The 65,000-nt window shown below is 37.5% G+C and overlaps 1 protein-coding gene across 1 annotated transcript; it reads right to left on the bottom strand.

Moving 5' to 3' along the window:
• Positions 1-33,836: 33,836 nt before the first annotated feature.
• LOC135202635 (ionotropic receptor 21a-like) lies at positions 33,837-64,575 on the bottom strand. Its single transcript, XM_064232130.1, has 6 exons — positions 64,494-64,575; positions 63,444-63,628; positions 62,308-62,538; positions 38,293-38,468; positions 36,176-36,350; positions 33,837-34,097 (listed from the first exon to the last, which is right to left on the bottom strand). The coding sequence occupies exons 1-6, from the start codon at positions 64,573-64,575 to the stop codon at positions 33,972-33,974; spliced, it is 975 nt and encodes a 324-aa protein (XP_064088200.1). The 3' UTR covers positions 33,837-33,971.
• Between the last annotated feature and the right edge of the window lie 425 nt (positions 64,576-65,000).

Raw genomic sequence — 65,000 nt, 5'->3', positions numbered from 1 at the left:
TTACGGTTGGAGTGCTTAGGTCTACCTGCTTTCGTAAGGTAAATTTCCTCTGTGGAACTGGGTCAAATTCAAAATAATAATAAATATTTGAGACTATACTGATTAGAAATAAAAATTCTTTACTTCATTTACAATAAACTTCAGAATAGAAATACTTCGAAATGTATTTTACAGTGATGGTTAATTTACCTACAGAAATAACATTCTTATAATTAAACAAGAAAAAAATGAAACAAAGTTGCCGAGAATTTCGACATGGCCGCCCGAGGTCGCACTCGGTGCTGCCTACCGGTAGGTAGGAGGTCGCTCAGGGTCTCATATTTTCGTCTGCAGTTTAGATAACTAGCAATATGTTTTTATTTCTTCATTTATCTCACTTATGCGCAAGATAGGAAAGTTTCGGTCCTACTAAACGATTCGGTGTTAATTGTACAACTATATCATGATTACCTGAAATCAATAAGATAAACGCAAAGGAATTACAACGAGTAAAAGTGAAGGGAGGAGCATTTAATTCTTTATACTTGTTTTTACTTGATGGGATTTTGCATCATTCATGCAAAAGTTGATATAAAACTTGTGTTCTCATACAATAAAGTCACCCTGATTATGCTGGCACAGGAGTCACGACCCGAGATTCAGATCTGATGAAGGTTTTGCTTTCGTCACTCACCTCTCTCTCTCTCTCTCTCTCACTTCAAGCTTTTTCAGTCTCATGTGTCGAATGATTTTAAACATTTTGAGAAAAATATTGAAATATTACGATTATTTTTCAACTATGGCTAAATTTAACATATAAGTTCTTTATATGGGGAAAACAATGAACTTAGCATGGCTAGTGATCGTAGCGTTCCCTTGGAAATTCAAGACTCACCAACGCGGGAGAACTTTCATTTTTGAAGTGCTTAACTCTGAAAGAGCACAAGCACTAGAAGTGTTACAATATACAATAGCCAGTCTACTGGTTCACAGTTATGTTTACCATATATCTTAATATATTACTATTATACAATATATATTATTATATATATATAGATATATATATATATATATTATATATATATATATATATATATATATAATGTGATGCTATGCGTATAAATAAAGTAATGCCACGGAGAAAAATGAAAGACGAGAACTGCCGAGATCTTGCGATCGACCGAAAGATGTCGGCAGTTTTCGCTTTTCATCTTCTTCGTTGACATTATAATTTACATTCCTGTCTTATCCAAAACGTGAGATAAGTGAATTTCTTGTTTTCTAAGCTTCAGAAGAAAATATGAGACATTGAGCGAGCCACCTACCTCCTGGTACCAGCCAATCAGAGGCCGCCAAACAAACGTCTCATAGGCACAGGGCTCACCCAAGTGTATAAACTATAGCAACTATTACTTTGTAGTTCGGTGGTCTTCTACCAGGGCGGCGCTCAGAGCCTTGATCCCCAGTAAAAGTGGGGTCTTCATCTGACTGTTTGCCACACCAATGGCGGGAAAAATGTCCACTCTCGTTTTTTGGATGTATTGTGGTCAGATATACATTTGTATCATATGGTTCACTGACCTATATTCTCGCTCACTTACAGATTTATATTGTTTATATAATAATGGCTGAATAGAGCCATCAAAGAGTGGATGTTTACGCTGTATGATGAAGCAGCAGAAGTCGATCGAGGAGATAAGTCTTGACTGAGACGTCGATTCAGAGTGGCAACTTTAGTTTTCCATCTAATTAGGGTTACTGAAATCTATTTCAATTTTTATTAAAAATATTTGAAAATGATTAACATTAGATAAATTTGTGGTGAGTGTGGAATCAGTGGTGTGCAAATGCGGCCATCTGTAATGCTTGGTAAACGTCCAAACTGAACATGTGCGATTGCGTTTAATTGTTTCGCTCCTTATCTCCGTGACAGCGTCCTCTTTTAACTGCCATAATAGGCACAGGAATTATTCCAGAGAAAATGGAACAACATTTCACAGGTAAACAAAGCATAAGGAAGTTTGTTTACCCATAATGCGCTGTCGTCGGTTTCATGTCATGTGTTCCCTCACCAACGTAGGCAGAGGTTTCCGTTGCCGTATGCTTACTGTGATGGAGCTGTAAAATGTTTCCTCAATAATACTTCTGAAAACTTATTTATTGTAGTGTACTGTATGAGGCTGTCTAGGACCTGTGGAAGGTGAACGGAATAACCACAGCTGTATTGGCAAAGGCGGAAATTTCGGTTCTAACCGTAGAGCGTATATGACTGGAGTGGAGATCTCCCTGCCGAGCGTGTGATCTCAAGCGGCCATATTGAAAGGTCTCGGTCCAGCTCATACTATTACTTGTATTACTACTACTATTTTTATCTGTTTACTATTATCATTATCTCATTTTTATTAATAATATCAATATTATTTTTACTACCGGTATACTATTATGTTATTATTATTATTAAGGTTGGCCTAAGCACTCCAACCATTGTGGTCAAGACCCAAGCATCTGTTGTTCGATCTAAGCAGTGTCTAGCATTAATGGTTCCTGTAAATTACAGGACTTTCTCAGCATACAGTCACCAAGCACTAACTAAGCAGTAATGTACAATCTCTAAGCACTAACATTCACAATACACTTTTAGTCACTAAACACTCACAGTTACTATACACTGACGATACACACACTTACTATACACTCATAATTAACATACACTCACACTCAATAACACTAAACACTCACTTGATAGTCAACAATCACTAAGCACTTTCACTAAACACTCACTTAATCCTAAACATTCATTAAGCACTAAACAATCACTAAGCACTGACTATACACAAAACATCCACTAAGTACTCACTATAATCTAAACACTCACTAAAAATTCACTAAACTCTAAACACTCACTAAACATTAAATGCTCATTAAACACCTAAACACTCATTAAACAGTGAATCAACATCCACTCATGACTCACTAGACACAAAATAAACACTTACACACTAAACATTCACTAAACACTAACAATCATGAGACATTTACTAAACAATCACTGAATACTTACTTGACATTCACTAAACACAAACATTCACATAACATTCACTAAACCCTAAACACTCACTGAATGCTTACACACAAAACATTATTAACCACTAACATTCACAAAACATTTTCACTAAACTCTAAACACTAACTAAACATACACACTAAACATTCATTCACTAAACCTTAAACACTTAGCACACTAAACTAAACATTTGTTTAACACTAAAATTCACATAACATTTTAACTCAACTCTAAACACTGAATATTTACTCTAACATGCACTAAACACTCACCAAACATTCGTTGATCACTTACACACTAAACATTTACTGAATACTTGCATGATAAAGATTCAAGAACATTCACAAAACACTAAACCCTAAACGAAACATTTACTCATAAGCATTCAATAAACACTTACACATTAAACATTAACATTAAAAAAAAGATCATAATCGCGCTAATCCCAGTTCGATTTGTAGGTTAGCCGACCTTTAAAAATGAACGCAAGGCTTTGCAACTCCGCCCTGGTGGAAGACCACTGAACTATGTTGTATTGGTTTAGAGATCACAACTCCAGGTGCATAATTATCCTCTATGGTTCTCACATGGCATGATAGCAATGCTGGTGTGGTTTGCTTTACAGAATACTCTGCGTATTTATATAATTTTTTCTTAGATATACAGGTAATTTTAAGAGTTCAGTCTGTGTTCAATTTCGGGATTATTTAGTTAAATAATTTATTCCGTAAAAGTTTAAAATCTTTCACTTCCCGACCTCCTTCACGATGATGGAATTTGTTGCGATTTTATCGCGAAAAAGGTAGGATCCCTTTTTTAACGACAGCATTCGTACGGCATAAGAGGATAGCCTAGGTGTATATTTTTTTTCTTTAACACTGTTGAGTATAGGAACGATAATCAAATAGAATGAATAAATAAAGGTTACAAAAAAGTAGTTATTTTGACTTAAATGGAATAAATATGTGATTAATAGATGGCCAGTAGGATAAGATATCTTGCAAATTTGTTGCATAGGCCTAGGAGTAGGTTTATGTTTTAGCGGTAAACGGTAAACGGTATTACAGGCTAATTTTCAGTTTACAGACGTAGATATTACTTTGGTATCTTAATAAGGTTGTTTTTATGCGCATACAATAAAAGTATACATAGAATAAAGTTGAAATGGGAAGAAAACCTTGTGATTTGACCAGTTTTTGAGTACAGTTCTTTGTGTGCTGTGGGTTAGACTAATTAGAGATTCATACAACCTCGTATTTGGTGTACTTGTGTTGGTATATTTCAATTACAAATCAACGAGTATGTTATTTATAACAGAAAGGGCGAGTCTCTCTCTCTCTCTCTCTCTCTCTCTCTCTCTCTCTCTCTTGTGTATTTAAGCATTCAAATACATTAGTGGAGGAATTGCATATCTGCCAACGATATCGGCATTCGCCTTATAAAAAAAAAAAAAAAAAATCTTGCAGTCTTTTCAACATGTTTGGTTACATCAGTACGATTCCCGTTTCTCTATTCGCAGTGATTTATTTTTCTTATTAACAAATCTTGGTTTTAGTGTTTGTTTCAGCGAATCACGTGTCTCATAGATTGTTGCTGCAAGAAACTGTAGTTTGGTAGTTTAGGTTAGGCTTAGGCCCTCATCTTATTCATTTGTGAGATGTTTATATCACTAAAACCTTATTCTAATACAACTTTATTTCGAATGAATGAAAGTAATTTCCATAGTACAGTAAAAGTTATCTGATCATTATGCCAGTAAAAAATAGCCAAAACGTATGGTAACTAACTGCCAGGTAAAGAATCTTGGCTTATACCTGTTGATTATGATGCTATTTTCATTGCTTTGTCCTTTTCTGAATTACAATATTCCTGCAAATTAGTGAAAATTGCCTTCTTATGGAAGTTCTCCTTTAACAAATATCTCCAAGTATTGCTTCAAAGCCTTAGAATAGGAAGAAATGACTCTGTCAGCCTTTTCTCTTGTTGGTGTAGCTACATTATATAAACGACACTTTTCTAAGATTTGAAGTCTTTACAGAAATAACGCAAAATTCTTTACTTCGGCTACAATAGACTTTGGAAATATGTTACACAGTAAAGATTAACTTGCTCGTAAAAGGTAACACAGTCGTATTAGAAAATAGACGGAAATAACCAAAATCATGACTTGCTCTCTCTCTCTCTCTCTCTCTCTCTCTCTCTCTCTCTCACTACACTATAGTACTATTCATGACGCTCTATGGTCTATGAGCCGTTCATCCCACTGTGTTGCCATGACCAGGTGTCAATGACGTAAATTTTGGGAGGCGAAATGTATTGAACCGTAGAAAGACCAGAGAGAGAGAGAGAGAGAGAGAGAGAGAGAGAGAGAGAGAGAGAGAGAGAGAGAGAGAGAGAGAGAGAGAGAGAGATATGACTGAGCTTCGAGGAAAGGGGAAGTAAAAAACGTTAATTAATTATAATTTACGTTATGGAATCCATGGTGGCGTATACTTGCCTATATTCCTAGAGCAGTGAAATAAGACACGAGTGCTAAATCTGTTCATCCTAATTATCAAAGAGCTATTTCATAATGCATCATCTTTCAACACCAGCGAGGGGATGAGAGAATCCAGCGACTGGGCTGATTAGAAATGAACTTCCTGTTTCTAGTTTCATCGAGATTAGTTAATGAATGCTCTACTGTTCTCGATCTACGATTTGACAATACGACCGACAGCAGGTGGTGAAATAAATGAAAAGCGACAAACACACAGACGTTAATTTCAAATGCTACTGAAGTCATATCATTAACAGCAACAAATGAGATGGGCAGTTGTTTGAAGCAATAGGTGACAAGCAGATTTACATTGATATGATGAAAGTCTGTCATTGAGACGAGAAGGAAAGGACGGTTGCATCGATTCTTGAAATATTATGGTATCAAACAAGAGCTTCCTTGCATACACAGAAAGTATATTGCTGTTCCCCCTTTCATGAACTCGAGACCATTGAAAATGGTTGTCTTTCCTGTGATTATTAATTCTGTACCAAGGTTTAAGTTTAGTGGGGATGTGTTTAGGTTTAGTGGGTGTGTGTGTTAAAATAAGATGGAGATGTGTTTAAGTTTAGTGGGGCGTGTTTTGGGGGTTGCATTTTGGGTTAGTGGGTTATCTGTGTTTAGGTTTAGTAAGGTGTCTTTAAGTTTGGTAAGGTGGGTGTTTATGTTTAGTGGGGATGTGTTCTGGTTTAGTGGGGTTTGTTAATTTTTTGGTTTTTGGTGGTGGTGGTGGGGGGGGGGGGGGGAGATTGTGTTTAGGCCTATTGGGGGTGAGTTTAGGTACAGTGTGGGTACCTTTAGGTCTAGTGACAAGTGTGTTTAGGTTTACAGGTTGGTGTGTGTTTAGGTTTAGTGGGAGGGATGTTTTATGTTTACTGATGGATGTGCTTAGTTTGGCAGGAGAGTTGCTTAGGTTTAGTGGTAGATGTGTTTAGGCATAATGGGGGTGCGTTTTAATTCATTGTTTGTGTATTTAGGTTTAGTGGGGTTGTGTTTAAGCTTAGTTTGTGCGTGTTTCAGTTTAGCAGGGGTTGCATTGAGGTTGAGCGTGTGGTGTGTGTTTGTTTGGGGGATGTGTTTAGGTTTGGGGGAGGTGTGTTTAAGTTTAGTGGACTGTTTAGTTTAATAGCAAGTGTATTCTGGTTTGGTGGCATTGTGGTTATGTTTAGTGGGGGATGTGTTTAGGTTAATAGGAGTGTGTTTTGGTCTATTGGTGTTTCAATTGAGAGGGAGCATATCTAGGCTTAATGGGAGTGTGCTTAAGTTTAGTGGGGTGTGTATCAATTTAGAGGGTATTTAGCTTTACTAGGAGGGGGGGGGGGGTGGCGGCGGGTTTCGTTTTAGTGCGACATGGTATTTCCTTTCCAAGGTAAATGATCGGCAGTCATTCAGAGTATTCCCTGGCAATATATATATGTATATATATATATATATATATATATATTATATATAGATATATATATACACATGTTATCCAAATTATTTTCATTTCCCACACAGCTACCCACATTCTAAGGTCATCAAATCGAACTTACACTGAAAGAAAATAAATTGATATTTTGAGAGAAAAACGAATAGCAATAATGCTAGGCGTCTCCTATGATCATCATTTAAAAATATTCTGCACTCAGCGGTTAGCTACTGAGAAATGCCAATTCCTTGTCTTTGACCCCAGGCTACGTATAAAAACTTCCCTCCCAGATACCAAGCGGCGGTTATATTCAGCGTCCACCTCAGAAATACGGAAACTGGAGCAGAATTGAAGGTGCTGGTTGTCAAATGTCGTACTTTTACTTTTTCAGCGGTCGAGTTCAAACTTGCGTAAGGGTCTTTTTAATTTCAAACATAATTGCAAGGCGTGTTCTCGACTCCTTTGTCGTTAAGAAGATATAAGAAAGGAATTCAAGACGAATTGTGGAGACCACGAAGACACTCTTCGATAAAATTAACACAATCACACGGAGGTAGGAAAGAATTTCTTGTAAAATAATATTTTCTACGCCTACAGAATATCTAATACGACGTCAACAGGGTATTTAGAGGACAGAATTACCTGATGGATGGCATATGCAGCTTGTCTGGTAAATACCAGAAAGTATTCTTTGCACCCTGGACAATTCTCATAATATTCTCTGAGATCATTAGTTTGTCGTCGAATTTTTCTAATTCCTGTTTAAAGGTCTCTTAAATTTTATTAGAAAAACATGCTCCATAGCAATGTAGTAAAGAACAATAGGAAATCAAAGATGTGAGATTAGCATATATTGCGGTGAAGGATGGATGATAGAGTATGTCAATTAAAAGACACTGAAGCGCAGAATGATTTCTGAGATATTGGAAAATCTCTGATGCAGCCGAAGCTTAAGCAAGTTCCATTCACGATGACAACCAGACACATCTTTCAAAGAGATGCTTTTTCAAGTATCCGAAGTAAAAAGAGAAAATAATTTATATAATTCTTTTTCTTTTTTTTTGGAGACTTCGAAGAATATCTTTAAGAATAAAATTCCTTAGACAGACAACAAAATCCAAACCAAGAACAGTAACCGACTTTGCTCACAAAATCAGCAACCCACCCAATTCTTTACATCTTGAAAAGTTCTTTATTATACTAGCATAGGTAGAGTTTTTTTTTCTTCTTTTTTGCGAAGATTTCCATAAATCTACCGAGAAACTTGGAAACTCCCGAATACCCTCTTCATTAAATTTATTTTATGCCAAAAGTACTTTATTTTAGAGGAATAGTTTCTTAACTCCCAGGATAAAAGTTTTCTATGTAAAGTCGATTGCAGTCTTTTACTACTGCTATTATGTAAGTGGATACAGTCATACGTAGCATATAATTATTTTTTCTTGGTCCAATGCAAATAACGACATAATCCTAAGACAAACGAGGTTTACATTAAAGTTTCATTTTGCGTCACTTGCACGAAAATTATCTTGACAAATGACTCATTTCGTAATGGAGAGATACAAATGTGATTCGTTTATTCCAGTAGAATGAAATCAGCGTGAACTGGAAATAACAGATCAATTTCTTGAGTAGTCCTACTACGAATCATCAGAGAGCGAGGGACTGTGATGGCAATTAATCAAACGCTCATAATTATAGAGTCTGCTCGAATGCAGTTAGAGAAGCCACTTGGGATTCAAGACTTTCAGCAGAAAGAGCTTCAGAAGATATGAGGAAATCGAGAAGACGAGAAGCCACTGTTGTCAAAATTGACGTTTTGTAATGACTTGGAGAATTTCCATTTTAGTCTTGTAATCATTAATCTAATCAAATCATACTCACTCTTTATCTTTGCAACACAAATATATAAAGTACTTTAGTAATATTTAGCAATACTTTATTACCACTTAAAACTTGAACATCGAATTATTATTAGGTTCTTAAATGCTTTTTTAAAAATGTACATGTCTTTTATCATGTCTTTTTTTAGATAGTTTAAGTTTATTCCTTTTCCGTATCCACGTCATGATTTTTTCATCACCTATGGAAGCTGTAGAATTAAAATACACGTTTATTCTTAGATGTCAATAAAATAGCGGAATTGGAAAAGTGCGAAAGTTTTAAACACATGATAGAAGTTATGAGGAACGTATACTTTTATACTTTTCATTTCAAAATAATTTTATTTGCAGGCACTGTTACAATTATAAGTAGTAGTAGTGGCAGATGTAGTGATATTGGTCGAACGATAGCAGTGGTAGTAGTGAAAATTGATTACTCCTATGATAACATGATAATACTGTATAAGACTTTGATGTAAGGTTATAGTTTGCATAAAAGGTTAAAGTTTGCAACCTCATAAATTGTTCACACTACGCATGAGATTGTTTATGAAAATACTTCATTTCGCTAGTAATTAGCAATAAGTAGACATAAAGTATCGGAGACTCATTTCACGTTCTAAGATCCGATAGGACCTCTTGTTTCTCTGGTACTTCCAATTTCCGAATCCCAGCAAGCAAAGAAAAGCCCGTTCCATCCCCCCCTCCGCAAGAAGAAGAAATACTTAATGGAAAAGGTTAATCAACTGTCTGTGCCTTACATAACTGAGTCTTCGGGTTCGTGAAATGCGCGTTATAACCTTCTTCTTTCCTCCTGTTTCTGAAAGGTGGCAACTGGAGAACAATTGCCTTCTAATTTTGCGGACGGGGCATCTCTGCTTCAATTAGTGGGGACTGACTTGGGGTCTTAAGGGAATGAGTCAAGGGATACTAACGCTCATTTCATTTAGAGAGAGAGAGAGAGAGAGAGAGAGAGAGAGAGAAGAGAGAGTAGGAGAAATAGACCACAAGCTATGCAGGTGAATAAGAGAGAGAGAGAAAGAGAGATCTACTGAAAGAAGAGACCGTATCACAAAATCTATGAAGGAAAACAAGGATTCTACCGTTTATTCAATACAAGATCGATATCCCTTTTCCCTTCCCGTTCTTTCTTTGTCTGATGAACAGAAACATTCCCCTGCCATTTGACGAGAGATGAGTCGGTCTTAAACAAAGGTAGTTCTGTGTATATTTTTGTTTTATGTAAAAGAAAACTGTTTCTGTCTGTCTGCCCTCAGATCTTAAAAACTACTGAGGCTAGAGTGTTGCAAATTGTTAAGTTGATCATCCACCCTCCAATCATCAAACACACCAAATTGCAGCCCTCTAGCCTTAGTAGTAGTTTTTCTTTGATTTAAGGTTTAAGTTGGCCATAATCGTGCGTCTGGCAACGAAATAGGGCAGGCCACCACCGGGCCGTAGTTAAAAGTTTCATAGGCCGCTGCTCATACAGCATTATATGAAAACCACCGGAAGATAGATCTATTCTCGGTGGCCTTGATTACACGATGTACAGAAAACTCGATTGCGCCGAAGTTTACTTGTTTTCTTTCTTATGGCAGCATTGAGGTCGTCAGTCTCTCACCTTTTCATCCTGCGTAGTTTTTCTGTGTTGCCTACGAGCGCCAACGAGCCTTTTGCATCTGCAATGTTGGGTTCCTGGTCAAAGAGTGAAAACACTTGATGAATAACCACCAATAAGCTTCAAATGCAGTTACTGAGATTTATGAGGGAGTCATGACACGTCAGTCTGCACAGAAGAAGGATACCTACCCTCCGTATATCCTTCCATTATCTTAACGCTTGGTATGACTGAATCTTTGCTTCTTTGAATATTCCTCGAAGGAGAGACATTTCGTGATATCATAAGGTACTTCGGGGCTTGTCTTCGATTTATTTGACTCATAATTAAAATATCTTCACATGCAAGCTTCCAAAACAGGAAGTCTTAGGTTAATGACCTTCTAGCGAAGACATCATCAAAAAGCAAGAGGCTCTCTCACCTTTATTGCAGAGCAGACCTCCAGAGTCCCAATTCTATAGCTTTCACTCTCTTTTACGCTATGAAGTTTATAATGAAAATGTTTTCACCATTCAAGTTTAATCATATATGAAATTGGTGATGATTCTTTTCAAGTTTATCCGAATTCATGAATTAATACATATTGTTAATAATACATAAAAACACAGACAAAGTATATATATATATCTATATATATATATATATATATATATATATATATATAGATATATATATATACTAGCTGGACACATGTCATTTACCTCAGAAAGAAAGTAACATGTGGTGTGGTTTTGGTTAATATAGATATTTAAAAAAATAAATTCAAGACGTTTGCTGGCTCCATAGATTAGTCCACAGATCATGTATTTGTTTATTTATTTCTTTCCCAGACCCACAAGTCAAACAGTAATATTCACATTGACTGTATGTTCTACAGCTACTCGTGAATAATGTTGACCCCATGGATAAGCCTACAGAAGGGATATCTATCTATCTTATTTATATATCTTATTTATTCAAATAACCACTAAACACAGCATCCAAAGGATGCTGTGTTTAGTGGTTATTTGGGTAGTGTTAAGCCTCGCAGTGACACCAGTACAACCAGAAAATTATGATATTTAAATATACTACAAAAAATCGTCAAATAAAAATAGCGCAGTTGACATGTAATATTTACATATGTTGTGGAAACCATGACTGGAACGTTTTCTTTCGTCTTGGCTTCAGTTATGATACAAAACGAATCTCTTCGGATCTCTCGTAATATCTGCTCTTATCTATCCATCAAGGGGGTTAAGGTTTCAAGCTTACCCTATTCTCTAAGTTGTGTCAAATGATGGCCAAACACCAAATTTTATCTACATCGGTCAAGCAGTTCGGATTTCTATATCACGCAAACTTACGAACATTCACTTTTATATATAAGATAAACTAGCTGACCAACCTGGCGCTGCTGGGAAAAACTGCATGACACACTACATGTAGGGGGAGAAAATAAATGCATAGGGGAGTGCAGGGAGAGAAGTGAGAAGGGGGAGGTGGAAAGGGAAAATGGGGGGTAAAGGTAGAGGGGGGAGGTTTTTGTGTTGACGGTCCAGCTGACAATTCTACTTTTTTTAATGCAAACGTCCACCCTTCGAACATTGGTGTGTGAACGGACCGACATTATTGTGATAACTGTCCATTTTATCCAGATATTGCTGAGCTGTCCGTCCCTATTATCCAGGCATTACTGTGATGACTGACAATTTTATTCAGAAATGACTGTGGTAACTGTCCCTTTTATTCAGGTATTACTGTTCTGCCTTTCACTTTTATCATGGTATTACTGTGGTGGCTGTTCCACAAGACACTGAACATTTGTTAATCTGATTGAGGAATGTGCTATGGACAATTTTTACACGAATTTTATTTTGGAAATGAATACACGGGAGGATAGTAACGGCAAATAATAGTTGTAACATAGAAAATATTCGTAAAAACCAAAACATTCTAAGTAATAGTTTCCTTCATAATTAAAGATTTGTATATACGGCACTGTTACTGTAATCTAATCCCCGTCGTGTTCTTAATTATCAGTGTAGTTTCCAATATAATTTATGATTACAAATCATTCAGATAATACGTCCGCCAAAAATGTTTGTTTTGATGCCAATACTTATTTTGAACAGACATGGAAATTTAATAGAACCAAATTTTAAAATAAATAAATAGATTTATCTCCTGTGGGCTAATACTTGCGGTTAACATTATTTACAAATAGATGTAGAACATGCAGTTGATGTGAATGTTATTGTTTGATGTACGGTCTGCGTATAAATAAATAAATAAAGAAAAAAAAAGTGAAGAAGGGCAAGTTTGAACTAAAATTTGACAGAGGTAACCTTACAATATTACCTTAGAGATTTTTCACCGCCTCTTTCTTCTAGCTTTATTGTTATTCGCTTGTTCTCTTGCATGTTGGTGAACTAAGCTGCACATTTTCAAAATAATAAAAACTAACGCGGCAGAAATATAAAAAGTGTTGAGAGAGAGAATGAGCCGTTACGTGTTAATTAAAACCCAAGGAGAGAAATGAGTGCTACACTAGGGAGGCTACGGGAAAGGTCTACGTGGGTAATGTCTGTCTGTAGTAATAATGTCTCTCCCTCGTGTAATAAATAGGTCAAATACTTAGTGGGCACTTTACGGTTGAGGAAAAGATGAAGATACTCAAAAGTAATGATAGAATGAAAGGAGTGCAGGCATGAATGTATAATTCAATGAAAGCGGCGATTGCGTGCCACAAGGTATGTTATGAGGCTTAAAAGGAGTGAAACGATGAAAAATGGGATAGGTTTAAAGGAGAGTAAGAGAGAATAGAATTCAATATACAGTCATTTTGGGAAGGGATGCAAAGAGGTAGATATCGCAGTGTGTGATTAGAAGTTCAATGCACTGATAATGAGCGCAAGACATGGCTGATATTGTAGAGGCTTTCTTCTTAAAGGTTTAGGCTATGAGTCAGCAATTAAAGTATAAATATATTGGTGACCAATTCTCTCTCTCTCTCTCTCTCTCTCTCTCTCTCTCTCTCTCTCTCTCTCTCTCTCTCTCTCTCTCTCAAAAGCCTTCCCTTTCACGATAAACGGCGTGAAGATAAACAAATATTCTTGTAAACAAATAAAAATCAGTGCAAATGTTATAAGTTATCTAAAAGGTTTAAAGATCAAAATACAAATAACTTTCTTACATCTGTTTTAAAATGCATTAAATAAGATTTTTTTTACTATAAATTAAAGACTTTTTATCAACGCCAATACATACTGTGTTGACGTTATTAAATGAATACTATGCTTATAAAGGTTAGCTAAACTAGCGCAATTAAAATCTATGAACAAATATCTATATTTTTACTGTCTACGATTACCCCTCCACACACCCTCTCTCTCTCTCTCTCTCTCTCTCTCTCTCTCTCTCTCTCTCTCTCTAATCAAACATATCATGCAAAAGATTACTGGATGATAATATGATCAGGTGTACCTTATCTTGCTGCAAATAAGATTAAACGCGTTTAAAGCTTCGTATTCATTCTATCCTTGAGGAATAATGGGTAAATAATCGTAACAATGATATCAAAATGATTATGAAAATTAAAACAAATCTCAGTTGTTATTATTTTTAGTCGATCGATGATAATATGATTAGTGGTGAGGATACAAGAATATTTTACAGTTTCAATATTAGATTCCATTTTCATCGACATTTTTTCCCCTGTAACATCACTTGAATCCTATATATATCCTATTAATTATATAGGCCTGTGAAACCCAGCTATCTCTCTCTCTCTCTCTCTTAAGCAGAGAGGTTCTTTATCTCAAAGCAAAACAAAAATGACAAAAAAGAAAGAAAGAAAAAACCAATTCAGAGGCCCAAGTGAGGGTTCTGCAAAATCGATGCCTATTGTCTATATTCAGGAATCCTCGAGGCCTGACCGACCCTGAGGTCGAGTGCCGTTGGAATCCTTTCTGAAGATCCACTACTGGATTTTCCTCTTTCATTTCTCATTGTTTCTTGCTCTTCGTATTCTCCAGCTTTGGAGCGGATGGGTTATCTATGACCAATCTTCCAAATAATTAGACTTCGATTTTTCATTTTCAAATGACTTCTTTTTTCCTACAATGACTTCCGTAAGCCGTTAATTTTTTTATTCTTGCTTTTATAGCGTGTATTCGTTACGCAACGAATGATGTAATAGACTAATTATGAGTATTCAAATATAATTATTGCTTTATTCACCATTGTCATGATAGTAACATTTGCTGATTCCACTTCCTTCTGAAGTGGTTTGTTAAGCTATTTTACTTCATCATGTTTGTATGCACAAACTCACACAAACAAACATACGTACGCAGTTTAGGGCACGCATAGAAATTTTGGAATTTTTAAAGTTGAAAATACTGCAAGGCTTTCCAGATTATTTACTAATAGTTTGGCAGTTATAACTTCATTTGTTCCGTCAATGTTTTTTTATTTAATTATTTATATATTCATTTCTTTATTTTGCCTGTATAAATAGAATTGAGTACGGAAGCTATTTTTAATATTTTAGACTGGTCAGTTTGGCTTTTGAGTTCTATCTATTTTCTGGCATTTTCTCCTGTTATTACAAAGAATATATTATTCTATGTAGAATTATAAACCTTGAGTTGAACAGAGCCGAAACAAACTATTAGCAAATAATCTGGAAATATGCGCAGTATTTTCAACTTTAAAAATTCCAAATTTTCTATGCAATGAATATGCTACAGTTATTGTGTATTTACTAACATATTCCGCTGCAATCTATGAAGCGCTAATCGTTTCAAGCATTTCGTTTATGTACAGATAAATGACCTGATTATATAAGTTCTCGGCTTTTTGGTGTATACTATGGTGTGGGGGGGGGGGGGGGCGGGGTTCACCAGCATCTCTACCGTAATTACCTTGTGTTATATACTTTATGACACCTAATTTCGTACGATGAAATAACACTAACTTTATTATTACAAAGAAAAAGTTGGTTTCAATATTATGACAATTTGATGCATTATTCACATCTACATGATATTATTATTATTATTATTATTTTTTTTTCTTTTTTTTTTCTTCTTTTTTTTTTGCTCTATCACAGTCCTCCAATTCGACTGGGTGGTATTTATAGTGTGGGGTTCCGGGTTGCATCCTGCCCCCTTAGGAGTCCATCACTTTTCTTACTATGTGTGCCGTTTCTAGGATCACACTCTTCTGCATGAGTCCTGGAGCTACTTCAGCCTCTAGTTTTTCTAGATTCCTTTTCAGGGATCTTGGGATCGTGCCTAGTGCTCCTATGATTATGGGTACGATTTCCACTGGCATATCCCATATCCTTCTTATTTCTATTTTCAGATCTTGATACTTATCCATTTTTTCCCTCTCTTTCTCTTCAACTCTGGTGTCCCATGGTATTGCGACATCAATGAGTGATACTTTCTTTTTGACTTTGTCAATCAACGTCACGTCTGGTCTAGTTGCACGTATCACCCTATCCGTTCTGATACCATAGTCCCAGAGGATCTTTGCCTGATCGTTTTCTATCACTCCCTCAGGTTGGTGTTCGTACCACTTATTACTGCAAGGTAGCTGATGTTTCTTGCACAGGCTCCAGTGGAGGGCTTTTGCCACTGAATCATGCCTCTTTTTGTACTGGTTCTGCGCAAGTGCCGGGCATTCGCTTGCTATGTGGTTTATGGTTTCATTTTTCGTATTATTATTATTATTATTATTATATTATTATTTATTATTATTATTATTATTATTATTATTATTAATAGTGAAGAGATCCACAATGATGTCAGTTTAGATATAGAATATTAAAGTATAGGCAAATCTAGAGCTTTCGAGAACCTGCTCGGGTCACTTTGATAAGGGATTACGAGCAGATTCTCGAAAGCTCTCGTTTTGTAAATATTCTAAATATATTTTGACACTGATGTCATTGTTGATTTCTTCACAAATTTTAGTGACTCATGCGGTTATCATTATTATTATTAAGGCACTCTGTGATATTAGCAACATTAGAAATGTTTGCTATAACATAACACTATATACAATAGAATGAGTACAACAAATCATCGTAATGACCTTAAAGAGAGGAAAATAGCAGAGTATTCACCAGGGAACAATGAAAAAAAAGACATAAAAATAGAATTAGCTCTCCAAAAATGTCTCTTGAATATATGAAAGAAATAATGGTATGAGTTGTGAGAGATCAGGAGTCGATAAGTGATACAGGAAAGAAAGTGAAGAATGAAGAGGTCAACGATTATGTCCAGCGTGATGACTTCGGTCATGAAGCAAAATGAAAATGAAAGAATATTGCTCACTATGTTTATATTCCATATCAAAGAGGAACATAGCATGAAAATTATCGCGAAAATGATTAATTTAAGAGAGAGAGAGAGAGAGAGAGAGAGAGAGAGAGAGGGGGGGGGGGGGGGGGGGGAAGAAAGTTGACAATTTCCATGTGCTGGAATGGGTGTGAATCAGAATGCAACGTGAATTTGAAGTGTTTCAAGTCTAAGAAAATACTGCTGGTAACTCTTTCTATTTTTGGGAAGTGGCTCTAAAGCTTTGACAATAAGTTTTTGTAGGCCATCCGTCCATGGTCGCTGAACGCTGAAGGGATGTCAGGATAATGGTGCTTATTTCGAAGGTCAATATGTATTTGTATACTTTAATACCTTTGCTAAAATGATTAAACACATATATCCTACATCCATACAGACAGATAGACAGTTATATATACATAAACCTACTAGGAATCATACTTATGCAATATGCTCTGGAGCTAGCTTTGAAGTTGCTATTACTTGTTAATTAATGTTTTTTTTTTGAAAAAGACATAACAGCATCTACATAATTGTCAACATAATATAATATGTCGACAACAGAATTTATTTTTATGATAAACTGTTTTTTAACTTCAAACTTTCATGTCTATTTTGATATGTAGTATTAACTTATGTAACGTATGGTTTTTGTTAGGAAAAACTCTCTATCACGAGAGTTCATAAAGTGTCCTAAAGGGTCCACAATAATATAATTGTTAAAATTTCGTGCAAAACTTGATAAATACTTTATAAAAACTTTCTAGCCCTTCTCTGGGTTCATATTTCAAAGCTTATCTGAAGTATTTATAAATTTTTACGCGAATTTTTGACAATTATATTATTTTGGACCCTTTAGAACATTATAGTTTTTCTTAGCGGCTTCCTTAGCTTCTCAGTTTCCAATCCAGATGAGTAGCGCTTTGGGAAATCAATCAAAACTTTCTGGAGCGAATTACATCACGGTTGTTTATCGCAGTCGCTCGACCCTCCGAAATTTCAGGGCCTCTAAGCCGCAGGGAATTCCCATTATCGTACGTTACCGTGACAGGAGTGATAGAAATTGTCAAATGTATTCTACATAACGAATGGCAATCCGATCTGGAGCAGGAAACCAAATTAAAGTTGCTCATTAGTCATCATAATGGAAGGTTTTAATGTTCGTATTTTCATCAACAGTTCATATGGTATTACTGTACCAGACGCCTTCAATTAAAGATGGCTAAACTTGAGGCTGTTATAGTTCATGAGAGGGATTGAGTCTCTTACATTTGCGAATGTTCGATTTATAGAAGTGTATGGATGACCTGCTTTTTTATAATCCTTCCTTCATTCATCCACCGCGTCACTGAAAGGAAGAGCAAAACTTACAAGTCAAAAATTAATGGGTGGAGGCCTATCTTATAGTGTTGCCAGTCGCGCGATCATGACTTAGTTTAACTTTAAATAGAATAGAAAGTACTAACGCTAGAGGGCTGTCATTTGGTATGTTGGATGATTGGAGGGTGGATGATCAACTTACCAATTTGCAGCCTTCTAGCCTCAGTCGTCTTTAAGATCTGATAGCGGACAGAAAGTGCGGACAGAAGAAGTGTGGACGAGACAAAGCCACCTCAATGGTTTCTTTTACAGAAAACTAAAACCGATCCCGGGGAATAGACATCGCTATCACAAGCTCGTTCAAGGACCTGAACATCGAGAAAAGACTCCAGTCGTTCAGTCCACACCTTCTCTCTCTCTCTCTCTCTCTCTCTCTCTCTCTCTCTCTTACTGCCGTTCTAAGAACAGCTATTTCTATTATTCTTATTTGGAGATTATTATTATAAGAAACCCCGCCAGTTTAGAGATTTTTGGCGTTCTCCTGAAATTGGATTCAAGATGCTGTTAATTGGTTATTAAATCTCCCGAAGTCTCTAAGTGTCACAAAGGCCCTTCCTTCCTTCCTCCCTCAAGATCCTTCCAACGACTTCGCAACGGCTTCTGTCACACGAATAGACCAAATTATGAGAGGCTTTTAATCCGTTTTTATGTCATTATTGAGCCCCATTTTTAGTTTTCTGTAAAAAAGAACCATTCAGATGGTTTTGTCTGTCCCTCCGCACTTTTCCTCTCCGCCCTCAGATCTTGAAAGTGACCGAGGCTAGAGAGTTACAAATTGGTATGTTTATCATCCACTGTCCAATCTTCTGACATACGAAATTGCAGCTCTCTAACCTGAAAATTCTTTATGTTATTTGAGGTTAAAGTTAGCCATGATCGTGCGTCTTGCAGCGCGAGAGGTGCCAACAACACAGGCCACCACCGGTCTGTGGCAGAAAGTTTGATGGGCCACGGCTGGAAGTTTCATGGGCAGTGGCTGAGAGTTTCATACACCATTACATGCTGTACAGAAAACTCGATTGCCTTCGGCACATATTTTACTTTTATTTTCTTTTTTTTAAAGGGACGATTTCGCTAGACAATTGTTTGCTCCGTGTCTGTATATGTCTTGTTATGTTTGACCCTCTGTCCTACAATACATTAGAATGACTGTATTGTCGCTTCAGCTCATTAGATGGCGTTGAGGTCCTATAGATAAATAGGGAAAAGTATTCCATAAATATTTTTCATAACTTATTATGTAAGAATAGTAGGTTCTTAGCCATTTTCCTAGACAATCGAAAGACTGTCAGGCAAAATACCTGTAGCACACCGTGGCAGAGGGTACTTTACTCGCTTGACATATTTCCTAATGTCAGTGCCAGATATTGATCACAGAGTTTGTTTATATCTGAAACATATCTTGGATTAATAACAAATTAGAAGGCTCTCCTAATCAGTGACTCAAAATGCAACGGACCCTGTTGAATCCTTTGGGAAAATCCGTTGTATTTTATGGCTCTGGCAACTTTCACGGAAGTGACATGATTCATTCCTATAAAGTGATATGAATAATTTATGTAGTTGTTATTTGTTTGTTTATATCGATGTTTTCGTTACATAAGGAGTAATGATTTAGATACTTAAATAGTAATAAAGGTTTAAGAAGGAGCTTCGTAGAGGAATGTATTGTAATTTCATCGAGTTTCATAACATTAAGAGAACTTGTACTTGTTCAAAATACTGTTAAGATCGATTTTTAATAATTAAGGAATTCTCGCTTACTTTTATCTAATTTATGAACAAAAACATTCGATATTTCAGAGACATCTATTTCAGCGAAGTATTGGCGCGTAGTCATAACTGCATATTAGTATAGTCTGCTGTCCTTTGAAATAATCTGCATTTACCGATGTATTCCAGAGTATAAATCTGCATCAGTAAGAAATAACTGTCTCCTTTATTGCAATTGGGATTCATTTGCTGCCTCTGTGAAAAGAATGTGACTTGGAAACGGCCATTGTGGAGCTAATGCCTCGAGTTTTGTTAGCAGACATATGGCTGGAACGAGAGAGAGAGAGAGAGAATTCGCAAGTCATTTTCCTGGAGTTATCGTAAACGTCTAAATCTTGCGTGAAGAATATAATTCAAAATGTAAATTGAAAATCGTGTTCTCGCTTTGAGGGAACTTGCTCTCATCGAATTTGATGTTCATTTCTGAAGTATTTGTGATTTCTTGGTTATTCGTATGATCAATTTTTTTTTAATTCCTAGTGCTTCAGTTAATGTGTAGACACCAAGAGATCTCTAGCATTCCCGGTCGATATTGTATATTTCAACGGTCTCATCCTCATCTATTATTATTATTATATTATATTATTATTATTATTATTATTATTATTATTATTATTATTATTATTATTATTATTATTGATTATTATTATCATTGCTGTTGTTGTTAAGAAATTCACCGTCTCGTGAAGAGCAATCTGTTGTAAAGAAAATCCACAATTATATATTAGAGTATATTACTATGGAAAGGAACACTTTTCGAACAGCAGAACGGTGATCCTTATCAGCGTTGACGTTCAAATGGATTTTTTTTGTAACACCTTATATTATTATTATTATTATTATTATTATTATTATTATTATTATTATTATTATTATTATTATTATTATTATTATTATTATTATTATTATTATTTGTTCTAAAGGGTCCACAATAATAAAAAAAATGTTAAGAGTCCGTGTATAATTTTAAAACTTTACAAAAAGTTTCGAACTCTTCCCTGGGTTCATCTTCAGTCCAAGATTTTGGACTGAAGATGAACCCAGAAGAAGGGTTCGAAAAGCTTTTTGTAAAGTCTTTAAAATTACACACGGACTCTTAACACTTTTTATTATTGTGGACCCTTTAGAACATTATATATACTCTTGCGATAGAGAGGGTTTTTCCCTATTACCATCATCATCATTATTATTAATATTTTTTTTTTTTTTTTTTTTTTTTTTTTTTTTTTTTTTTTTTTTTTTTTTGCTCTATCACAGTCCTCCAATTCGACTGGGTGGTATTTATAGTGTGGGGTTCCGGGTTGCATCCTGCCTCCTTAGGAGTCCATCACTTTTCTTACTATGTGTGCCGTTTCTAGGATCACACTCTTCTGCATGAGGCCCGGAGCTACTTCAGCCTCTAGTTTTTTCTAGATTCCTTTTCAGGGATCTTGGGATCGTGCCTAGTGCTCCTATGATTATGGGTACGATTTCCACTGGCATATCCCATATCCTTCTTATTTCTATTTTCAGATCTTGATACTTATCCATTTTTCCCTCTCTTCTCTTCAACTCTGGTGTCCCATGGTATTGCGACATCAATGAGTGATACTTTCTTCTTGACTTTGTCAATCAACGTCACGTCTGGTCTGTTTGCACGTATCACCCTATCCGTTTTCTGATACCTAGTCCCCAGAGGATCTTTGCCTGATCGTTTTTCTATCACTCCCTCAGGTTGGTGCTCGTACCACTTATTACTGCAAGGTAGCTGATGTTTCTTGCACAGGCTCCAGTGGAGGGCTTTTGCCACTGAATCATGCCTCTTTTTGTACTGGTTCTGTGCAAGTGCCGGGCATTCACTTGCTATGTGGTTTATGGTTTCATTTTTCGTATTGCACTTCCTACATATGGGAGAGATGTTATTTCCGTCTATCATACTTTGAACATATCTGGTTCTTAGGGCCTGATCTTGTGCGCTGTTATCATTCCTTCAGTTTCCTTCTTTAGCTCTCCCCTCTGTAGCCATTGCCAATTGTCATCGCTGGCTAGTTCTTTAGTCTGTCTCATGTATTGTCCGTGCATTGGTTTGTTGTGCCAGTCCTCTGTTCTTTCTGTCTTTCTCCTGTCTCTGTATATTTCTGGGTCTTCGTCTACTTTTATTAGTCCTTCTTCCCATGCACTCTTTAGCCACTCGTCTTCACTGGTTTTCAGATATTGCCCCAGTGCTCTGTTTTCGATGTTGACGCAGTCCTCTATACTTAGTAGTCCTCTCCCTCCTTCCTTTCGTGTTATGTATAGTCTGTCCCGTATTTGCTCTTGGGTGTAGTGCTTTGTGTATTGTCATTTGTTTCCTGGTTTTCTGATCTATGCTGCGGAGTTCTGCCTTCGTCCATTCCACTATTCCTGCGCTGTATCTGATTACTGGCACTGCCCATGTGTTTATGGCTTTTATCATATTTCCGGCGTTGAGTTTTGACTTATTATTATTATTATTATTATTATTATTATTATTATTATTATTATTATTATTATTATTATTATTATTATTATTATTATTATTATTATTCAGGAGGCGAACCCTGTTCATTTGGAACAGGTATACTGGGGCTATTAATTTGAAATTGAAGCTTCCAAAAATCATGAGTCCATTAATTGAAACAAGTGACAGAAGATAGGAAATAATAAAATAAGATAAGTTTTTAGAGAACAAAGATAAAACAACATATTGGTCAACAAACTGATACAAAAGTAAATATATCATTAGAAGTACAACGACTGTTCCTCAGTTCAAACATCACCTTTGGGTTTGGTTTAACACTTCAAAGGGCGAAATTAGTTTGCCTTCCGGACTTCATTTCAAACCCATAATTCTCGTGGCAGAGAAATGTTTTTGCCCGACAGGAAATTTGCTAAATGTCCTCTTTCTAGGAAGCAACTTCACATGTCGGAATCGTAACTCATTTTCCAGGTTTCCCGTCGAGGTTATTCTGTGGTGCATGACAGAGAGAGAGAGAGAGAGAGAGAGAGAGAGAGAGAGAGAGAGAGAGAGAGAGAGCAGACTGCCAATGGAACGACATGCACCGCTTTCCATTAATGATAACCTAATAAGTTGAGTGTTTGCTCGATTGTGCTATATCAAGTTACGGGATGAATTTCTCGTTTCTGTTATTTATTTACAGGATCCAGTAACTTTTAAATTGCTATAACGTTCTTTGCTTAGAGGATAACACAAGGAAAAGTTCTTTTTTACAGCTATTTTTTTGATGAAAAAAAAAATATTCTTAATAGATATGTAAAGAAATGTGCATTAATTTAAACGTACCCCCGTATGATTTTTTAAAATTTTCTATTTATATCATGGTGGCATAAAATGTCGTCATACACATTGTCGCCAACCAATTTCTTTCTGTTACAACTGTTATTTGGTGCAATGTTTTCATGACTATGAATGACTTGATTCAGTCTCAGTTAAAGAATGATCTTGGAATTAGCTAATGGCAACTGCTCTCGTACTTTGTCTCTCTTTCTCTCTCATTTATATATATTATATTATATATATATATATAATATATATATATATATATATATATATATATATGTTTATATTTGTTTATATCGGTAACTAATGAAATGAAACTAAGTAATTTTTCTCAGTTAAATATTTTCATTGTGTAGAGAGAAGAGGAGAGAGAGAGAGAGAGATAGAGATGAGAGAGAGCGAGAGAGAGAGAGAATGAGAAGAGAGAGAGAGAATATTCTAATAATTTTCAAACGACCTTAACTTCTACAATTCAGCTGTTTTTGGCATTTTGTTTGCACAGAGCTGGAAGGAGAATTCAATACAGTCGCTTCTAGACCCATAAACTACTACGAGATTCAGGGCCTCTGTAACACGGTTTTTTCGCAATAACTTTTTCTCTATGCATTTCATAAATATAACGCTTATTCAGAATACACATTATACCTACACATAAATTTTGACTGTATTCTGCATTACGTAGGTTGAATAAATTTGGTACTTATAATGTAAAAGTGACTTTCTTTGAAGACGGGCCAACTTACTCAGAGAAAGGGTTTCGAACGCACTCATTACGTAACTTATGACAGCATTTCTTCCGTCTTTCTCGATGGATGATTGGCTATACGTAACGAAGGCTAGACCTCTGGCAACAATGACATACAAATTAAAAATACAAGCAAAGCCGTACACCTTTATGAACTCTGAAACCTCTCCACTGACAATTGTCATAACAAACCAAATAAATATGTTAATAAATACAAAAACACTTCGATTATTAGTCTAACTCCTACAATAAGTTTCCAAAGAAATTAAAGTCTACTATATAGGTCACAATCAGATTGCAAGATGTAGGGAATAGGTGGTAATTTTCAAAGACATAGTAGACAAAAGCTTGATTTGAATAACTCGCTTATATCCAATTCACAAGCTAATTTAATTTAATTTATTGGCAATCTACCTATTTACTGAAAAAAAAAAAAGCCGGTACCGTATTTTGGCTTTAAACCTTCACCAATAATTATGGTCAGAATGAAGACTTCATGAGGCATTCTATGGGAATAATCTAGAAAAACGGCTCTGCAGAGAGAAGGAACTCTTCCTTCGAGTATGCTCTGTCCCTTGATGAAGACTCTTCTAATAGAAGATCTCTTTCAAAGCGGACAAATAGTTGGATATCTAGACCAATTCTTGCAGATATCTTCCTTCTGGTCATTCTGTGGGAATAATCTAGAAGACCGGCTTTGCAGTAAGAAGGAACTCTTCCTTCAAGTATGCTCTGTCCCTTGATGAAGACTCTTCTAATAGAAGATCTCTGTCAAAATGGACAAATAGTCGGTTATCTAGACCTATTCTTACAAATGTCTTCCTTCTGGTCATTCTGTGGGAATAATCTAGAAGACCAGCTCTGCAGAAAGAAGTAACTACTCCTTCAAGTATGCTCTGTCCCTTGATGAAGACTTCTTATAGAAGATCTCTGTCAAAGCGGGCAAATAGTTTGATATCTAAACCTATTCTTGCAGATGTCTTCCCTCTGGTCATTCTGTGGGAATAATCTAGGAGACCGGCTCTGCAGAAAAGAAGGCACTCTTCCCTTGAGTATGCTCTGTCCCTTGATGAAAACTCTTCTAATAGAACATCTCTGTCAAAGCGGACAAATAGTCGCATATCCAGAACTATTCTTACAGATGTCTTCCTTCAGGTCATTCTGTGGGAATAATATATAAGACCAGCTTTGCAGAAAGAAGGAACTCTTCCCTCGAGTATGCTCTGCACCTTAATGAAGACTTCTAATAGAAGATCTCTGTCAAAGCGGACAAATAGTTGGATATCTAAACCTATTCTTGCAGATGTCTTCCCTCTGGTTATTCTGTGGAAATAATCTAGAAGACCAGCCCTGCAGAAAAGAAGGAACTCTTCCCTTGAGTATGCTCTGTCCCTTGATGAAGAATCTTCTAATAGAAGATCTCTGTCAAAGTGGGCAAATAGTCGGATATCTAGACCCATTCTTGCAGATGTCTTCCCTCTGGTCAATTTGTGGGAATAATCTAGAAGACCGGCTCTGCATAAAGAAGGAACTCTTCCCTCTAGTATGCTCTGCCCCTTGATGAAGATTCTTCTAATAGAAGATCTCTGTCAAAGTGGGCAGATAGTTGTACATCTTGACGTATTCTTGCATATGTCTTCCTTCTGGTCATTCTGTGGGAATAATCTAGAAGACTGGCTCTGCAGAAAGAAGGAACTCTTCCTTCGAGTATGCTCTGTCCCTTGATGAAGACTCTTCTAATAGATGATCTCTGTCAAAGAGGACAAATAGTCAGATATCTAGACCTATTCTTACAGATGTCTTCCTTCTGGTTATTCTGTGGGAATAATCTAGAAGACCGGCTCTGCAGAAAAGAAGGAACGCCTCCCTCGAGTATGCTCTGCCCCTCAGCTATCAAGTGTATTCTTCACAGCTGGCTGGATCAAGTCTCCTTTGCAAGAATTCCAACCCACAGAAACATAGGTTTGAATCCTTGTCAGGGTAGGATCTGCATTGAAATTATATACATATATATATATATATATATATATATATATATATACACACACACACACACACACACACACACACACATATATATAATATATATATATATATATATATATATATATATATAATCCTGCTTTGGTGTCATCAAATATCTTCAGTTGCTTCTTCATTTGGAGGTTGGGAGTTTGGATTGACAAGCATATCCAAAAAGTGTGAAGAAATCGAGAGAATACATGTATATATATATTATTATATATATATATATATATATTTATATATATATATATATTATTATATATATATATATATATATATATATATATATATATATATATATGGTTTACATAACTACATGGGCGTATTAGAACATTTAGCCAAAATTAGGTCTATCTGTTTACTTACCATTACTATTTGTGATTAGTTTATCTTAGCTTTACTTTAATTAACCGGGTCGAAACTTAATTGAATTCCTTGACCTAATCGAACTTCCTTGGAAATATAAGTTTAATTGACCTTACCTAAATTACTCTGCCCTGATTTTAATTAGCCTATTTGCAAGTTAAGAATATCAATAAGGTTGATATTCTTAACTTGCAAAGCAATTTATCAATTCTTTGGACTTTCTGAAACAAGTCTGAAAACACGTTATGTGCACAGAAGAATTGTGTGCTTAACAGCCCGTTTCATAAAATTTACCTTATTACCAGAGAAAATTTAGTGGAAGGAATTACCCTCGTAATTTGCAGTGTATATTTTTTCAAACTTCCCACTAAGTGAAACAAATTTCCCACAACCTATCTATCGCCGCAGTACTTATTAGTAGTATGAAGATTCGTTATGATAGATTTATTTCATAAATACTACGACTGCTGTTAACAAAACAATTCAGAATAGTTGGCATAACAGCAACTGAGAAAGTCTAATGGTTATTTTCTAGAATCCATTGGCTCTGATTTAGGTCCACACTTTTCTAACTGGTATCTTGGTGTCAAAGATCATGTTGTGAACAAACCTCTTTCATATAACTTAACTTTAGATTGCGTGTTACTTATTTAGCAATTAGGTTTGAAAATCAAATTGAATTTTAAAAGATGCTTGGATCAATGCAAAATCGTCAGTGTCACTACAGATGAAAAGGAGACCTCTCTTAATAGTACGTAATTTGTGACTGACATCTTATGTAGAACTTCTTGAATTAAGAAAATTCTATTTTATTCTCGTTGGAGGTACTTTTCAAATTCTTAAAACTATAAATATAAAGAATAATAATATGTATACCGCAGTAAGTTTTCAGCCATGAAGAAATAAATGTTAAAGAAAATGTAATGGGTACAAAGTACTTGCAAGCACATTGGCAAACATTTTAGAATGGTAGCCTATAAAGTCTCGGTTTCTTTCAGTTAATTTCAGATGTAGTTTTCATCTTATGTTCCGCACAGACTATGTAAATGTCAAGTAAACATCTGTCGTGTTGTGGATGTGCTGACATCCTTAGAGATTTTCAAAGCTATTTATATTTGTGGATTCAGAGCCTACAGATTTACATACATTAATTATGTTATATTAGATTTTATAGGAGATACTTTCAAAAGTCACTTCATTACTCCTTTTGCATTCCATTACTACTACATATAATTTTAAAGAAGGGAACTAAATACAAATGCAGATGTCTGGCCACTGCAGCACAGGTCTTTGTTTATTAATAGTATTAAAGAAAGTACAGTAAAGTGTTTGATACACAGCACCCTCATGGAAATATGGCTATCCATGGGTTTGAAGTTGCATTTACAAAGTTTTGTTGGGTGACTGAATATTGGTGCTTCAGATCACCGGTTAGCTGATTGTAGATTTAAGATACATTCACACATTCACGTATCAAGTTGCATATGCCCACACATGAACGGAAATTGATAGTTGGAAACCCCCTACGAAAGTACTACGAAAATATCCCGAAATGAGTATTTATGATCGTGGGCATTCGGGGCGGAGTCAGGATGTCACTACGAACGAGCCCAGCATGCGTGGGGACCCGTGCATGCTTCGACATGTTCAAAATATAGTGTCTGCTCACGCCATCTGTCATTTTGCGTTGCTCCAGGCGCACAGCGTGGTGCATCTGTAGCGTGATCAGCATGCCTTTGGGGGAATGACTCGTAGTCCCCCGCTGCAGTTCCCATCCCACCAAGCACAGCGTGGGTCCCCACGTGGTTCAGGAACATACGAAACAACGACACTGCTCACCTGAGACCCATTTATGATGACTCCCGCTGAGTCAGGTGTATAAAACGCTGTGCGGTGGGTAGGCATCATCAGTTCCTCTACTGGACAGGCAGCAGCAGCACCACCTTCGCTCGCCCCGTCAGCGCCTTCATCAGTAGAATACACGATGTCGAAAGAAATCACAAAGAAACAGCAAAAGGGGCTTAAGTCTCAGTCAGGAGCTCAGACTGCCTCTACCACCTGCTACAGGCACCCCTGCAGGCACCATATAGGAGGAGGATGTGGTGATACACCTTTAAGAGGCTGACCAGGTGGACATGGACATGGTCAGTGACAGCAGCCTCTTCGGTGACAAGCATGGCACCCTGCACGACGATGACTATGGCGACAATGCCGCAGAGGAGGCTGCTGACAGCAGCGCCCCTGGGACTGAAAAGGCAGACCAGAGGAAGAACCCCCCTGTCATCCTCTCAGACGAAAATGAGTGGCTGGTGGGGAGTGGTTGGAGCATGAGGCCAAATTTATATACAACAAGGGCCTGAGGGAGTACAAAAATAAGGCGAGGATGTGCAGGGCGTTTGAGGAGAATGGGAGGTCACTCGATCCTCCTGTGTCAGGCCCTGAACTCCAGACCTGGTTCATCTCCCTCAGTGGGTCAGCAGACGACTGATGGACCGTGAGAAGTTAATATTAAATATGTTCCACTTCCTCAAGCCCCACATCGTCCGACAAAAGAAGCCCAAGGTCTTGGGACTTCCGATGGTATGTCTTATTTAATTGTTCCATTGTTTAGTAAATTAGTAACTGAAACTTTATTGCATAGTTTATTTACTTATTGAATATTACTTTGTCATCCACACTACATTTATTTACATTCTCTCATACATGTTCCATCTATTTACAGTCTGCTGCAGCTGCTTCTATTCTCCCTCCTGCCCATGGTCCTGCCCTTTGTGATCCTGCAGTCAACGGCATTCCAGGCCTCTCTTCATCTGATGAACTGTCCTCGGCCATCTATGAGCCATTGCCAAGGAAACCGAAGACGAACACGACGTCAAGTGGGATCCTGGAGGGGTTGCTACAACAGGTTGACTTGGCTCGGGAAAATCTAGGGGGGGTCATCAAACCTGAGGTTGACCCCAGCTTGAAGTACTGGTGGGCTGCCCTGGACGAGTTGGCTAACGACCGTGTGGAGGTGGGGCGCCCAAGCTAAGGATGGCGCTGGAGGTGGAGTTCCTCTCTGCCATACAGGCTTTGTGAGGGCCACGAAAGAGGGTATCACAGGGCACCCACATCAGCTGATACCCCACACGCAAGCTGAAGAGCTTTGGGACGCTCCACCAGTGCCCACAGTTCCCCTGCCTGCTTCTACTCCACTATGCATGCCACTGTAAACATCCAGTGGTGGCATTCCCCAGTCTCTCAACCTGACAGCACAACAGGTGGTGATGCGGCAGGCCCAACTATTGCATCCTGGAGTTACGTCCACACCCAGGGACATCAGTGTTTCACTGCAAGTAGCAGCTTCCTCGAGAACTTGAAGTTGTATTTGTATATATTATTATTTTTTTGTGTGAATGGATTAATGTATAAGTATGAATGTAAACAGATAAATATTTTTATTTTATGTGTCATTGTATTAACATTGTTTAAATCTTATTTTTTTATTATTTTATGTTTAAAAGTATATATCAGTATTAGTATAACCATTAAACATATAATTGAAAAATAACTTTTATTCAATAAACTAGAAACCATCAAAGTAACAAATTGATATAAGAATAATAACACAAATAAGACATATGCAAAAAACTATATACCTGAAAGTAACTTATATTCAAGGAAAATAAAGAAAAATGAATATGCAAAATAACATATAATTTAACAATAACTGTTATTCAATGAACTAAAAGAAATGTCAGGACCAAAATGAACTGAGTATAATAACAAATAAGACACATGCAAAATAAGATACAATTGAAGCATAACTCTTAACTGAAACACAAATGGAAAATAAACAGTATGGACATGAATAAATAAGGAAGTCGACATACAAAGTAACAAATAAGGCAGAGAAATAAATATAACAAATATGAAATATAAAATCACAAACATATAAATGAAGGTCAACAAAAGTTCTCCTGCCAAGTAACGGAACAGGCAGGAAATGAAAAGTAGTCTTCCAGGATGTTGCGTTGTGCCTTGGCATTCCTGGTTGCAGTGTTGCCAACCATGGTTGGATGAGTGTCTCCTAGGGGCAGTGTTACGAACCAAGAGAGAGGACCACTTCAAGTTCGATATTATGATAAACAAAAAGAATTCAACACCAACAGTTGAAACTGGGGATACGAATATAGAAAGAAACACTAACAGAACAAAGGTTTATTTACAAACTTACTAACAAAGATAAATGCAGAATGGTTTCTCCTATTTACATACTACAAGTAAAATCTTACAATGCGTGAACTGAGGAAGAAGTGAGGTAATGCAAATACTTCCTGGCCAGTTTTGCGCTGTCGGAGATCTATGCTCGAAGCGGTGGCTTCACAAAAGGAGAACTGTAATTGCAGACGTCTTCTTGACTCCGTATTGCAGAAAACAATGTCTATTCTTGATACTCGAAGGGCATGAACTCCTTGAAACCTCTTGTAGAACGTTTCTGCTCTCAAGGCTTGCTCAACGACGAAAATACCTCGGTTGTTCTCTATAACTGGACGACTTGACCAGAATTCGACCAATTTCTAGAGCGCCTTTTCCTCTCTGATCCTTCATCTGTTTCTTCTTCTCTTATCTCTCTCTGATAATCTCTGCTCTCTCACTGATGATCTGATCTGCGACTCTGATCTCTCCTACTTCGTCAGTTGTATTTATACGGTGACCTGGGGGGGCGGGGCCTACGGGGGGCCGGAGCATGTACGTCACAGACTCCCAAGATGACCAGAACGTCTTAGAAGAATCTCAACGAAATATTGCATCATATTTCACTGCATTTTCTGACGACGTGACGGTGCGTGTCGTGTTCCACAACACTCCTGCCGATTCTAGAACCATCATGAGAACAGGCGCCTCCAACACACGTGCGAAAGCCTCCGTGCTGCAGAACTTCTCGAAGAAGATGCGTTTTCCTTTCCCTTAACTTTGCTATAAACCAATTACCATGACATGCGGGTCACTCCTCCAGGCACCATGTATATGGTCATGTGTGACGGGGTTCTCCTGATCTGTTTCCTGTCTGCATGGATTTCTTGTTATTATAAGATTGTGCAGAACACACGCGGCCAGCACTACAGACTCTGCACGGGTCAGGCTTGATACACAATGACGTGTGGAGCACTCTTCTGAGTTTGCTGGCCAGAATCCCGAAGACGTTCTCCACCATCCAGCGTGCCCTACTTAACCTTTAGTTGTATATACGCTCCTCCTTGGACAGGCCTCTTTGGGGGTAGGCCTTCGTAAGATAGTTCCGCAGAGGGAAGGCATCATCGCCAAGCAGGAAGTAGTCTACAGGACCTCCATTTGTTGCATTTGGTATTGCTTCAGGTTGGGGAGGGTTTGCTTCCTGTTTTGCCAGCATTCGACTCTGACCCAATGGCACCCAGGGAAAATACTTCTTGCTGCAGGCAGGCGGTGTCGGTGAATGGAACTGCAATCACACGTGTGCAGCACAGCCCTTTTGTACCTCACGTATACCCGCCGACATACATTAGGATTAATGTGATGTCGTTACACATACGGTATACATATGTGGGTGTTACTTGCTCAGCCACGCACTACTTGTGGGGGTGTAGCCTATTGTCATGACAATTAACGAAACCATCCCATCAATCTTGAGCAGTGCATAGGCTTTGCATAGTGCAAGGCTTTATGCAGTGCATAGGCTTGAGCAGTGCATAGTATGCATTACTTCATAGTTACAGTATGGTGTCGTTATGTTGACTGTTGGCTGATGGCCATCAGCCTATGACACATATCCACTTGATCGCACCGACAAACCACCCATTTAGCCACGTTTCACATGCCTGATCATACCTGGGCTTGATACATGAATGTGTGAACGGGGCTTTAGAATGATCCCGATTTCCATGTATGGATAAACTAGGATATACATGCATACAAACACACACACACTCACACACACACACACACACACACATATATATATATATATATATATATATATATTGTATGTGTATGTATGTATATATATATGTGTGTGTGTGTATGTATATATTTATATTGTGTATATTTGCGAGTGTGTATTATGTATGTGGGATACAGTATGATTACGTTTCCTTACCTACCTTTCCCTTTTTATCTAATTTACCCTATATAGTATATTCATGTATTTACCTTATAATTATCATCACTTAATGCTGATCCCCAGAAATATCTTCTGAAAATTTGTTTCGTCTCACCAGCTGATGGGAGAATCGCTGACAAGGACGCTTTGCCAACACAAAACTCTCTTGCCAATGAGAGAGGGCGGTGGAAACGTTAGGCACGTTGGAGCACTCTGATTGGCCAAAGCAATTTCTGTCCTGACATACATATATACAAACATCAGCAGCATCAGTGCAGTTCTAAGCAGAAGATGAACGTACGTCTTAGTGAACTAGTGCTTACGAAAGGAGGACAAGGACTCTAGCATGAACAAAGAATTTCAAGTTTGTTTTTTTATATTCTTTGTGGATATTATTAACCGGTGAAGTGTAAAATGATAGAAAGCTTATTAGTGAAATGAAACATAATAATTAGCAGTACAGTAAAGGGAAATATCTGAGAAGACTCAACAAAAACACATAAACATAGATCATTATTTTAAGGGAATAAGGCATCAGTCACATTAAGTTCCATTATTGTATGAAGCTTTAATTTTACGGTAGACTTTATTGTGTTTGACTTAAATTGTATGATTAACACTTTTTTTATGTGGAAAATCGTTCAATTCTGGAGGTAACTACTACTCTTAACATCTCGTCTTTTTAGTTTTGATTTTGAAAAAAGGACACTGCCGTAAGGGTGTTGTCCATCATGTTTAAAGCATGGCCTTGTCAGATAGTATGACTTGTATCTGGTATACGTGTTATAGAAGTTTATCTAACAGAGATTAAATCCCCTCGGCTTGGGACCACCTAGACGTGGTGAGGGGGATCGTGAACCGCAGAAATTTGTTCCCTGGTTTGAGTCCAAGAGTCCCATATATCATCGTATGTTTCTTTGGATTGATTTTTGTGGAATTTTCCACTTTTGCCAATATTTATTGGACCTGATAAATAGGAAAGGTTATCATAGCTAGGACTGGGTTTATATCCAAAGCTAAATAGTGGGCATTGTGGTAGGATCATCAACTACCCGATAATGTTCGGACCTGAGAGATATCAGATTGATAGCTCAAGGGTGGAACTATTCTTCAGTGTTGGGCCACGGATTCCAGGGGGATCTGGTTCTGGGGATAGGACTCTCGGCATTCTATCCTGTTTTTCCATAACATGATTAGGGTGGAGATGATTGTATTCTTGTAATACTCTCAGTCCTAGCAAGCCGGTTTGGGTTACACTTGGAAAGAACTGAGTTGAGCCCCACACAATCTTCGGTTTTTTTGGAAGAAGATATGATGTTTTGGTGATGCATACACATGAGCGTGTTTGAAACCGACTCTAGTGGGGAATGTGTCTTGTGTGAATATTGTGATCCGTTCATAAGTGGATGATGGCCATATTACGCAGAATATTCCTCAGTTTTAGTTGAGGTGTCCTATGCAGATTTCCAACGTCAGTGTCAACAGGGCGACGATATATCCGATGAACAAGATGTAGAAGCATCCTTGTAAATGGTTCAGACTTAGGACTTCCTTGGTTACTGTGTCCTGTAAGAATAATAAATGAAATGAAGCTGTTTTGATTAAACAGAGCTTGGTGAAAATTATCATTCCTTTTTACTGAGGTTTATTACTATGATTCTTGAAATTGTTTTATAATAAAAAAAAAAAAAAAAAAATAATAATAATAATAATAATAATAATAATAATAATAATAATAATAATAATAATAATAATAATAATAATAATAATAATGTTCTAAAAGGGTCCACAAAAAAACAAAGTGTAAAAGTCCGTGTATAATTTTGAAGACTTTACAGAAAAGCTTTCGAACCCTTCCTTGGGTTCATCTTCAGTCCAAATGAACAAAAAGTTACAAGTACAGAGGTAAATTTAAAAAAACAAGAGTCGTTGAAGATCGTTGACAACGGTCGTTAGCTCGTTAATGGGCCAGGTGAAGAAAGAGGGTAGTTAACAACAACTAGGTGATACCCTCTCCCCTATCAATCCTTCTGGCTGCAATCCTGTTGGATCTTCGTACAGGTTGTTGCAACATTACATGAAGTCCTTCATACAAGGGCGTAGATTGGGCACCGTTATCAGACTCCCCCGGGGCAGTGGTTACCTGGACTGGAAGAGGCAAGGCAGAGGCAGCATCAGGAGAGGGAAAAACAGAGCCTGTCCTACAGTTAAAATCTTTAAAAAACGTACTAGAATATAAAAATTAACAAATGGGTCTTCGTTGACAAAAGACTTGTTTCCTTTGAACGATTCTCCCAAACTTATAGCAGCTCCCTCGACTAGTCGTCTGACATTTACATTGTTACTTTTAAAGATAATAATTTTTAGCCTTGTTCCAGTTGGGTCCATGATCATTCCTGAAAGCATGTGCTACTATTGCGCTGTTTTGTGATTGTAGTTCATAAGCTCGCTTATGTTCGCCCAAACGTATATCTAGTCCCCGCCCACTTTCACCAAAATATTTACTATTACAATCCATACACGGTAGTTTGTCAACGCCTGAGACTATGGGATTTTTATCATTGTTATTGTTTTTTACGAGGGAACGTCTTATTGTATTTTCATATTTGAACGCAATTTTAGTTTCCTTCTGACTTTTGTTGATATGTCCACTTATATTATTTACTTCTGGATTAAAGGGAAGGGACAAATATCTTTTTGGTTTTGATGAAAGTGGGCGGGGACTAGATATACGTTTGGGCGAACATAAGTGAGCTTATGAACTACAATCACAAAACAGAGCAATAGTAGCACATGCTTTCAGGAATGATCATAGACCCAAATGGAACGAGGCTAAAATTATCTTTAAAAGTAACAATGTAAATGTCAGACGACTAGTCGAGGGAGCTGCTATAAGTTTGGGAGAATCATTCAAAGGAAACAAGTCTTTTGTCAACGAAGACCCATTTGTTAATTTTTATATTTCTAGTATGTTTTTAAAAGATTTTAACTGTAGGACAGGCTCTGTTTTTCCCTCTCCTGATGCTGCCTCTGCCTTGCCTCTTCCAGTCCAGGTAACCACTGCCCCGGGGGAGTCTGATAACGGTGCCCAATCTACGCCCTTGTATGAAGGACTTCATGTAATGTTGCAACAACCTGTACGAAGATCCAACAGGATTGCAGCCAGAAGGATTGATAGGGGAGAGGGTATCACCTAGTTGTTGTTAACTACCCTCTTTCTTCACCTGGCCCATTAACGAGCTAACGACCGTTGTCAACGATCTTCAACGACTCTTGTTTTTTTAAATTTACCTCTGTACTTGTCGTAACATTTTGTTCATTTGGACTGAAGATGAACCCAAGGAAGGGTTCGAAAGCTTTCTGTAAAGTCTTCAAAATTATACACGGACTTTTTACACTTTGTATTATTGTGGACCCTTTAGAACATTATATATACTCTCGTGATAGAGAGTTTTTCCCTACTAATAATAATAATCTCTTCTTAATAACTATGACGATAAAAAAAAAAGAGCTTCATCGTCACTATCATTACTAACGTACTCTTATATATATGCAGGATAAAAGGATCCTCCTATAATCTGCCTTTTCAGGGTCTTTTGTATCCAGCATTTTTATTATCATTTTCATAGCAAAGAGAGACACACCTCTCCACGAAAGTCAGCAGCGTCGAGCTTCAGCTGACCTCCCTTTTCCTTGATGTCTCTCCTGGTCTTCCAGGCTTTGGTGTTGATGACGTCATTCGTCCAATAGTCAAAAAGACCCCCTTCGTTAAGTCGAGTCCTCATCCTCGTCAGGGCTTCCGTGAATATGGCGCCTCTCCTATGGTGGAGGAACAAGTGATATGGGTATGGAATAATAAAACACCTTGCTAGGACTGAGAGTGGGAATTGTAACAGTAGTGAGAATGTAATGACACCCCTTCCGCTCTGAGTACTGATCCAGGAATTGTAGGAATTCCTTAGAATATTGTACAACACTTTTGATGTACGCGATAGGTCAGGCATACCTGGTGATAGGAAATTGTAAGGACATCCGACGCTTCTGTAATGAGTAAACGAAAATTTGTGTTGCACAAATACAAAATGATAGGGAATCTCTTCTGTGGAGAATAATGAGGCATTAGTACAACAGGGCAGATCGTTCTTGATTGGGTTGTGATAACAGTAAATTGTAAGAATGTTGAAAAAGTCAGTCTTCCTGTGGCACGTGATATGGAGTTGCAAAAACAGTAAGGATTTAATATACTCGAAGTTAAGTACGTATATCTTAGTTTAACCAGCCCACTGAGCTGATTAACAGCTCTGCTAGGGCTGGCCCGAAGGATCAGATTTTTTTATGGGGCTAGGAACCAATTAGTCACTTAGAAACAGGACCTACAGCTTATTGTGGGATCCGAACCACTTTATGTCGAGGAATGAATATCTAATCACCTGAAATAAACTCCTCTGATTCCGCACTGGCAGGTGCAGGGAGCAAACTCGGGCTACCAGTTTGATAGACGGAATACGCAGCCCACTCGCCCCAGTCAAGGAAGGAATTTTTTCTTTATACTTGAGCACCTGTTACTGTGGTGGGGTATATACTATATATATATATATATATATATATATATATATATATATATATATATATATATATATATATATATATATATATATATATATACATGTACAATTTATACAATTTTAGCTTTATTATCCATACACGCGAGGTCGGGTCCCTCTTCTTACGCATACGAACTGCTTCTGTAGATTTCCCCGATTATCCATCACACTTTCATTTATTCACCACTACGCGGGCTCGGCAGTTGTCTATATTTTTACGGTTATAAAAATCCCTTTTGGGCTCTTTCTAAGACAACGCATTTTACGATATGTTTGGGCCTTAGTGTTTCCATTTCTTCCAAAACTCACCCACACATACACACACACACGCATATATATATATGCGTGTGTGTGTATGTGTGGGTGAGTTTTGGAAGAAATGGAAACACTAAGGCCCAAACATATCATAAAATGCGTTGTCTTAGAAAGAGCCCAAAAGGGATTTTTATAACCGTAAAAATATAGACAACTGCCGAGCCCGCGTAGTGGTGAATAAATGAAAGTGTGATGGATAATCGGGGAAATCTACAGAAGCAGTTCGTATGCGTAAGAAGAGGGACCCGACCTCGCGTGTATTGGATAATAAAGCTAAAATTGTAAGAATATGATATAACAATAAGTCACCTATGAAGGGACGAACAAAGGGGAATTTGTAAGAATAGTTACAATATGATACATGTCTCGTGCAGTGCAGTCATTATCTTTACTAGCAGACATAAAGAAAGCCCATTATAGTAAGATTGTCCGATTTAACGCCAGGAGTCGCTGTGCAGGCTAGCGTTTTGCTTGCATTTTCGTTTACAGTTTTCCACCCGTCCCTTGCATGGGATGGAGACATAACGCCCATTAGGGGTGGGGGTGGGGTAGGGGGGGAGGATGAAACCCCATTATAAACCATCTTAGGGGTCCCTACTATAACTCTGCCAAGTTTCATGCCCATCGGACCAGCTGTTTGGCCGTGATTGAGTGACAGACGGACGGACAGACATGACGCTCATTATACTAAGATGATATTTACAGGCTTCTGCTTGTGCTTTTAGGATTATCCCCAAGTTGGAACCCTTGGGGTTCACCATCTAGGAAAGATATAAGATTCACAGGAAGGCATTTAAGTAAAAAAGATAAATAACAACCAGTTGGCAAGCATAGCATCTCACCTGAAACCCCAAACGTAGCCAGCGGTGGGATACTGCGTCTCACTGAAATGGATAGGGGTATAGCCAAGGCTGCTCGTGTACTGGGAAGCGATGATGTCTCTCATGTAAATTTGGGACTCGAGGTATGCATGGCGACCTTTCATGACCTTGTCCATATGGTTGTCCAATGTGTCGATCTAGTAAGGAAGTCTGAATTAATCATGAAGTATAATAAGGAAGGAAACAGTTGAATTTTCATTCTATGTAAGGTTTACGATTGATTCTTCCATTCTTCTTTAGCCATGCTAGTAACAAAGAGAAAATTATATTGAATCTTCAATTTACTAAACAAGATAGATTTCATTACTTCAAATTGTAAAGTAACACAGATTATAATCTAATTTTGATTAAAATAGGAAGGAAAAAAATAGAATACTCCAGATTTTATCATCAACGAAGAGAGAATAGAAAGGATTCTTCAAAACTAGTAATGAAAAAAGTAATTGATTCTGGTTCTTCAAATCTGATATTGATCGTTCGAAAAAGCAATTATCCAAGTTTACATCTTTCGTGAGGAAATGTTACTTGCAATGACGACAATCTGCGTTCTTTGCCGTAATATATCAGTACGATTCTGGCATCGATGCTGGCGATAAGACGTTTAGTCTTTTGATAAAGTATCTTTTAGATAACATGAAAATATCGCTGTTAACAAATTTGGATAATAAGAAAAACCTCTTACATTGTGTATTTAAACTTCTTACTCTGAATTTCGCAGTGCCAGTTTGTAATGCAGAGGACGTCAACTGAGCAGAGTATACCTATAATATTCCTTGTACTCCATGCATGCAACCCTCCGATTTATGCATAGGAAACCGCATATAGATTTATAATATATATATATATATATAATAATATATATATATATATAGATATATATATATATAATGAGAGAGAGAGAGAGAGAGAAGAGGAGAGAGAGAGAGAGATATTGTTTGTATGGTGATTTTTACGTTGCATGGAACCAGCGGTTATTCAGCAATGGGACCAGCGGCTTTACGTGACTTCCGAACCACGTCAGGAGTGAACTTCTATCACAGAAAAACACATCTCTGACCCCTCAATGGAATGCCCGAGAATCGAATTCGCGGCCACCGAGGTGGCAGGCTAAGACCAAACCAACCACGCCACTGAGGTGCTCTCTCTCTCTCTCTCTCTCTCTCTCTCTCTCTCTCTCTCTCTATATATATATATATATATATATATATATATATATATATATATATATATATATAGTATATATCATTCGAGCTACAAATGTCCTTTAATATCTAATTCGCTCTAACTCGGAATTGATATATTTCATATATGTACCGAAGGGGAATTTCTAGTTGATAATAATTTCGTCCCCTCATGGATCGAACCACCGTCCAGCTGACGAGAACGAAATCAGGACGGACATGACGTTGCCGAATTGGCCAACGTCACTGTCCGCCCTGATTCCCCTTCAGTACACATAGGAAAATATATCAATTCCTAGGTAGAGCGAATTACATATTAAAGGATATTTGTAGCTTGAATGATTTATATGAATCACGGTGATGTGATAATTATTCATATATATATATTAATATATATATATATATTATATAATATATATATATATATGTATATATATATATATAGTATATATATATATATATATATATATATACATATATATATATATATATATATATATATATATATATATATATAGACAAAGAGAGAGAGAGAGAGAGAGAGAGAGAGAGAGAGAGAGAGAGAAACTCCTGCAAAGCCCAGCCTATATATATATATATATATATATATATATATATATATATATATATATATATATATACATATACATATAGTTGATATATATATATATTATATTAGGATATATATATATATTATATATATATAATTATAATTATATATATATGATAGAGAGATAGAGAGAGAGAGAGAGAGAGAGAGAGAGAGAGAGAGAGAGAGAGAGAGAAACTCCTGCAAAGCCCAGCCTACCTCAGTAGGGGAAAAAACCCCATTGTCCCTAATCACCTAGGTGCTAATCCCCAGATAGGCGATTTTTCTACCAGGGGATTAGCACCCAGGTGTGAAATTTCACACCTTTTAATGAGGTCTTAATTACCTTTCACACCTTTTAATGAGCTGGCAATTACTTTTCACACCTAGTAATGAGCTGGTAATTACTTTTTACACCTTTAGGTGTGAACATTGACCATAAAGGTGTGAATATAACAAATAGATGTGAAATTTCACAGGTTTCCCACAGTCGTGTCGGCGCAGCGCAAAACTCTACGGAGATAAAAACCCTGATTTCAACCCTGAAACTCCCCCTCCCCCCACAAATTTCCTCATATTCTACGAAGGTTAAACCCCTGATTTCAACCCTGAACCCCCCCTCCCCCCACAAATTTCCTCATACTCTACGAGGGTTGAATCCCTGATTTCAACCCTGACCCCCCTCCCCCCACAAATTTCTTCATACTCTACAAAGGTTAAAACCCTGATTTCAACCCTGACTGCCCACCCACCCCCCGATTCCCTCAAAAACTCCTTATGACGTCACGAAAGCCTATGGACGTAAAATCCCAGGTTTCAACCCTGACCCAGATTTCTCTCAAAAACATCCAATAACGTCACGAAAGTCTATGGGTGACGATCCCAGATTTCAAACACAACCCCGATGACATCACAAAACTATACGATGTAAAATCCAAAGGCTTCAACCCTCACCCCCAATTCCTTCCACTAGCCCCTGATGACATCTTAAAACTTGAAATCACAGGTTCCAACATGTCCCCCGAATTCACTCCCAAACGCAAATTTTTTTTCAATAGGGTACACTGAAAATTAACTTAACAAAACCCATTTCAGTCTTAATCATTTATGATATGTGTATACAGATGCATAATATTCCATACATGAAGAGGTTAAATGGAAAATCAGATTACATACAGAATTGTTATTATGTTTGTAACAAATGTCATACAGAAATGCATGGGGAAGGGTATACATGAATTAATATTCCATACAAAGTCATACAAGAATACACTGGAAAAGGTGTACAAAAGAATACACGGACATGATGTACATTTGTTTTATGAAAATAATACTTCATTGAGACACATTGCTAGTATATACCACACACATCCTCCCCAGTTTCCCGATCGAGTGTGAAAGATAATTCATCTAATACATCTAAGCTTTTAAATCTTGATAACAAGTTCTTCATATATAAATCTTCCACACATCTTTCATCTAGCAGGAATAAATTCTTTTTCATGATGACGACGCAAGTGATTTTACCATTTTTTTTCATTTCATCACTGATTGTAGGAACACAGGCAAATTTTGATTCAACCATGTCATGTTAACTCATCTACTTTGTCCGATACCGGCGGGAAGATAACATATTTAACATAGTCATACGATGATTTAAATAATTCTTCCTTCAATTTCTTCACCAAAGAAAATAAGTGGTTGAACCTCATCTGCTTGGTATTCCTGCTCAAACGGTCAGCATGGTCCTCTTCTTTGGAATATGCTACACTCTTTCGGGCGTATTCATTATCTTCAACAGGGGCTCCGATACCATATTGGGTTAATAAAGTAGCTACAGTGGGGAGATCTACTTCATCGTCACATTCCCAAGAGGTAATATTTTTGGGCCTTTTCACAATGGCAGACCTTTCAACACCGCGATCGCGAAGACAGGCGTATGTTGCACCAGCTCGAGAATATCAAAAGCCTGCAATCTCAGCGTATGGATAACTTCGAACGACGTCTTCAACCACACTGTAATTCCTGCATGTAACACAATTAGTGGCCACTACTAAACAAGCATTTCAGACAAGTTCCCTAAAACTAACTTGCACAAGGAGGTTGACGAAGCCATGGCAAGAGTGTGCATTTTAATATTCCAATGGTTCAAGAGTTAATGAGCCACCAAATCCCACAATCGAACTTCCCCACCCCCTTGACACTATGAGCCATTAAAGATGCTCCCCTTTATCACAATAACTGATTAAACAAGTTGTATCATACCACCGTCCAAAACTCCCACCGGAAGCTATGAATCACACTAAAGCCTGACCCACTTTCGAACTGTTATCTCAATCTCGTTATTAAACAAGTTGTGTCACGTAAAGGGTTAATCACACAATTAAACAAGCTGTATCATTTTCCCAACATGTTAATAAGGTACCCACGCACGCTCCATTTTCTTTTTTGGATAAATCTTCCAAGAAGTATATGACAGGATTTTGCGATGTATCCACTTTTCAGATTTTGAAAATTTTCAGAGTATTTTGAATAGTATATCCCCTTCTAACAACTGCGTTCCAATGCTCATCCGCTATACTTACAACGTCTCCAACATTCAAGATTGATCTGGTGGGTGGATTAACGAGAACAGCATTTTTATACATACTCGAGAATTGACGTTTAATGTCCTCTCTAGCAGTTAATGAGTGAACTTGTTGAGAGGTGCGTTCCTTTCCCAAACTTTTATGTGGGGTATTGTTATAACTCTGAACAATGTCACGCAAGACATTAATGTATTTTAAGGTGATCTTATGCGTGAGATATCTGTATATCCTCCTCTTAATAGTCCTTATTACTCTTTCAGCTATAGATGATTTTATCTTACTTGAGTAAACGCTATATAATTTTATATTTTTACCCTCTAGATATTCTCTGACGTGTTTGTTATAATATTCCCTGCCGTCATCACTATTCAAACGTGAAACTCCCGAAAATTCTCTAGATTCGATAATCTTCTTTAAAGCACGACGCATAGTGACACCATCCTTCTTTTTCAATGAAATAATTTGAAGGTATCTGGAAAAGACTTCAATAAATATCAGCAAATATTTAAACCCCTTATTGTACCGAGCTAACTTTGACATATCAGCTAAATCGGTACTCGCTATCACTCGAGGCTTGGATGACATGATTTTGCTTCTCGGGAATTTTTTTCTTCCGATTTTACGAAGTGTGTAAGACTTTTGCTGGCGTAAGAATTCTTTAACATTTTCTCGAGTAATTTTGTTATCCAGATTTTTCGCTACTCTGAATAAAGGGTCTACCCTGCTGAAACTACCAACACCTTGTGCATCCCCATATAAAGTTTTAAGGAGTTTTAACTGTTCTTTATCCATATTGGTAAGTTATTTGATATTCCGTTTCACCCAGAATATTAGTTCGAAGCTGTAACAGTTCAGGTGTTGATGGGGCAAAGTCTACTAGCAAATAACCGTACCGGTTATGTGATAGAGCCTTTTTATATATATTCGAAAATGCTGACGCTTTTTGACGACCGAATAATTGTCGACCTAAAGTTTCAATTTAACTAAAATCACGATTTTTCATTAGTATGTAATGTGAACAATTCAGGCTTATACTTCTACTAAACTTTCCAGAATGAAACATATTCTGTTATGAATAAACTGAATTAGATGAATGACGTCCTGCTGTGAAGGTGTTAGTGACAAATTTATTATCACTCGCTTCTAAGAAACAACCATTGAGTATAGATAACAAGCCTTTTTTTATCCTCCATCCCCTTTTCAGTGTAATCAAAGGTATTTAAAATTTCTTTGGAGACTTTAAATTCAGATACCCCACAATATGAAATATAATGGAAATGCGCTTATTAAAGTTCAATGATCTTTTGACATAGGACTGACTTGCCGCTGTTACTATAATGCGGGCGGGATTGGCAAAATGATTTAAAATCAGCTCGGGGAAGGGACCTGTTGCCATGATGTCAGCAAGCTCAATACTAAGGGTATGTATTCTATTCATCCGTCTTATATAGACGTCAATTTCAGTGAATGAAAGTTGATGGCAATAACATTTGTTTAATTTTTATAGTGAAATATATAGTATATAGGACACTCATACAAGGTTTTACATAATATATGCACAAAATAACTATATATATAATAAAATATTTACAATACAAATGTAATAAAACATTTATAAAAAAATAACTATAATACATATATATATATATATATATATATATATATATATACATATATATATAATATATATATTATATATATATATATATATATATATATATATATATATATCTATATATATAGTATATATATATGTGTGTGTGTCTTGTGTGTGTGTGTGTGCGTGTGTGTGTGTGTGTGTGTGTGTGTGTGTAGATAAAATAAAACTAAGTATACTACAAAACATAAACACAAAATTGGCCACTAAGTCAAGGTGAAACGCCCTCGTTTCACAGGAGGTGGGATGAATCCATTTCCTGACAAGGTAAAAGAGATGCCAATGACAATGAAGAGAGAGTTGATTTTACATCCCCCACTTTACTGTGCTCTCTTCGCCGTTTTGAACACCCTTTCACTCGAGGGAAATGATGTGAAGATGGGTGTAGTTCCTCCTCCACCACCACACCCTCCACCCTCTCCTCCACCCCAATGTCTGGATGGCCATACGCCAACGATTTATAAGGTGTCACATAACATCTCTTATCCTCTAAAGGACATAAAGACACCTTTCGCTGGCTCGTATGACACATTGTACCTCCTACTCTTTGCAAACTGTACACACGAGTATAAGTGATCTCATTCTTCTCGATCACTTTTCGATACTGTTCATGTAGAATGGTCTTCTGCCGGCATCTTTGTATACCTTTCAAGGTGTTACTACGGCTATTTTCAGTTGGATATTAATAAACCTAAGGTTTGACACAGATGAATTCTCTCATGAGTTCACTCCCGGTTTCAACCTTGACTAATCTGAGTTCCCCCTTACGTGACTCATCATACAATTCGTGAGTTTTCGGGAAATTACTCAAGTCCATATAGGGTTTGAGAACCTCCTTCAATTCATGATTGAGGTTATCAGTCACAAGGGAGAAGATCAAGCTGTCAGTGTCTTTCATCGTGGTGATTTTGAAGAACGTCATAATAGAAGCGATACATCATGTCCTTCGCCATGTCTAGTATACTGAAACCGATGTAAAACGGGGATTCAGCTGTAACAGACTCTTTGCAATGGTTTACAATGTACCTGCCATTACCGAGTTTTTTCAAAGTCTTGTACGCTTGTTTGGACTCGTTACTTAGGAGAGAAGGTTCATTGGTAGTGACAACAGTTCTAGTGGAATAATTTAATGAATTTTTAATTGTTACACCGAAAAGACCATTCATTATTATTTTGATGGTGTTCCTCTTGTCCAGAACAGACTCTTCAGCTCGCCTCTCGGCATTCTCCAGGATATATTCCCTCAAATAAAAATCCTGTTTGTATTTGTACACTTTCCTTATTACATCAGCTTCTAGACCGAGTCTTATCAGTGTTTAATAAGGGAAGTCAGATCAAGTGATTACACATCAGTAGATGCATACCCGTCAATTTAACATTTTTCTTGGGCAGCTTCACATTGACCTTATTCAGCAGGTTTTTACTAAAGGAAGATAGATCCTGGTGAGTTACATTCATGTGATGAATGGTGAGAGGGAGATCGTCTGTCCATAGAGCAACATCCCTACTAACTCGTTTGGTATCGAGAAGGAGGAAATAACCGTATTCATCCTGTGAATCAATGGCGGTAATTTGACTAGCGACAAACCGTTCAAATTGAGCAGGGGGAAGTTCAGTTATTTCACCCAAGGGCATTTTGTATTTGCTCATAACCGTGGGATACAAGCTTGTAAAATCAACGTACAATATAATCGATTGAAGATCACCAACCTTAAAACTGGGATTTAACTCTGGATTAGTGGCTACAGACCATCTTCAAACTAAACTACAAAAACCACCCCGGATATTTTTACAGATTAATTGATAAAGTTCACCATTAGAAATGACGGGGAGACGAATTTGATAAGAATGTAGGAAAGTGTCAAGTGAGAGAGAGGCAGAAGTCGGATAATGGACAGGGTTTAGTTCGATTGGCACAATTTGTAGCATTCCAATCCTTGACCACGTGTGTGTATCCCTCGCTGGATAGGGTTTCCCCCGTAAGCTCTGAATTGAAACACTCCTTGGAAGGGATGCTAGGCTTTTGCAGGACATTGAAACCTGTAACATAATCGTAAGGGTAGTACTGTTTACCCGTATCCGAAACTAAATCGAGGTAATCCTTAGAGTACTTAGATAACAACCGACGAGTGATTTCTGTTTTATATGTCTCTATGCGAGACTGGAAAGGGTGCCTCTAATCATGTTGTTGCTATCCACCAATCTAAGATTGCCTGATCTAGCCGAGTAAAATTTACTACCCTCACGTTTTAGAATTTCAAAGTCATACTTAGCCCCCTCCTCTTCCAATACCAGCGCAATGTCATAGGACAAATTATGTACTAACACTGTTAAATTCATCTCCTTAAACTTCATATTAAAATTGCATTGACAACACAGTGCACGCACAAAGTTGTCCCATGCCTCACAATGTGTGTGATGTCACACTTTGAATTCAACGTTACATCTCCCGCAATAGGTGCTCTATTCAAACTTACGGTTGGATTTAGGGGTCATATGCAATTGATACCTTGGCATTCGCTCACGCAATAGTGTCCATTCCCAGCTCATGTTCTGCAAAGAATCATCGATACATTTTTCTCCATAACCTAGTCTATGCATACAGTATTCGCCCGTTCTACCGTCAACGATCACATAGCAGTAAGTGTAAGCTTTCTGCTTTGCTACAATTCTCGGATTGTTTTCAGCATTCGGTTGAATATTATACATCTCGAAATCAAGGAAAGCAATGTGCGAGATTTTGTGCAGTTTTAACCTTGGTAAACAGTTTAAATTGGCCGGGATCCGGGTATTCAACAGTGGTTCGAACAGTACATGCCTGAGTGTGAGCATCGCGGATGGTGGGGCTATTGAACAATGCTAAACAATTGTAACACATACCACCCGCATGCTCACCCCTCCCCTGCTTGAACCTGTGTCGAAAAACCTTCACAAATACCAACATATCTTTAATCAATGTGACGTCAGTGATTAACAACAAGGTGACCAGATGAGGGCTTTGGGGGTTACCACCTTTCCTTGCCAGATGTACTGCCCCATGACTAATTAACACAATTTATAAACATAAATGTTGAGGTTCCCCTTTTCTAATGTTTTGAAAGTCATGGGTCAACGGCACATCTGGCAAGTGTTTGATATTTAATTGCCCCTCCTCATCCTAGTCGTTAAATCCTGAGAGAGGTTGTCAATATGTGTGATAAGGTTATCCCGGAGTACAAAGTATGCTTCTAACTCTGTAATAACACAGTTGTACCCAGATTGAATATTGACAACCTGAAATCTGCCACGAACTCACGTCACGTGATATGAAGTTCAACCCTATCCAGCGAGGTAATACACCAACCCAAACCTTCACTATAATTGAGTCTCTCTTCGAGATTATTAGCTACATACTCGATAGCCTCCTGCATAAGTAGAGAAGAGCCGATTGAATTCCTCTTTCAAGGAACGTGCCAACCACATCATCACGTAACTGGGCTATGCTACCACAGCCAAATAATGAATGGTGTTGACCACATTGTCACCCTCTGTTCTTTCCCTAGTTAGTGGAGATCCCTGTCTGGCTCCCCAAACACGAGATAGTTCACTACTCCCCATCGAATCATCGAATAGGAAGTCATCGACAAAAGAATCTGTAAAGAGTATGTTAAATAAACAATGGAGCAAGTGTGTTATAAAGGATGCAAAATGAATAATATCAATAATAATAATAATAATAATAATAATAATAACAATAATAATAGTAATAATATGTACCTTGATCGGTGGATGATCCGTTGCGCATGGAGGTTTCACAAGGGGTATGGGTGCTTTCTTCGACATGGCAATCTGCAAAAAAAAAAAAAAACACGTTTTCATGAATATTGAGAGTGAGGACATAAACACGGGTTTTTTTTAGATGTGTATATATTAACCCAATAAACGCTATTATACACACAGTCTATGTTCAACATGTGTAGTGATCATCATATACGTGAATAGCAGTGCATGTATGGGTACATTTCCCGAAAATCGAGCGTGTAAATTTACCAACAGGTTAGCCACCCCTAAATCATTATCAAAAGAAGTGGAATATGAAGTGGGTGTGGTGGGAGTCCTTCTCCTGAAAATATACTACGCTGTTTAATCTGGTGACAATGATTTTACCATTCAATTTAACATTATCTATAACGAGTCTACAGGGAAACGTGTTTATGCCTTTATTTATAAGTCTGTTTCGGGTTTGTTGGGGGTGATATGAATGCAATGACTAGAGCGCTTAATACGGAAGTTATTGAACAATTATCTATATTTTACGGTGAGCATATTCATGGAGCTATCCGCGGGAATAGTTTATTCTCGTAGAATGATGATATGAAGAGAATGAGTATTCCACATATCAATGCAGGAGCGGCAAAAGTTTATTCGATTGATTCAATTACTATTAAATTCAGTGAAAAGGCAGCCAATATACTCGGTTTCAATGAAAGGGTGAGGTATATAACATACAGTTCGGGTACGTTGAGACCTCATCACGGTAGAAAATTATATTTGTAAACGATCAATGTGTTGTATACGTTTACATGTATTCGGATATCGTTCAACCTACCACATTGGGCGATGAAATGGCTAACAACTTAGACTGTTTCACGTTAGAATATGCACATTTTAAAGGTCCGCATAACGCCATTTATAAACCTTTAAATGCCATTGACATATTGGATTACATTACAATTGGTGTATCGGATCAGAAAGGTGAAGCAATAATGTTTATTAAAAATGGGGTTGTATCATGCACTGCATATAAGACCTAGATAAAAACTATCGCACTTTTTCTTATAAAGGCCGTACTTGACATATACCCCTCGTAGTATTTTACTGACATGGCTGGTGAACACACCATATATTTGAGCAGTCTCGGATGTTTGGACATGTATACAAAAAATTCACCGTCAAAATTTGCAAATAGATTACCTACACCTATATTTACCTAATGCGATTGAATATGAAGTAGGTTTAGCCTTGATCATGTTCCCGGGTACTTATAACACTATATTATCAAAAGATGATTTATTCACTCTCGAATTTATTACAGAGCCTAATAAACGTGATATGCACGCATATTTGTATAGAACGAGAATAGCAATGTTAGTGGGGGACATGAAGAGGCTCGTGAGAGCTATTAATAATGATGTTTATGATTATTTGAAAGTTTATTACGGTGATAATTTCGTAAATTATTTTAATAGTAATGATATATTTCATTGGGATGAAGATTTAAGAATTACTATACCACATATCAAGAGAGGGAAATTGAGTTAGCGGAAAAGCTGCGAAATTATTAGGTTTTCAAATTAATACCGGTTAAGAAATATATGGAGGGCATGAATTGAATGAACAGGTTTCCATTGATTCCCTACCTGATAATACGAGGTAGATTATATTTTAAAGGCCCGGTAGTGAATTGTTAATCTCAGCTCTTTCCGGTTAGAGACAAGTCGGTTAGAGACAAGCGCTGGATTCCTCGAAGATGCTGAAATGAAAAACAGTCAGGATAGATGACCAATGCACTTTGTAGTCGATGACGCCTCGAAGATCACAAGCTTCGAGCATGGGGCACCCGTGTTTGCTGGGTGAAACATAGGGCATGTCTGTGTGTGTTCGTAACGAACATAAATGACATTTTATTATGGGGAATAAGTGCTAAGAGGGGGGACTCACTGATTGCTTGTGACAAAGTGTAGAACACGCCTGAAAGAGGTGTTGTGAGGTGTTGCAGACCCATCGAGTAAGGCAACGTAAGAAAGAACTTTGAAAAGGTTAACCTTTGAAGTTATAATTATTGTGTCTGGAGAAAGAGAAGTGTGGTGCAGTACACATTCTTTTTAACTAACTTTCATGGTTAAAGTGGTGTTATAATTGTGGTCTCTTTATTTCAGATGGGTTCAAAGTCACCATATAGAAAAATGGATTCTCTAAGACTTTTATTGACTTATTGAAATGTTATGGTTAGTCGGACACAATGAGATAAGAGGGGGTACTTACTTAAATATGATTTTGAGAGAAACGATAGTTTAACGGCTTTCCCTATGGGTCAGAGTTAATTCATTTTATTCCATTTTATTTATTGATTTTATTCCATTTTAATGTTAACTAATTTGGGAAATAAAAAGTATATTTTTGTAACTACGGGAATTTATTTGCCTAGCTTGCATTTTCAGTCAAATTACCAGAATGATCTGCAATGAACGAAGTATGCTTAGTTGCCAAGTAGCAGGTTATTTCATTTTGTTTAAACGAGTGTCATTTGGCCTTAAAAGCTCATTTAAGAGATTGGTGGCAGCGGTAAAAAGGTTCATTAGTGCCATAAGTAGCGCCTCCGAAGAGACTGTATAGATTAGGCATATTTTGGGGAGAGTGTTTGGAATTATGTATTGGGCAACTTGCTTTATTGCTGACTTAGGGAAAGATACTTGGGTGCGGCCGTGCAGGCAGTCTTCTTAGCTGTGGTTATGTGTAAAGATGTATTTCTGTGTTACGGGGGTGGTAAAGTGTATTTATGGCGTAACAGGAATGAATTACGCGCGGTTGCAATGTGTGGACAGGTACCGACTTTGGTTCTATGAAGATGTGAGTGTATAATTTTATATTTCCTTCCTTTCTTTTTTCCCTCTCTTTTTATTGGTGTTAATTTACTCAAAAGTGTGTTTTATTTTGATGTCCCTCAAGATTCGGTGGACATTAATGGTTTAGTGGTAAAAATACGGGGGAAAAGTGGTATTGTGAGTTTCATTTTTATACTTGGAACGGAAGGAGAGAGAGGAGAGAGAGAGGAACAGAGAGAGAGAGAGACGAGAGAGACGAGGAGAAGGAGAAGAGAGGAGAGAGGAGAGAAGAGAGACAGTGGTAGCCCGAGTGAACGGATGCTGATTCAAGCAGTTTTCTCTCGAACTGATTTTCTTCCCGTTTTTTGTTCCCGTAGTGACCTTGTAAACAGCTGTTTAACTTTGAACTTGAGCAGTGGCGAGTGGATGATTATTATTAATTTTTCTGGGTTGGGGTTTGTGTTTGCATAAATATATCAATGTTACTGAGGTCGGGGCGAATCCTGAAGTATAAGGGTTTTCATAATGAAAGCAAAATGGCGGACGCAAGTGGAAACCAGACTCTGGTTCACAAAATAACGAATTTTAATGCTGGGGTCAGCCCGTTCCGTGGCATTGTAGATGGAGTTCTTTCACAATCAGTATACTGATATAGTTCAACCGACGATTTTTGGTGGGAGACTAGTTAATATATTGGACTGTTTTACTTTAGAAAGTGGTAGAGGAAAAAGAATATATAATACAGTCTACAAATTGTTGAACATGAACATTTTGGACCAGAATTCAATTATTATCACTGATCAAAATGGACATCTTTTACATTTCACTAAAGACTCGAGTGTTACCTCCCTGCTCCGTATAAAACCTCGATGATAAAAAGAGAGTAGGTGTGTATAAATAGATGGGTAGGTATGTATATAATTCAATGTTCACCCTTGATATTCCTTATTGGTGATCACACCCTCAAGTCAACTAGAACGTGCGAATGAAGTTCTGCTTAAATTATTTTGAAAGAGTATAAAAGTAGTGTAAAAAATGTAATGAGAGTGATATTCACGCATCCTTCAGAGGCAGAATTTAAAAAACTATTTTTATCAGACCCTTTAAGAAGAGGGGCGGGATTTGAGGATATTTCTGTTTTCTATCCTGGGCATAGAAGAGGTAGTGGTCTGTTTTCTGCTATAAGCGGTATTGCACGTAAAGTGTTTCCTTTTCTATTTAATGTTGCAAAACCTTCAGTTAAAGAACTCGACAGATCTGTGTCATCTGATATGGTAAACGATGGTTTACCTTTAAAAGAATCCATAAAACAAAATGGTATAAGAGCCCTCAAAACTACTGGACAACAAATTTTAAGCGGTACCAGAAGAAAACGGAGGAAACAAAGGAAAACAGTGAAACGATTAGTTAGACGGTCAAGTGTGGAAGAAAAGAAAAAATGAAGGAAGAGGAAGAGTATACGCATTAAATCTAGAAATAAATATAATAAGGACTTGTACGATCTTTTGTAACTCATTCATCAATTGACAATCAGCGGGTATGCACACGTTCTACCCTTCATCTAAAATTATATATAAACACAAAATATGGCTATTGTAGTTCCTAACATACCCAGAACTGGTAATCAAGTTCCTATTTCTTCATATATTATGGGTATATCAGAATCATTCCCGAATGTAAATAGACGTAGAATTATTGAAACTTCAATTAATTCGAAGGAAAGACTGGATTTTACACCTAGCAATATTTCCGTAAATCAAATTCTAACCGATAAATATATCGAATTTCACGTTAATGGGGTGGCAGGTTTTTTTTAGATTTGTCAAGTATAGCTTTAGAATTATATATCACATTATATAGAGGTGGCACACAACTAGGGGATGATACGCACGTGGCCCTCGTTAATGGTATAAGTAATACATTATTTAAATCTGTTTCTATTTTCTTGAACGAAAACGTGGTGGAATCCTGCCTGGTATTTAACTATCAACCATATATCAAAATGCTTAAAATGATAAAGCACTCGGCGTTACCTACCACCGGTTGGGCAGGGTTTTTATATGATGATTGTCATGTAACACATGGAGTAACTCATCAATTTATGGCCAATACATTCGCTCAAACCATCAGGTGGGAGTCACGGGTTATGAGCAGCAAAAAAACGTAGGGCGTGCATATGTATTTTCCAATTCTTTTGGATATAGCGACTATAGACATGTATTTACTGGATTCCATTGACTTCAGGCTTAGACTCGAATTAGCGAATAATAACTGGGTGTTGGGTGACCATACCGATGGGCATTTAAATAAGATGAATTTAGAAAAAGATAAATTATGGATCGATAGAGCTACCCCCCATTATAACGCCATGTCGGCTTTAAATGAGGCTTTAGCAGTTAATCCTCTTATGCCGATTGGACGTATCAAACGTCGAGTCAAAATGTCTCCCGTATGCTGATGGGACGTATTATACGTCAACTCAAAAAGGTTTTTTTTAAAAATTCGCGGAAAAATACTTATAGGCCTACCAGCCGAAAACTTTTGAATCACGCGGCTCAGGGGATGCTGGGAGTTCACGGATCGAGGCGTTGTTTTGTTTACAAGCGCGACCCAAGTGCGCATGCACGAAATCCTTCCTTCTCGCTTCAGCCAGCATCATTGGTGCATCATCCGACAGCGATCTTTTGGCGCAATCGTGTTTGACTGAACTTGTGCGAGACTTTGAACATTTGTGTTGCTACAGGACGTTCGTAGAGATGTCTCAACGTCGTATGGAACGCAAAAGGCGCGTTTTACCCGTCGGAAGGGATCGTGTTAGGAGAATTTTGGACTTGGATGCTGGGGAAGGACCAAGCACCCAACCTGACCTCGCTCCTCAACGCCGTTCTGTGCGACCATGTGTGGTTGAAAGTGCTTTTAGAGTGTCTCATGTGCCATTAGTAACCCCTAGAAAGCATCGGGCCGTCCTTAGGGGCATTCGTAGGAATTTGGGAGGGCTCCAACTAAGGGACATTGACGAATATTTATCGGAGCTCGATCGAGAGTATGTGGCAAGTCCTCATTTTGATGGCGGTTGGTCATCTAGTGATGAGGACATAACTCCCGATGCTGCCAATGTCCGTTCGAGGCTCACATCCCGAAAGTGAATTAGAATTCAGTAGTTTTAGTGCATATGAGGGGGAATCTGAGGAGGGGGAGGATGAGGATTTGGGTTCTAGTTTTGTTGCTGATGATGATACAGAAAGCGAAGGCTTGAGTGAGGGAGATGGGCCAGTGAGGGGGGTTCGTAGAAGGTCGGATAGTCGCGCCAGCCAAGGTGAAGGTCGGTCGTCCGAAAGCGACGATGGGTGGACAGAGGACCCCACACCACCTAACATGCATCCATTCACGGCAAATCCTGGGCTCACCGTACCTGTTCCCCTGACTCCTCTGGGTTTCGTTCAGCTTTTCCTTTCGCGGGATTTGCTGGAGTACCTGGTAGCAGTGACGGCGGACTACGCCAGGTACTGCCGTGATGAACTGCGCATTTTTTGGGGCTCCTTGTTTTTTTGGATTGATGCCTGCTACCGACGTCAGGCAATATTGGAGGCATAATTTTTTCTTAGGTACGCCCAATGTACCCGGCGTTATGCCCCGTGATACTTTCCTGGCGTTGGACAGATATTTCAACGCCTTCAACCGAAGGGCCATACCCTGGAATAACTCTGATCGCCTCATTTTAGTGCGCCCAGTGTTGGAATATATTCGTGAACGTTGTAAAACTCTCATGATTCCTGGAAAGAACCTTTCTTTGGATTAGGGGATGATGCCTTACAAAGGACGTCTAAGCATCAAAGTGTATAACCCCAAGAAGCCGAAGAAATATGGAGTGAAATTTTTTTTATTACCGAGGCCAACACTGGCTACGTCGTAGACTTTTCGGTGTATTCCGGAGTCTTCTCCACGATGCGTGAAACTGTTTTGAGGCTTGTGGATCGTTTCCGTAACCAGGGATACCACCTGTTTATGGATAATTATTATAACTTGGTATCCCTGGCCCAGGAACTGTATGAAGCAGGTGTTTCACGTCAGTAGGTACCCTTCGGATTGTGGTGCGTTGGGGCCCCGAATGTCCTCAAGAGGTTCGCTAGCCATCTGCAACATCTGGCAAGAGGAGAGACACAGTGGCGGCGGAAGGGAGCTGTCTTCGTCATCTGTTGGAAGGGTGTCCGACTCGTTCCCATTATTACGACGAGCCATGAACCTGTCCAAGAGGAGATCGTACAGCGGAAGAAGACACGTCGACAGGGCAGAGTTGTGTATGAGCAGTTTCATGTAGAGCGCCCTACTGTCATTGGGCACTACAATAGGCACATGGGAGGAATTGATCTCTTTGATCAACTCATCCAGTCTTATACTTCACCAGGAGAACCAGGAGATGGACCCAGAAGCTCCTCAAATACATTCTGAAGTTGGCCCTCCAAAATGCCTACATACTCTACTGTGGGTACTACGGTTCCGATCTACGGAGGATGAGCCACTTACAGTTCCTCGAGGCAGCCGGGGATGCCCTCATCAACTTTGATCCTGATGAGTGGCCTTCAATGTCTGCCCCCCTGCCCCGAGCTGTAGATCTGCCCGTAGAGGAAAGGGCAGACCTTAGGAGGGCCTACTTCGGTCATGCTGCTGCCGATGCCCCTGCTGCTGACGCCCCTGCTGCTGCCGCCCCTGCTGCCGACGCCCCTGCTGCCGCCGCCCCTGCTGCCGCCGCCCCTGCTGCCGCCGCCCCTGCTGCCGACGCCCCTGCTGCTGATACCCCTACTGAAGCCCCTGCTGCCGCCGCCCTTGCTGCCGACGCCCCTGCTGCCGCCGCCCCTGATGCCACCGCCCCTGCTGCTGACGCCCTCACCCGCACCCCTTCTCATCGGGTAGTGGACCCTCCGTGTCGGCTGATGCCAGGGGATCACACACTGGAGCTCCTAGAAGTGCGCAGGCAGAAACGGTGCCGGGTATGCCATATGAATGGCAGAAGGAGAGACACCCGGTTCTTCTGTCGCACCTGCAGGATAGCTCTATGCAGGTTTGGGGAGTGTGACCGCAAATACCACAGTGCGGTCTTCTATTGGAGTGCGACTCAGCGGCGGTCAGGGGAGGGCGCACGCGTCTCCCTCCTCCACCTGTACCTCGTCATGTCGAAAGGAAAAACATGCAAGACTCTTCAATGGAGGAGGGAGAAAACAAGAATAGAACGAAGAGTCAGGATTACGAGTGAGTATTCTGCATTTGTTTTATATTTATTTTTTTATTGATTATTTCAAGTTTTTATATCTCCGTATCTATGCATGAATACGATATTTCATTGTATGCAAAAGGAAAAGTGTCACCTGCATTCCTTTTATTTATGTATTCGTACCAGAATCGGAAAATGTAATAAATAAAGATACACATACATTATATATATATATATTATATATATATATATATATATATTATATATATTTATATATATATATATATATATACATATATATTGATATATATTATATTTATATATATTATATATATATATATATATTATTATTATATATATATATATACATATGTACATATAATATTAAATATATATATAATATAATATATATATATTATATAATAATAAGATCATATATATATCATATATATATAAAATATATATATATATATCATTCGTTGAATTTGAAAAAGCAATTGCTTTAGTGGCATCAATAAGTTTCTTGCAGTGATCTTCATACCGACGAAGTTTTTCCGATTCTCGTTCGTCAATTTCTAGTGAAAAATACGCAGACTTCCTTCTTCCATTTATTGAAGAAGGAAGTCTGCGTATTTTTCACCAGAAATTGACGAACGAGAATCGGAAAAAACTTCGTCGGTATGAAGATACCTGCAAGAAACTTATTGATGCCACTAAAGCAATTGCTTTTAACGAAAATTGTATTAGAGAAAAACTATGCCCTAAAAGTATATATATATATATATATATATATATATAGATAATAATAAAATATATATATATATATATATAGATTATATATGTATATATATATATATGTAATATATATATAATATATATATATATATATATATATATATATATATATATATATATATATATTTGTAATATATATATATATATATATATATATATATAATAGATTATAATATATATATATATATATATATATATATATATATTTTATATATATATATATATATATTATATATATATATATCTATATATATATATATTTTTGTATATATATATATATATATATATATATATAGATATATATATTATATATATATATATATATATTTCTTTATTTTTTCTTATGTTGGTATTTTTGGGTAAGCAAAATACATAACAGTCTAGTAATCTTCAGTCATTTATCTTCATTTTGAAACAAATTCGAAGTCTCTAGAACAATATTTCGATTTATGGTGAAATTTTGAAAAAAAAAAAAAATTTCCTTCCCTCCGCTCGCCGATTCGCAGCCGAAAATCTCCGAAATGCGTACTTCGCATTATCCTAATATTTGCTCCTTGTCATATTAGCCGTTTTATAGAATTTCATATATCAAAATCTGCGCAAATTCATGAAAAATACAACAAAAAATAATTGAAGGTTGTAGCTTTTATCATTTTCGAAATATTTGCATACAAATCACGATGATGGGGAAAAAACTACATACGGTCAACTTTGACGGAACCGAAATGGTCGAAAAACGTAATTGTATGCTAAAACTCTTACGGCCTAGTAATATTCAGTCATTTATCTTAATTTTTAAACAAATTCTTTGTCTCTAGAACAATATTTTGATTTATGGTGAATTTAAAAAAATATATATTTTCCTTTCCTCCGCGCGCCGCTTCGCGGCCGAAAATCTCCGAAATGCGTACGTCGCATTATCCTAATATTTGCTCCTTTTCATATTAGCCGTTTTATAGAATTTCATATATCAAAATCTGTGCAAATTCATGAGAAATAAAAAAAAAATAATTAAAGGTTGTAGCTTTTCTCATTTCCGAAATATTTGCATACAAATCACGATAATTGGGAAAAAAACTACGTACAGTCAACTTTGACGCAACCGAAATGGTCGAAAAACGTAATTGTAAGCTAAAACTCTTACGGCCTAGTAATATTCAGTCATTTATCTTCATTTTGAAACAAATTCTTTGTCTCTAGAACAGTTTCAACTGTTTGTGCTGATATATTTTTTTTTATTATTTCATATCGAACCTGAAGCGGACCTCTCTCCGAGACCGTAACATTGTGTCGACCCTTTCCAGGATATTTCGACAACGTGGCATTGTCTCTGAGATCTCAGAGTCCGTAATACCATTTAATATTCGCTACATGTTCAAGAAAACGAAAGTGATTAAGATGATACTTACTGGATAGTGACGGTGGACGTTCCAGCCAAGAGAAAAGGTATGGCACAAGTGGACAAATGACGATGTCCTTCAGTTGGCTTTATTTATAACAGAGTCTAAGGGTATTAATCGTATGTGAATAGGGTTTGTGAATCTCTGCTACGGTTTACAAATGTGAAGATGGCGGGGGTTAAAGATTGGATGTTAAGGAATGCAGCTACATTTGTGATAAAGGGGAGCATCTTTAATGACTCATAGTGTCAGAAGTTTGGGAAAGGAACACACCCCTCAACAAGTTCACGCGTTAACCGCTAGAGAGGACACTGAACGTCAAATCTCGAGTATGTATAAAAATGCTGTTCTCGTTAATCCACCCACCAGTCCAACCTTGAATGTTGGAGACTTTGTACGTATAACGGATGAGCATCGTAACTCAGTTTTTATAAGGGGATATACTATTCAAAATACTCTGGAAATTTTTAAAATCCGAAAAGTGGATACATCGTAAAATTCTGTCATATACTTCTTGGAAGATTTAGCCGGAGAAGAAATAAAGGGAGTATTCTACCGTGAAGAATCAATTCCCACAATTCTACCAGAAACATATGATATCATTATTCTGAGAAGCAGGAACGTTAATTGGAAAGGTTACCCGAGTTAATTCAGTTCATGGGTCGATCAATCTCAAATTGTATGGATATGAACCAAAAACGACTATTAATACATAAAAATAAAAACTTTATTTTATTCATCACATGTTTATCACCCAGCGGGAGAAGTAAAGTCATTCCAATCTTAAACGGTGGTTTTGTTGCTATCGTAAATTTTTAGAAATTTTCTTTGCGATAATCTAACTCAAGATAAGAAATTTATTAAACACTTTAGAAAGTGTGGGCGTGAAATTCATCTTGTTTCCTTAAAAACAACGTCTGTAACTAAGAAGAAAAATATATTGAAAAGCCGTACAGGGGGCGCTATTTTATCGGTGTTACTATCTTTAGCTGCGAGTTTGATAGGGAGTCTTTTTAATTGACGAAAAATAAAGGAGTTTTATGTTATCCCCACCATTACATACGAGAGGTTAATGAATAGAAAGGAGGTTTGTGATAATATTGATGATAATTAGACTAACCTTAAGGGTAATGGTAAGTTGGATACAACCATTATTGACATGCACATACCTTTTAATGTTAAAATGAATGCAAAATTTCCCGCGGCGGCTAAATCACTCATGGGACCTCCTCATTCTCTTATAAAGGGTGTGGGCGAGGTAGCTGAAGTAGCTGGGGGGGAGGGGGTAATTGCTCTGATTACGTTGAAAACATTTAAAGGGGATATTAGCTGCAAAAGAAGCAATCCCGAGTTAACAGGTATTATTTCAATATTATTTACAGAACCTCAAAAGTCGTACATTACAGCTTTTGTTAAACACTTACAAAATTCTGGCTCGATTGGATGGAATGAAGAAGGGGATTTAGCTCATCCACTAGCAGTTTATAATATTTTAGATATCACTCAAGAATTTCAAGGGAGTAAGAAATCCAACGTTGATAATATTTACAATTGTCACTACTTAATTGAGACGGCAGGGGTTAAAGATTGGATGTTAAGGAATGCAGCTATTAAAAAACAAATAGAAGCATAGCGTAATGGAGTGAAAAGAGGCGGTAGTGGTAGTGGAGGGAAGATGGTGGGACATGCGAAAAAGAAAATGGTGGGTGTGTGGAAGAAAATGGCTGGTACGTGGGTACTTTATTAATATGTTGGGAAAATGATACAGCTTGTTTAATTGTGTGATTAACCCTTTACATGATACAACTTGTTTAACCATGAGATTGAGATAACAGTTCGAAAGTGGGTCAGGCTTTAGTGTGATTCATAGCTTCAGGTGGGAGTTTTGGATGGTGGCATGATACAACTTGTTTAATCAGTGATTGTGATAAAGGGGAGCATCTTTAATGACTCATAGTGTCAGGGGGGTAGGGAAGCTCGATTGTGAGATTTGGTGGCTCATTAACTCTTGAATCATTGGAATATTAAGACGCACACTCTCGCCATGGCTTCGTCAACCTCCTCGAGCAAGTTAGTTTTCGGGAACTTGTCTGAAAATAGGTTCTGGAAGAGAAATGCTTGTTTAGTATTGGCCACCAATTGTGCTACATGCAGGAATTACAGTGTGGTTGAAGACGTCGTTCGAAGTTATCCATACGCTGAGATTGCAGGCTTTCGATATTCGCCTGTCTTCCCAATCGCGGTGTTGAAGGGTCTGCCATTGTGAAAAGGCACGAAAATATTACTTATTGGGAATATAACGATGAAGTAGATCTCTCCACTGTAGCTACTTTATTAACCCAATATGGCATCGGTGCTCCTGTTAAAGATAGTGAATACGTCCAAAAGCTTGTAACATATTCCAAAGATGAGGACCATACTGACCGTTTGAGCAGGAATACCAAGCAGATGAGGTTCAATCACTTTTTTTCTTTGGTGAAGAAATTGAAGGAAGAATTATTTAAGTCATCGTATGACTATGTTAAATATGTTATCTTCCCGCCGGTATCGGACAAAGTAGATGAGTTAACATGACATGGTTAAATCAATATTTACCTGTGATATCTACATTCAGTGATGAAATGAAAAAAATTGGTAAAATCACTTGTTTAAGCTTATTGAAAAAGAATTTATCCCTGCTAGATGAAAGATGTGTTGAAGATTTATATATGAAGAACTTGTTATCAAGATTTAAAAGCTTAGAAGTATTGGATGAATTATCTTTCACACATGATCAGGAAACTGGGGAGAATGTGTGTGGTACATACTAGCAATGTGTCTCAATGAAGTATTATTTTCGTAAAACAAATGTATATCATGTCCGTGTATTCTTTTGTACACCTTTTCCAGTGCATTCTTGTATGACTTTGTATGGAATATTAATTCATGTATACCATTCCCCATGCATTTCTGTATGACTTTTGTTACAAAAATAATAACAATTCTGTATGTAACCTGATTTTCCATTTAACCTCTTCATGTATGGAATATTATGCATCTGTATACACATATCATAAATGATTAAGACTGAAATGGGTTTTGTTAAGTTAATTTTCAGTGTACCCTATTGAAAAAAAATTTGCGTTTGGGAGTGAATTCGGGGGACATGTTGGAACCTGTGATTTCAAGTTTTAAGATGTCATCAGGGGCTAGTGGAAGGAATTGGGGGTGAGGGTTGAAGCCTTTGGATTTTACATCGTAGAGTTTTGTGATGTCATCGGGTCGGGTTTGAAATCTGGGATCGTCACCCATAGACTTTCGTGACGTCATTGGATTTTTTGAGAGAAATCTGGGTCAGGGTTGAAACCTGGTATTTTACGTCCATAGGCTTTCGTGACGTCATCAGGAGTTTTTGAAGGAAACCAGGGTCAGGGTTGAAATCAGGGCTTTTACCTCCGTACCTTATGAGGAAATTTTGGGGGTCAGGGTTGAAATCAGGGTTTTTACCTCTGTAAAATATGAGGAACTTTGGGATCAGGGGTGAAGTTAGGGTTTCTTGCCTCCTTACAGTATGAGGAACTTTGTGGTCAGGGTTGAAATCAGGGTTTTTACCTCCTTAGACTATGAGGAACTTTGGGGTGAGGGTTGAAATCAGAGTTTTTTACCTGCGTTAACTATGAGGAACTTTTGGGGGTCAGGGTTGAAATCAGGGTTTTTACCTTTGTAGATTATGAGGAAATTTGGGGGGTTCAGGGTTGCAATAAGGATTTTATCCCCGTAGAGTTTTGCGCAGCGCCAACACGACCATGGGAACCCTGTGAAATTTCACACCTTTATGGTCAATTTTTACACCTAAAAGTGTGAAAAATAATCAACACCTCATTAAAAGGTGTGTAATTTCACACCTAGGTGCTAATCCCCAGGTAGAAAAATCGACTACCTGGTGATTAGCACCTAGGTGTTGAGGGACAATGGGGTTTTTCCCCCTACTTACCTCTGACCTGGATCGAAATTCCCTGACCACAGGATCCAGACTGCAGTTGAAGTACATGAACTCCGCCCCTTCGAGCACATCGCTGCCCCATGTGACTCCGTCGGAGTCGAGCAAGTCCTGGAAGCTGTTGATTGGTGGAGGAAAGACTGGGATTGTCAGGTGTGCGATCAAGGACGACTTGTAGGCCGAAGTCACGATAAAGGAGAATATCCATAAACACAATGCCACCAACTGGAGGGCGATGTCAGATGTCCATGGTGACATATTAGGGAAAAAGAACATTCTGTAGTACAATGAGCTTAAGAATAATGACATTCTTTTGAGTTCAAAATTTATTTATTTATTATTATTATTATTATTATTATTATTATTATTATTATTATTATTATTATCATTATTATTAAATAATAATAATAATAGTGAATTTGTGGGTTTCTTTTTCAATTATTATTATTGTTGTTGTTGTTGTTGTTGTTGTTGTTGTTAAAAATTTCACAATTATACATTAAAATATATTTCTATGTAATATATAAATGTGGATTTTTTAACAATTTGTTTTCACAAGACTGTGAATTTCTTAACATTATTATTATTATTGGGAATCTGCTCTCAAATACGTGTGAAAATTGGAGCAAAATAAAATTGAAAATTTGTATCAGTGAAATTCATTAAGGAATATATAGGTGACGTCAGCGATGTGAGAAGGATAGAATGATATCGTGATATCGTGCAATAAGCATAGTAAATCAATTTCTGAATGTATAATCGAAAATACCAAGCACACTGAAGACAGGAGGAAGTTATTAAATCAGACGAACTGGTGAAAGCAGTCAGGCCAAAAAGAAGCACCTGAGTTCGGATACATCATCTGCACCCTAAAGGATACAAAGTTATGCTGAAACTGTCACCTCTGGTAACTTTTAAATATGTCAACAATACATTAATATCTTCAAGAGAATAAACGTTCACACCACCAATTCTCCAGTCAATCATCTTAAACACACCAGTCCTCATTTAACATTAATCTCTTCCCTCTCTTGCGTCTTTCAGATCTCCCTCCGTCTTCCATGCCTCTTCTAACAACACCATTTCAGGTCTGTCACATAAATGTGCTGAATCCAAAACCAATCCATTACCCTGGTAGTGAAATTGACCGGGAGATTCAGACTGGGACCAGAGACGAGCACTTCGCAGGTGTAGAAGAAGGAAGTGGAGATGCTGAGCCCTTGATCTCCAGAAATCGAAGTCCAGAGGCGCGTGATCAACCAGAGTGTGAATCCCAAAACCACGGTGCTTAGGAAAACAGCGATCCACATTACACCTGGACAATACGAGAAACAGTCATTAATTATACTAGCAATTTACTGATCATCACTAAAAGCATATTCATCTGCTGCTTCATATAAGTAACTCGCTTGTGTTTTTTAACTATTATGTATGATAAATTCGTATAGTAACCAAGTCTAAGGGCATAACCAACCCCATTTCATGGGCATAACCAGCTCCCTTCTCACCCCACCCCTTTGAGAGGGGGGTTGTGGGGGAAGGTAGGATGAAACCCCATTATAAACCATCTTAGGGGTGCCCACTATAACCCTGCCAAGTTTCATGCCCATCGGACCAGACGTTTCGCTGTGATTGAATGGCAGACGGACGGACAGACATAGCCCCCATTATAGTATAGTAAGATGTGATATCAGGGGCTGTTAATGAGAATATAACTTTACTTTTGAGCATCCTTCCTCCATCTTACCAACAATAGTTAAGGCCCAGTTTTGTGCATAGGCCCATGCTGGTATTGGTCCATGCTTGATTTAAACTTCAAAGCAACCAAGCACCAACAAACAGGAGGAAGGAAGCCAATTGGGGACGCTCAGTAAAGAGTGATATTGCATAACTAACAAGAAAATAATTTGGATAAGAAAAACTCTTTTATGAATAAAATCACTGCATATGCATTCTTAAATACAGATGGAGAGAGAGACTGGTTCATACAGGTGCTATTCTAATTCGATCTTTTGAATTATTGCGTATGATTCTTAGTCAATTCAAATGCATCGCTGGTTAATGACCGAACCAGCAGAAGGAAGAAAGTGATAAAATTTCAACTTATTTATGAACAAAATCTTCCACTTGTTTATTAAATATTTTCGATGCATTAACTCAATCAAAATTTTCAAGTTCACTTGCACAATTTTCATCAAGTAAGATTTCTGCTGCTGACTTCAGACCATAATCACCAGAACTGTGATTATAAGTAAATCCCATCATAACTATTCCTATAATTCCAACACTGCCATTCCTTCTGTTTCAAACTTTGGAATTCTCCTCCCCTCTGCTCTGCTTCTGTTTTCTCATTTCCTACAAGGGTTAAGGGTCCAGAGGTGGGTAACCTAATTTTAAGAGGAGAGCAACAAACATTCTTTTTTCGTAACCATTTGTAAAAAGGAGGTAGATAAATATAGTTGGTATTGCCATTATATGTAACTAAACCTTTTAATTAAGTACCCAACTTTCAGATTTTAGGATGAATATGAATTTTGATATGATATATCATATTTCCTAGTAAGTTTCTTTTTTTTCCTATTTTTCTTCCCCCCCCCCCTTCAAGACCTACTGGAAGCAAATCTCTTTCCATTTCCTCAGAATGAAGTACAGTAAGATTATACTGCATGAAAATGTGATTATAGATA

Source organism: Macrobrachium nipponense, chromosome 33 (assembly GCF_015104395.2).
Source record: "Macrobrachium nipponense isolate FS-2020 chromosome 33, ASM1510439v2, whole genome shotgun sequence".
Taxonomy (NCBI): Eukaryota; Metazoa; Arthropoda; class Malacostraca; order Decapoda; family Palaemonidae; genus Macrobrachium; species Macrobrachium nipponense.
This window is presented reverse-complemented; position numbering and strand designations above follow the sequence as displayed.

Excerpts from the sequence above, each read along its gene's own strand:
- LOC135202635 (XM_064232130.1), bottom strand. The coding sequence starts at position 64,575 with ATGGGATTTACTTATAATCACAGTTCTGGTGATTATGGTCTGAAGTCA. Across the intron at positions 38,469-62,307 it reads AATTTCGATCCAGGTCAGAG|ATCGACACATTGGACAACCA; the intron begins GTAAGTAGGGGG and ends CTTCCTTACTAG. Across the intron at positions 34,098-36,175 it reads CTGCTGACTTTCGTGGAGAG|GACACAGTAACCAAGGAAGT; the intron begins GTGTGTCTCTCT and ends TTATTCTTACAG.